The sequence below is a fragment of the Physcomitrium patens genome, chromosome 9 (assembly GCF_059467195.1).
Source record: "Physcomitrium patens ecotype Gransden chromosome 9, ASM5946719v1, whole genome shotgun sequence".
Taxonomy (NCBI): domain Eukaryota; kingdom Viridiplantae; phylum Streptophyta; class Bryopsida; order Funariales; family Funariaceae; genus Physcomitrium; species Physcomitrium patens.
Genome location: NC_143418.1, coordinates 3,759,806 through 3,831,894, shown reverse-complemented (window position 1 = coordinate 3,831,894; position 72,089 = coordinate 3,759,806). Strand labels below are relative to the sequence as shown.

Here is a 72,089-nt window from a genome sequence, read left to right as displayed (position 1 = left end):
TTATCTAGGATTAGATAACTGCCTTTATAAAATTAAAACAATTCAATATTAAATGAGAAATTTTTAATTTAGAATTTGATGAATATATATATATATATATATATATATATATATACACTCAATTAAGGTTTTTTACACACTAAAAGAAACATTATGAAGACAGAAAAAATTTATTTGTTTTGATACCAAGCCTACACAGCTCCTTTTCAGACAACTTTCAAACTCAATAACTGTAGAAAATTGATTCTATAGTCTTTTGGCTCTTTGATTATTTTTTTTTAATTATCCTTACATTTAGGGAAAAATCAATTAAGATTGTATTTTGATATTTTAACATTTAAAATAGTTGTTTAGAAAAAAAATACAACTTTGAATTTGTGTTAAATTTATCGTCTCTAATTTTGAATATTAATATTTTAAAGAGATTTTGAATTCATATATATTTAGAGAGAGAGACATATACTTACCACTTGTGTTTTAAATTAAAACACCTGAAGTCAAGTTTTAAAATATCATTGCTTTGATTGGTTATTATTTAATTACATTACTTCCAACTATATTCAAAACTATTATATTTAGAAAATATGTTTATGAAGACATATACAATAAATCAATATCATATTTGATGTTTGTAAGAGCAACACGTATTTTTAGATTCTATATATTATTTTTATTTTATCTTATAGAATTATCTAAGTTATCTAAATGTGTACACATTTATTGTATGTGCAACCATTCCCTATCATTCACAAAGATTTCTACTCAAATGCCAAGTTTTTCAAGATTATATTTCTATTTCACAAAACTTAAAATATACAATTGAAGAATTACAACAAACTCTTGTCTATCATCTCACAAATCATACTGATTTTATTTGTTACAAATATTGTCACTTCTATCAGACTGTTTTTGAACGTATTAAAGCATATATACATACATACAAACAATGGGTTCTTTTAAGCTTAAGTATTTAATCAGTTGTCTTGCAGAACCCCTCCAGACTCAGAAGCTGAGCTCAGTTGCACCCAAGTTTTTGAGGCTTGTTGCACAGATTTAGGGTCAATGTCGTTGCAACACAATGTTTGACCTCACCCACAAGTGCATCAGAACATACAGTCAAAGTAACAATGACTTGGAGCATCGACACTTGAACCCCAATCGATCATAATCTCATCGTTTCTAGACCGAGAATTCTAAGTTCAGGGTTCCATTCGCTTTAGTTTTTCGAGTTAAGAGAATATTGTACATGAAGAAAAAGCTAGGAGTGTTGAGTGTAATTCGGCTACGTTTTCCAAGGCTTTTAAGGAAAGAAATTTTAAAGAATTGTCAAGCATGAGTAGAGAGGGATTCATGGATTGTGCTGCCAACAAGCTCTTCAGCTTTTAACTCAGCTGAGGCTCAGATCGAACCAAGAAGTGGTCATTTTGCATTTTGGGCAAATTGATTCCGTGGGTGAAGAGCGGTGATTCCAAACAGTGACTAGTTCGGGTTTTTTATGCGTTTCTAAATATAGATCATGACAAACATGGAAGAATTGGTATATTAATGAGAATTTCTTTGTTGGGGGTTTCCCATCGCCTGATCAGGCAGTTATCATCCAAATCCAAAGCATTTACAATCATTCCACTAAGGGCTTTGATACAGCAAGGATGTCAGTCAGTTCAGATCATTTCATTACCTGAGAAAGTTCACAACACAAAGACAGATGCATATCACACAAATACAATAATTTGAGAATGTATAGAGTCATAACAAGGAGAGGACTACAGTTGAGGCAAATTCTTATGAAAAGAGGCGTATCATCCTCCAAGACTACCACTTGACAAAGTTGGGTACGCTACTGGCCATAGCCACATCAATCCAGCTTCGCATTTTGACGTGCAAAGACCCTGAAGAAATTATCTTTATTTTACACAATTGAGGAACTTCTGCGCTAGCTTGGGATGCCTCTTCTGCTCTGTTGGCACGACTGTCATCTCCATGCATCCAATTGCCAGATTCTTGACCTACAAAGACATATTGGGCTGGCAAAGGTGTAGCAACCAGTAATTGCGAAGTCTGGTGAATATTTTTTCCTCCATTGTACTCCACCTGCAAACAATAGTCGCCTCATCAACTCCACCATAAAGACCAGCCACGAGCAAGCTGCTCAGAGATCACTTCTCTGTTCTACTGTAAGTCTGTTGAATAGCCACGTGCACTCTTCTTCAGAGCTGAATGGGGCACTGGCTGATACTTGCAAGAAGGCATAAGCAGCAAGATAAGGATGTTCTAGAAGATAGATTGTGCAGGGAGGCCCAAACCTGGGCAGAAAGATTGTTGGAAAAGTACAACGTCACATTCCCCTCACTTGCGTCTATATTGATCTGAACATCATTACACGCATTGAAACATCACTGTCAGTAAACCGAACACCCCGCGAGGAACAGAGATAGATTATATGGTTTTATAAATTCTCAAGAATTAAATAGTATAAAACTTGATCTGTAGATCCGTGAGTTCTTAGGATAACAAACAAGCTACAAGACATTCTGTTAGTCAGTTACTTCCCAAACTGGATGACAACAAATGGCATTTTATTACTTGCGAGCTACAGAAAGTGGTCTTGCACAATCCGACTTCTACTCAGACATTAAAGAACACTTGCCTCTCGAGCATGCTCGTGTAGTTGCAATGATACATCACCTCCACGTGTTACAATGCTTGCCTTACTGGAGTGGAACAACTGAATTATTACTTTCAAAACAGGGATGTAAGCAATCTTCGCAACATTGAGCTGCAAAGTTCAGAAACATGATCGAGCTTTGAAGAGCTAGGTTATTGATATGAGGAAATTAGGAAATGTCAAAGTTCTCATGCTGCGCAGCTTATATACTACTTGGTAAACCCAACATTGCGCATGGACGGCTGTTTCCTCTACCGCTATAAAAATTTGAGGTCTGTTGCAATATACCAAAAATAACATACCTAGTCAACAGGAATAAAAAGTAGAGACCGAATAAGATATCCTACAAAGTATATGAAGAGTTAGCGTACCCATCAATTCCAGTTATCTGGACTGATCCGCCTTTCGTTGATATCTGATTAACCAAGACAAAAGCACTTCGTCAACACTTTTTGACCAAAAGCGAATAGACTATAAATACCTAGAAGCAAGGCGTTTTCTAAATATGAATAAAAAGAAAGACTGGACCTCATTGTAGTGCTCAGAACATTTCCTAGAAGCATAGATTTCATCCAATTAAAAAACAGCTGAAATTCTATCTCAGAGAAAGCAAACAATCCAGATTTTGTTTTCACTTGTTAAGCTGTCCAGGGTCGGAATTGATGAAAGCTAACTTACCAAAGCACTATCTTGTGCCTGGATATGCTTCGCTTCAAATGAGCCACCGCTTAATTTCATCACCACATCTGTGATAACAAATTACATGCAACATCGAAAGTCAGATCCCAAGTTGAGAAATAGATTAAAGAAATGTAGAATTCATTATCATTAACAGATATGTCAAGTATGTTCACCGACTTTCAGGTGGAAAAGATATTAGAATACAGTAAATGATCGATAAGTTTCTAGCACTAAGAGGTGCTTACCGTTGCCATAAAGAGATCCAATGTACATGTCGCCTCCATTAGTATCGACATCAATGGTTGTGCCCACCAGTCGTTTAATAGAAACATCACCTCCCGCTGTCTTTACCACTGAATCCGCAGAAACCTGACACAGGATGGGGACGAATGAAAACATGAATACGTATGCTTTCGTCCCATTCCAAACATTAGCACTAAGAGCAGAAGATTGCAGAAGATAGCTACTTCTCCACGAAAGCATAAGTTCATTTCTCAAAATTAGTAGACTAGTTACAATTCAAAATACACAAATACATTTGCGAGGCCAAGTGACAAGTTTTAAGAGGAACAAAGCATGGGGAATGTACCAAGTCAGCTGTGAAACAACCGCCATTGGTCAAAATTTTGGCCTTTCCTCCCCGCATATCACCAAGTGTAACGTCGCCACCAGAGGTCTCAACATTCAAGTTTCCTTCCCTCTGAAATAACCCCACACACGTGTTCCTCATTCAAAGAGTATAATTTAACACATAAAAAAAGCATGTGCAAAATGTTGATCACATTGATCCTGAGACAACACCCCTAATGGTGTTCAGGACTGCAAAAACTTGAAGGGCAATGTTACAGTTGAGAACGACACAATTCACTAATTTTTTTGGTATACAATTCAACCAATGCTTTTTGGGCTGCAATTCTCTGCCCAATGATCGTGACAACCAGTGCTGCATGATATATCCTACGGTGTGTAGGGTAGAGACTTAACCCTAGTTGGACAGTATTTGCTTGGAGTAATTACGGCGAAGGGTTGCAAAGAAAAGAAGAGCCTATTCATGCAGTTTGGCACGACTATGACGATTAAGCGTCATGTTCCAAGTTCAGGTTTGCAACATAAAAAATGGATATCTAAAATAAGGGTGAAGCTCTCGATTTGAAGGGAGCAAGCACAATCTAAACTTTCATGTAGAATTGAGCGCTGAGGTGCCTCTCAGCACAGTGATACTCTTCTGGGAGGCTCATATATGCTTAGGGGGGTCCTCACCAAACTTTGAATACGAACTGGATTCTGCTTAGCCTGCACAAATAAGCCGCACCAGCGTGCAGGCATGGCTGCCCTGATACCCTCTGGTACTGGATCTCCATGTCCTCGAGTGCCTCTAACGTTTTGCAACTCTGTTCACACCATCAAAATGGAACTAAGCGACCAGAGTGCATACCAACATCTACAGAGACATATAAATGTGTAAATGGAACTAAGCGACCAGAGTGCATACCAGCATCTACAGAGACATATAATTGTGTAAATGGATGTACTCCCATGAGAGTTGGAGTTGTGAATTTATTACACTTACTGACGCAATCTGAAGACTCTATCAGTTGAAAATCAGACCAGTGATCAGCACTGCGTCCATCTTTCCAAAGTGCCTGTAAAATGACAAGGAAAAACAGCTTAACTTTGTCACAAGTAGAGCACCCCACAATTTTGAAAATACCATGTACAAAGAATCTATCTCTGTAAATGCCCTGACTTGCTGAGTAGCTCGAGAATCACTAATCACGACTCCGTAACCAATGAACTCACCTCTAGTACAATTTCTTCCAGACTGTCTCCCGTCGCCACATCTACATCTACATTTATATCAGCGACACATATCTGAATCACATTCCAGATTAGCAGTTACTTCAAAAGAACGCCGAAAAGGTAGTGTTCACAGCATAATTGCAACAATTTTGTACAAAGAACTGTAAGCCCAAAACATCTAGGTCAAGCTAACTGTGACTTACTATGTGGAACAGAGCACCATAATTTGTCGCTTAATTCTTACTGCTTTACAAGAGCGGGATTGTTACACACCCTTAACTCGGCTCCAACTTTCACGGGCACACGCTTAATAGATGAATCTGCTTCCTTGCTTCTGAAATCAGTACTTGTTGTAAAGCAGTGTCTATCCCCTTTAACATAACATGGCTTGATCCCTGCAGGTATCCATTCACCTGAGAAGTAATCGTTTAATGCATGCTAAACCCTCTTTGGAATAGCAAAAGGTCAATACTTTCATCACAGATTAACTTGAAATGCAGAGGAGGAATCAAAGTATGCAGTCAAAAAGCCCCACCCGACGGTTCCGCGCTCAATTCTGAATAACTTCGCCATAATCGTCTAGGACACGAGTGGCGAATATCTATCAAAATCCATACATCCTTAAAAATGCCATATTTATTCCCTGTTCATCTACTAATGCCAACGTCGCATATCCTAGAAGCTAGTTAATGAGGCTCTTTAAATGCACCATGTGAATTCCACTGCACATGAAATTCGCCAAAATCGGCACGATGGGCTCAACCTGTTTGCCACTAACCTAAAAGCTTCCAATTCGAATTTCTATGGCAATAACCTAAAAACCTCCCAGAATATCCACAAAACATCCGTCAAAAAAACTGAGCCCACGCCTACATTCTGCACGCGCTGTAACGGAGACTTACATCCATGCGATGCGAAGGTCCTTTTGGACTTCCCTGACCACAGCCCATCAGCCCGATCGGCAGCCCTAACGCACTCATCACCACGCACGCCATCCCTCAATGCCACGAGGATTCGGCGCACAGAACCGCGTTGCACAGCTCGCCTCTGCAACCCCAAACGCTCCGTCAAACCATCCAATCTCACAGAACCGGTTCCTTACAATGCACAGGAATGGAATGCCAATTTCGGAAAAGATGGAAGCGAGTAGGAGCAGGCTAATTACCATAGCGAATTGACAATAGCTTCGATGCATCAACAATCCTCAACGTTGCATTGGAATGCTTCCAATTTGTGACTAGTGTTGCGATGAACCTCCTGTGACGACGAACCGAAATCCTCAGTGATGGATTTCCATTCTTGAAGGCGGTTCTCAACTAGGGTATATACTCCGTAGGGGTGGCAGGGACTTATCCAGGCTACACTCCTAGTAACAGTGATGATACGGTCTCAGCCGGGGCACGGGTATATCCAGCCAAGCTAGATCCGTAGCATCAGTTATGGGCGGGTAAACGGATTCTTACGGTTCTTTCCGATTCCGGGGGTGTTGAAAACTTTTGAAACAGTGCTTAAACAATGTTGGATTTCAATTATTATTATTATTATTATTATATAATTATATTATATAATTATATTATATAATTATATTATATAATTATATTATATGTACCATATCAAATTATTTTAAGAATAAAGGTAAGTAAATTGGTTCTCTACATATTGATGATCTTTTGTGGATTTATTGTAATTATATACATGAGCCTGCAATGTTTTGAATTGATTTTTGGTTGTATTAGGGTAAATTTAAGAATATAAAGAAGAAGAAAAAATATCACATTTTGCAAAATTTACATTTTCAAATATTATGTTATATATATATATATATATTTATAACAACTCAAAAGGAATAAATCAATGGAATAAACTAAAAGAGACAAAAACCATGATGTTGCTCAATACTGAGAGTAGCAATGTGAGATTACTAGGCATAGAGCTTGGAAGCTCCCAATCATAATTTTTAGTAAATTCTTTTTGTGGCCAATAGCACGAGTTTCCACAAGTATAATATAAGGCAACTTGGATATAATACAAAGAGACAAAGAAGTCTTTTGATTGGCCATGAAGAAACTTGTAGAAGAATAAGGGAATATAGATGAACAAGGGAATGGATGGATGTGTCAGAGATTGCAATGCCCAATGGCAAGGATTTTTTCTAATATATTTAAAAGGTAGCATATTTATTTATGTTGATATAATCTATAATTTTTTATTTATACATGCCACTTCATAGAAGCTTTTAATATCTTTAAAATTAAGTTAATATTTAATAAATCTATTATTAGAATTATTAAAAGATAATAGAATAAAAATAAAAACTGATTTTTTTTACTTTCAATAGTTTAATGATAAGTTTTTAATTTATTATAATTTAATTATTTATTTTATGGTAAATCATTTTAAATAACAACATTAATTAATCTATCACCCAATGATTTTGTTTCTATTAAAATATGTAAACAAGTATATATTTATTTATGTTTTAAAAATTAAAATTAGAATTAAAACACCATGTGAATGCCATAAATAATGCATACAAGGCTAAAGCAAAGATCATTGTTACCATTGTTAACTTTCTTGTTTTATCACTTGTGATTCTTTTTGTATGTTCATAGAGGTATAATATAATATTTTCTAAAATATTAAAACAAGATATAACATTTTATTTTTTCTCTTTTAAATTCTTATGTACAAAAACAATGATTCTTATTATCTTCTCAACTTGTACATTTTGGATTATTTGTATTTTTAGTATTTTAAAGAATGCATTAACAAAAAAATCTTAAATGATAAAATATATTATAAACTTTGTATCAATATTTTTTTATTTTTTATTCATTAATTTTGATGTCTATCAAAAACAAAACTATTTTTTCAAAAAACTTTATTTGTTTATTATGATACATATATTCACAAGAACTCAAAGAAATATGAAATTGTTTGTATTTTGACTAGTTAGAAAAATAGATAAACTTTAATTCTTGATTTTATTATATTTTGCATTATAATTTTGTTAAAGAATCAGGTGACTGTCTCTAAACACATTCATATTATCAAAAATGCAAATTTGCATCAAATCAATTAGTTGTTTCTAATATAAAGCCAGGAATAGTTTATTATTATTATTATTATTATTGTATTCACAATGTATTTATATACAAATCAAGAGACATTAAAAAAGGGAACTGCTATGTGGACATCCCTCTTTGCCACACATAAATTTAATGAACAAACATAATGAACAATCATTATTTCAAATTGTATTTGAAAAAAATTATACTATATTTTTTACTTGAATTTTAATGTATAAAAATCAACTTTATTGACACCCATAAACATACAATAAAATAAAAAATCCAGAAATAAAGGTATTGCTACTACCACTACAGTTTTTGTTATTGGTACCACAACCTTATTCTTATTATTTTTTAAATTATTTTTATTATAAATAATTTTACTTTTTTCTTAAAAAATATTAAAAAACATACAAAAAGTATCAGAATTTATCTTGACTGGAATTGATAATAAAAATAAACATAAAAAATATGAATAAGGTGGTGGGTTGTGGTGATAGTTGCAAAAAATGTTTTGACAAGAGGTGGATGGTAGATTTTGGTGACAATAGCTACTAATAGCTTTTTAAACACCAAAAAAAAAAAAAAAAAAAAAAGAAAGAAAGAAAGAAACGAGTTTAAAAAAATTAGGATTGATTTGATTCATACTCAAATTTAAGTAACAAACATAATACAAATATCTTTGGACACAATTTTATTTGAAGATCATTTATTTTTATGTGTGGCACATGGAGGTGTCCATATAGATTCAACCTTGCAGTGCCGGTGTGAACAGGACCAGGTTCGCGATTCTTCCAACATGTAGCATTCAAGTGCCAACTTCCAACTGTAGCTCCAACGGCCATGGGCCACCCCAGCAAGGCCATGGGGTACCCAAGCCCGCCGCTGGACGGCTCTGAAAGCAGTGTCAGAACAATTCAGACTCTCGAGAAGCTTCCATTCAACGGTTTCCCCCTTGAATCGCTTCTCCGAGGCTCTGGATCCTTCCTCAGTGGCCTTCGTTCTGGTATCATATTGCGCATCCTTCATCGATACTCGTTGAAACTGTGAGTCGCAATTAGCGCACTGGAAATTCAACAATCCGTTACTGATCCAGAGTGCGGGTCCATGTGAGTGCTATTAGCAGCTTCGGTATTAGGTTTAATCGAGAGGTTACTGTGAATCGGTCGTGTTTCTGTGGAGGCGGTTAAGTCCAGTTTTTTCGAGTATCCGTGGTTGCCAAAGTCGATTCCTTCAGAGCAGAGGACGAAATGGCAGACGTCAACTTGGCTTCTCCCGAGATCGAAACCTTCGCTTTCCAGGCGGAGATCAATCAGTTGTTGAGTTTGATTATCAACACTTTCTACAGTAACAAGGAGATATTCTTGAGAGAACTCATCAGCAACTCTTCTGATGTAGGTGTTTTTGCTTGGAACTTTTTGTTGTAGGTTCTGTGCCTCAGATATGCTTTAGAGTTGGTTTCTATGCGATGACATTAGCGATGCCCGCTAACTAATTTTTTGTTTATTGATCTGATGGTTAAACCTCACACCAATGCTCGATACAGACATTCTTTCTACACCTGCTCCCTGTTTAGTGTCAAACTGCTGCAACCGCGAAATGGCACTTGGGGCATACAAACCTGTCTTTCGGACGTGCCACAAAATTGATTGTCAACAGCGAAACAGTAATTTATGCTTGTATGACTGGAGTTGGTTCTCATTTGTTACTTTACGCTTGAGCCCTGGCAGGCCTTGGACAAGATTAGGTTTGAGTCCCTAACCGACAAGAGCAAGATGGATGGGCAGCCCGAGCTGTTCATTCATATTGTTCCCGACAAGGCCAACAACACCCTTAGCATCATCGACAGTGGTATCGGTATGACGAAGGCTGACATGGTTAACAACCTGGGAACCATTGCGCGGTCGGGGACCAAGGAGTTCATGGAAGCCCTGACCGCCGGTGCCGACGTTAGCATGATAGGGCAGTTCGGTGTGGGTTTCTACTCTGCATACCTGGTTGCGGAGAAGGTGGTGGTGACATCGAAACACAACGATGATGAGCAGTACATCTGGGAGTCACAGGCCGGGGGGTCGTTCACGATCACTCGTGACACGAGCGGGGAGCAGCTGGGACGTGGAACGCACATCAAGCTGTACCTGAAGGAGGACCAGCTGGAGTACCTGGAAGAGAGGAGGCTGAAGGACCTGGTAAAGAAGCACTCGGAGTTTATCAGCTACCCGATCTCGCTGTGGTCGGAGAAGACGACGGAGAAGGAGGTGTCGGACGACGAGGAGGACGAGGAGAAGAAGGAGGAAGAGGAGGGGAAGATCGAGGAGGTGGACGAGGAGAAGGAGAAGGAGAAGGAGAAGAAGAAGAAGAAGGTGAAGGAGGTGTCGCACGAGTGGGCGCTGATGAACAAGCAGAAGCCGATCTGGATGCGGAAGCCGGAGGACGTGACGAAGGAGGAGTACGCGGCGTTCTACAAGAGTTTGTCGAACGACTGGGAGGAGCACCTGGCGGTGAAGCACTTTTCGGTGGAGGGGCAGTTGGAGTTCAAGTCGGTGCTGTTCGTGCCGAAGAGGGCGCCGTTCGACCTGTTCGATTCGCGGAAGAAGCAGAACAACATCAAGCTGTACGTGCGGAGGGTGTTCATCATGGACAACTGCGAGGAGCTGATACCGGAGTACCTGGGGTTCGTGAAGGGAGTGGTGGACTCGGAGGATCTGCCGCTGAACATATCTCGGGAGACGTTGCAGCAGAGCAAGATTCTGAAGGTGATCCGGAAGAATTTGGTGAAGAAGTGCATGGAGATGTTCGCGGAGGTGGCGGAGAACAAGGAGGACTACCAGAAGTTTTACGAGGCGTTCGCGAAGAACTTGAAGCTGGGGATCCACGAGGACAGCCAGAACAGGTCGAAGCTGGCGGACCTGTTGAGGTACCACTCGACGAAGAGCGGGGAGGAGATGACGAGCCTGAAGGACTACGTGACGCGGATGAAGGAGGGGCAGAAGGACATCTACTACATCACGGGAGAGAGCAAGAAGGCGGTGGAGAACTCACCGTTTTTGGAGAAGCTGAAGAGGAGGGGGTACGAGGTGCTGTACATGGTGGACGCGATCGACGAGTATGCGGTGGGACAACTGAAGGAGTACGACGGGAAGAAGCTGGTGTCGGCGACAAAGGAGGGGTTGGTGTTGGAAGAGACGGAGGAGGAGAAGAAGAAGAAGGAGGAGACGAAGGCGCGGTTCGAGCCGCTGTGCAAGGCGGTGAAGGACATATTGGGGGACAAGGTGGAGAAGGTGGTGGTGTCGGACAGGATCGTGGACTCGCCGTGCGTGCTGGTGACGGGCGAGTACGGATGGTCGGCGAACATGGAGAGGATCATGAAGGCGCAGGCGCTGCGCGACAGCAGCATGTCGAGCTACATGTCGTCGAAGAAGACGATGGAGATCAACCCTGACAACCAGATCATGGAGGAGTTGAGGAAGAGAGCGGAGGTGGACAAGAACGACAAGAGCGTGAAGGACTTGGTGCTGTTGCTGTTCGAGACGGCGATGTTGACATCAGGGTTCAGCTTGGAGGAGCCGAACACGTTCGGGAACAGAATCCATAGGATGCTGAAGTTGGGACTGAGCATCGACGACGATGTCACGGAAGCCGATGCAGACATGCCACCACTGGAGGCTGATGCCGAGGAGGAGGGCTCCAAGATGGAGGAAGTAGACTAAACCCACTCCAGTTGAGGTGACATGATTATGTGACAGAATTTTTGGCGATCCTCTTAGAACGTAGACGTTAGAATATTTTTTGAAATTCCGTTACATGTACGGAACAAATGCCTGGATCAAGTACGTCGGTGTTTCTTTTCATGCACCGGTTTGATCTGATGAAGATTGAATTTGTAAACAATAGTTTTATTCATCTCTTTATGTGATCCAACACATCTAATGACATTTGCAGACTTTTAGGCTGCATTGAACTTCCACCTGAAGCTTTCGTATAACAGATCTTTGATTTGTTTGGACTATTAATTTTGTTTTTCATTGTCAATTAATTTATACAAGTCGTAGTCCATTCATCTTGATGAAACTTGGATAGGAATAGTATCTAAACGTTGCATAAAACGTATTCATGGTTTTATAGTTAAATCTTGACTTTTATCATGAAAATTCACACACTTCCTTGGAAGATGTTTTATTCTTAACTTGGAGAATTCTGAAAACGGTATGAGCAAGATTAACAGCTTTAATTCTGCAACGGGCTAGATTGGGAAGTGAAGCCCAAATAATCTCAATGAGCTTCAAACTTTGCACTAGGGAGAGGTTGAGTAAACATAACATGATTGCCAATCTCCCCTGACACGATGTAATCTATCCAGCAAGAATTGTCCCCCTAATAAAATCATATTTGTCTTCAACATGCTTTCTGTGCGTGAAATTTTGGATTTTGTTCAAGCTGAATAGATTTGTGATCTTAACGTAGAAGATGAATATTTAGAGTAGGTTCTGATTACCACAATGGAGATGAATATCTAGAGCAGATGGCACAAAAGCATCTTAAAGGTTCTTTGTAGAATCATTGTGCTCAATATTTGCAAGTGACTTTAGGCAATACCAAGTTCATCAAGGAGGTGTTTTATAAAATCTTATATAGAGCCTTTTACTTTGCTTTGAATGTGCTATTAGAAACAATAGGCTAATTTTTACTAGACCAGGAAATTGGTCCTGAATACAGTCTTGAACTGCTGAATTTTGAACATAAATCATGTTGCAATCTTGAATACATAAGCTCTAAGTGATATTTTGGTTTCTGTAGAACCTAGGTAGTTTACAACAGTGAAACATTACATGCAAATATTAGACTTTCTATGATAATAGATACCAAGGTTGGTTGTAATATTGACATATCACAAGATATGCAAAATAGAATCCCAATGCAATTATTAAAGTTTTTGCATAAACCAACAAACCTAATTGCGAAAGAGATGCCAAGATGCATATATGTAATGAAGCTGAACTTGCCAATAACATGACAATACTTTGTTGAATCAATTCTTGAGGTTCCACTTTTGGAAGTGAGAATATAATTATTAAACAACAAAAGTAAATTTAGTCCTTGAGGTCAACATGCCATATTTCTAAAGAATCTTCTTATATTAGGCCATAAGATGTAGAAATATACCAATCAATGTTAGTGATATCAATGTCAAAATGTTTTTAACCCAAAAAGAATCTTTCATATTATATTGTAATTGAAGCTTTTGCTTTACATTTTTAAATTAGCTAAGATGGTTTGTAGTGAATAATATATTATCTACACACATTATAATAAGAACAATGGTAGTATCATTTTGAAAGAAGTAAAGATTAGAATTAAACATATATTCTTTTTTCAACCTAATGATTAAAGAAAATTATTTATTTCTTCATATTATGCTCATAGTGATTGCTTTAAGTTATGAATTGACTTATACAATCAATTAATAATATATATATATATATATATATATTAATATATCCAAGTCTTCAAGTTGCTTTATGTAGACCATATCATTTAACATTCTATTTCAAATGTCAACTACTTAATAACAAGTACAAAAGTTTCTTGAAAGTCAATTCCAAATCATTGCTCAAAACCTTCAGCTACTAATTTAGTGTATTGGATACACTGTATAGACGACTAAACACAAAGTTGAACAAAAGAGTTACAACAAGAAAGTTAGCAAGAACTTGATTAAACAAGATAAGTACATGATCAACACTAAGAAAGATGAATTAGAACTCCAAGAGATGTGTTATTAAGATTTGAGATCCTCAGAGCCTCAATTCTAATATATACTAGGTATTAGAAAGCTTCTTGAGAAGTTTCCTTGTTGCTTGAAGACAAAGCAACTCTAAGAAGCTTCTTAGTCAATTTCCTTTATTCTCTTCAAATTTTAAAAAATTTGCTAGAATATTTTGAAAACCTTCTAGAATTTGATAGAGTATTCTAAAAATATTTCCAAAATCTTCTTGTTGGATGTCTTTAACATCTAGTTTTTAATTAAAAAAGAATAGAATTCATTACCAGTTTAATTTTGAAGATCCATTTTGTTGACAATATATATTATCATAGAAGTAAGTCTATAAGCTCATACATTTGATTCTTGAGCAAAGAATCAATCTCTACTTGCATTGCCTTCTTCTATTAGAGATGCTCAAGCATTGTAGATAGTAAAATTTCATTGGTTGTAGGATCCATTGTTTTAACAGTAGTAATATAAAAGTTGATGGATAGCATAGTCTAGTGAAGAATACTAAATCATATAAGTTATTTAGAAAGCTAGCAAGATTGAGTAAATTATTAAGAAGGGTGATCAATAGGATAGATTTTTCTTTTATTGTAATTTAAAAGACCCTAAACATCATCTTTAATTAAACTATCTTGAATTAGATCAAAAATATCTATTAGCGCATGACCTATAGTTGCTATAGGTTGAAGGTTAATATTAGTTTCATATACAAAGTTTTTAGCATTTATTTATTCAATAGCATTATCTCATTTTTGTTGTGAAAATTCATGATTTTTTGTCATTATGTAAAATTCAGCCTAGGAATGCACTATATAGCTAGATGTGGAAGGATTTTAACTTATCTTGAAGTTCTTCTTGTAATCAAAAAGAATGTATGAGGTATTTAGAAACACGTCTTGGCAATTGTAACTCTCTTAAAAACTTCTAGTTAATTATTTTTTACCAATATATTATATGACATAGCATTGGCTACCAAACCACGTCAAATGGATATAATTAATAAACTACATTAGTTTATGTAGTCTATTTTATAGAATTTTCATCCATTTAGTATTTTATGTTAGTTGGCCTTATTAATGGCAATTTGGATTTAAAGGTATTAAGTGGAGTAGCTCCTTTGACTTAATATTCTTTGTCAAATCAAGTCTTATAAATATTTTTAAGAAAAAGAACTCTTTATAATAGAGTTTTGTTTGAATATGGTGGTTTAGACATTGAGTAAAGTTTAGAATTTTTACATGCTTATATTCTTAGGTTCTCCTTCTATGGTATAAGAAATAATTTGACTTGTGGTGTTTAGAAAATTTATCTTTCACTTAACAAAGAATTTCTTTTTAAAGTTTTATGGTATAGCAAGTACTTATCTTGAAGTTAATTTAGTTTTTTTAGTTAATGTACAAATGTATATATCTCTTAATTATTTTTTAATAACTTTTTATTCTTGGGGTTGTTTATTTTTTTTATAGAGTCTTTCAAACTTGAGTTGTTGTTTTGTCTTTATAATAGTCTCAAGTTTTTATATCATTCCTACCTTACCTACATTATGTTTTTCTTGATCTTCTTCAATATTATATTCTTATTGATCTTCTTCAAAGTGTGATTACTTGCAGTCAACAAGATGTGTATTTTCTTGGTGTTGGTTTGTTGAATAAAATAAGTTGCCATTAGATGAATATGTATTGTAAAATTTTATTATATTTTACATCAAACAAGTAATATATTAAAAAAAACTGAATTAAGATTCAAAGACCATTAAAGCTACTACCACAATTGATTTCTACATTGAATTATTTAGGCTCATTGTAATTTATTTATGAGCTTATAGATTTGGTAAGGTTTAGATTAAAACCTTCACAATCACAAATTATAGCATTACCAAATGTACCAACTATTACTACAACAATAGAGATATTTATAAATTTCTAATAAAAAGCCATTCTAAATCTTGTTTGGAGCTATAGTAGAGTTTTTGAATGGTGCTTGTAGCAAATTCAAATCAAGCCAATATAGACTAAAACCACTTAAATTGAACAACTTGAATAGGAACATAAATTCACAAGGTGCCTACATTCTTATATCAAGAATAAGGTTGAAAATATATGGATGACGTTTAACACTCTCTCTTACTCCACATATTCTAACAATTGAAGAAGAAACCAAAAGATTAATTGAGAAGAAAGTTTTCAGTGTCACAAAGTAAAATGAAGTCTTTGCACTTGGCACCCTTGAAGTGCTTGATAAGACGTTTATATTTGAATCAAGAAGAATAGATTCTAAATAGATATTTTTTTTGAATACATAAAACTTAAATCTCTTTGAAGTAGAAAAGTATGAAGGAGAATGATAATATATTAATTATTTAATAGAAGTAATATTATTAGAGTCAAAGTTAGAAAAAGATATATCTTGAAGTTAATGTTGAGTTAGAAGAGCATCCATACTTATAAAAAGCCATTTCATTGGAACATTGAGTAAAATAAAAAATACCTATATGAAAATAAGAAAAAACTTTTTTAAAGATTGATTCTTACAAAGAATGTTGGTTATAGTAGTAAAGCATAACAATAACAAAATAAAACAAAAAATGACTAAAATTTTCTAACAATGTTCATAATGCTCACAATATTAAGTCCATTTCTAAATTTTGATAGGCTGTTTTTCAATGTAACACGTAATAAAAGAATCTCTTAACTTGAAAATAAAACCAATAGTTGACCTAATATCTTATGAATCACTTGCTTAAAGAAAAGTAACATAGCTATGTAAAGTATTGCATTTTTTTTTTTTTTTTTTTTTTTTTTTCTTTGTAAAAATGATTCCAAAATCCTTGGTTTCTCTGATATATCTCAATAATATTTTGCAATAAGAAGATGAGATTGTTGTGGCTTTTTTATGAATTTTCTACATACACATATAGAAAATTTAATATCAAATATAATAATTATAAGATGTAATAATGAGCCTAATAAAGTATAATAAAAAGTTTGATCATATTCCTCTTCTTCCATATTTGCAATTAATTTGTAATTTTCATTCATTGGTGTGTCAATTAGTTGGCAATCTTTTATGTTATAATTTTTAAAGATTTATTAAGCCTAATTCTTTTACGTGAAAAATAACCTTCTTTTTATGCAAGTGCATTTTGCTTTCAAATAAATCATACTGTTTCTTTCAAAAAAAATTTGTCATAGAATATTTATAGTTTAGTTGTATCTATAAATATTTTATTGCAAAAATTGACTTTTCAAGTATGAGTAGATTTTCTACTTCCAAAGCTATAAATATAATGTCTTGACTTTTTATCTTACAACAAAGATTGTGATATCCTATTTTTAATTTGAATCCAATGTTTTTAAGATATTAATCTATCTCTTCAAATAATACTCCCTTTTGATGTTCAAAATCAAGAACAATAAGTTTAGATTTTTATTTTTAAACTTTTCTTTTAGGATTAGTTTTGGTATGAAAATAAATTTTTATCTTTCAATTCAAATTACAAGATGGCCTTAATTAAGAATTGAATATAATTGATAATGTGAAGTAGAACAAGAAAATAACAAGAAGAAAAGAAGAAAAAAATACAAAATAAGTAAAAGAATTTTATTCAAGTAATTCATACTCCAAAACTAAGTGACAATCTATTCACTTGATTTTTACCAAGTAAAAATAAAATAAAATAAAATAAAATAAAATAAATATTTTTAAAATTATTATTTTATTATTTTTTTGATGAAATTAAAAATATAAATATATCTTATTATGATTAAGTTATAAAAGTTCAAAGATAGTAAGTAAATAATTAAAAAATTAAGTAAAAATATTTTATTTCAAAGATAACTTGCTTATAGATCAAAGATTCAAGCTTCACTAAAGTTTATATGTAGTGTATATGGATGTCATAGAGAGGCCTTAGTCTTATCCTCCTAACTACATCCAAGATGTTACAATCCATATAGAACTTATAACCTTTCTATAAAGACTATACTAACTATTTGTCATCTTATTTTTTACTAATTGAATTATTTGTTTTTTGCATTTTTGACTTCACCTTGGTGTTTAAAAATACCTAATTAGTCTAAGAACCTTTTATGGCCCTCAAAACTTGCTTCATTTCTATATAATATCTTTTAAAGTGGTAAAAGTCAATTTTATCAAATTCTTAAATAATTACAAATAAAATTTCTAATAATTAAAAATAAATATTCTTAAAATTCTTAAATAATTAAAAATAAAGTTTAAATAATTTTTTTAAAAAATTATATTATTTTTATAATACTAATATTAATTTTAAACTATATCTTTCTATCTTTATTATTTTTGTAATAATAAAATAATTTAAATAAACTAAAAATCTTATTTCTAATATAAACAATTAAAAAGTCATGAAGTTTTTTTTCATGCTTCTTTTAACTACTATTAACATTTATAGAAATTTTTATAAATAATACACATTAGATAGAAGGCCAATGTAGTCATTGGTTTCAATAACTAACAATTAATATTCAACAATAAGTAAAATTCTTAATGAAATAAGATTATTGCTTATATGACTTACTAAGATTCCATTTTTGTAAATTTTTTTCTAATAAGACTCTTGTACCTTATAATTTTTTCTAAATTCTAATCAATACTTAAATGATCAAAAAGACTTTTTAATCCTAATATTTTTATATTTAAATAATTTAAAATTATATTTTTAATAATTCCACCAATTATAATGGATTAATAGGATTCACATATGGAAACTATTTGGGACTATAAGTAAGAATAAAAAAATTCTATTCTTGCTTTTGATACAATCTATAAAAAAACAATAAAAGAAGTTGTAAAAATTGAGACTTTAGTTTATTGAAAGAAGTAGAGTATAAAAAAAAAAAAATACTTAGACTTTGTCCTAAAATATAAAAAAGAATAATTCTTTGTGTTTGAGTAAATATATATCCACATCTAGCAACTCTATGTTACTTGTTCAATATTGGATAGCATCTAAAATTCTATCAAGATTCAAACTAAGAACTACGAGATTTTAAATCCATATCAACTTAACCTAGTTCTACTAGTCACATAGGAAATGACCATGACTTAAAGAAAAAATATTTATAAATATATGTGTACAAACTTATAAAATACACTCTATCAAAGCATCAAGTATACTATACAGAGTGTCAAAAATAAATAAATAAAAGTATAACAATACAAATGAAGGATAGATTCTGGTGAGAGCATTAAATGTAGCCGGTGCTCTCCATGCTATTTACTGTAGTCTATAGTATATACTATAATTATTGTTTTTGGAATGTAGTAGGAAGACACTATTTATCTTCTCTCTTTTTTTTTATATAAAAGATATAATTGTATCAATAAACTCACTTCTTGTATGTATGTGTGTGAGTGTATGTTTATATATGTGTACATATTACTTCTAGCTATTATTACTTTTCTTTCTCTAAAAAATTCTCATTATATTATTATCATAATTACTTTTATATTCTAGTCTTAGTTCTTAGTTTTTAAAAACTTATGTACATTTTTTCTTTTGTTTTTTTCTAATTATTTTTCCTTTCTTCTAATGTTGTTGTTGCTGCTGCCGTCAACTGTTGCCAATTGCCTCCAAGTGATGCACCTTGCTGTTGACTACCACTGACTGATGCACCCTATGACTGATTGCCACCGAATTGCCACACCTTACCACTGAATTGTTGCGCCTTGATGCACCCTCCTGCAGTCCATTGCAGATTTTTTTTTTTGTAAAAAAAAAAAAAAAAAAAAAAAAAAAAAATCCTATTTTTATTTATTTATTTATTTATTTTTTTTAACATTTTTGATTTCAAGTTTCAACTTTATCATTCTATTTGGCTTTACATTCCAAGGTACATTTTATTCAACCTTTTCTACTTGAAGTGATATTTTTTTGTTCATAGATTTATTTATAATAAGTGCTTCAATATCCTCAATTGTCTCTATTATGTTTCCAACTATCAGTACTACATCCCAACATTTTCAAGCTCTTCTATTTCTACCATTGGTTGCTGATGAAAACAATTATCTATTACAAACAAAAATGACAAAAGTAAATTTATTTATAGAATAGTTATTAGATGCAATTATGTTTAAAGAATCTCTTATTGTAAGTTCTTCAATTCCTATTGCTATCTATTGGAAAGCACTTCTTTTCCTTTGTCAACATCTTATATATTTAATACAACATCAATATTTAGCAAAGCTATGGGAGAATCTTAAATCTAGATTTGATCATCAAAAGACCATTTTCTTTTGACGTGCATATCATGATTGGATACATTTATGTATCTTAGATTTTCTAAATTTAAATGCTTTCAATAGTAGAATGTATCATATTGTCTTACAACTATGATTATACAGACAAAGCATCTTTGAAGAAGAAATGATTGAAAAAAATCTCTCTACATTTTCTCTTGCATCTACTGTACTTGCACAATAATATAGGAATATGAAATTTGAGAGTCATCCTGATGTCATGTCCTATCTATTTCTTGTGGAGAAACAAAACGAGCTACTCTTACGTAATGTAGAAGTTCATCCTATTAGAACCATGGTTCTAAAATCTCATGCACTTGATATTCAAAAGTTTAAGAAACAATTATAAAAACATGGAAAAAATACTCATAAGCACTAGGTCAATCATGGTCGTGACCATTTTTGCACATATAGAAAGAATAAATATTCTGCAATTAATTATAGTAGAAAATAATCAAAGATGCATTCTTACCATAAATATGGAATGATTGGACATTTGACACATGTGTGCCATACTTCAAAATACTTTGTTAAAATGTTTCAAGAAAATAAGAAACTTTGAGCTGAGGCTCGTGAAATTCATACTATAGATGCATCCATAGATTTAATTGGTGTTGATGATTTAGAAACTTATATGAATGATAAAACCTAGAATGATGAATCAAATGATACATTCATTGATTCTGCAACAACACATACTATCTTGTAGTATAGATGGCTTTTTATTGAAAAATCTTCAACTTAACAGACTACAAATTTGATAGCTATGATTGGAACAAATGTTTTTTGTTTTCAAGGAAGAATATCAATGGTTAAATTTCTTGCAAGCTCTATCATAAAATATAAATATGCAATGTTTACACTCTAAACACCTTAAAGTCTCATCAACTATTAAGATTTGTGTGCCAATGGCTATCACCTCTCAACTGCAATTTTAAATAGGCAAGAAGTTTTGGTTATTGAATAAAAATATAAAGTTGTAAAAAAAGCCTTTGCTGTGACAAATGGTTTATATCGGATTGCAATCCGGCCTCCTATTAAATTTAATTTTGCATCATCTATAATAAAGAGTTGCATTTTTTTTTTAGCATGGACGATTGGAACATCCAAGATCTACATTATTTTGGAAGATAATTCCATGTATAATTGGGCATAATTTAAGATTTGAAGATGCAAATTCTATAGAATTATATCATGCATGTGTGTAACAAAAGATGATTACTTGGCCTTCAATTTTGAAACTCCCACAAGAATTACTACCAATGCTTGAAAAATTATATGGTAATATTTGTGGTCCTATTAATCTAATATTTGGACCATTTTGTTATTTTTTGGTCTTTATTGATGCATCAGACAAACAATCATATGTTTCATTATTATCATTTTGAAACATGATATTTGCTAATCTTATATCTATGCTTATTTATTTTTGAGCACATTTTCCTGATTATCCTATTAAAACATTATGTATAGATAATATAAAAGAATTTGCATCAAAGTCCTTTGAAGACTATTATACTACAATAGGGATTGAGTTAACATATTGTATTCCATATGAACATGCTCAAAATGGACTTGTAGAATCATTTATAAAGCATCTACAATTCATTATCTAGCCACTCCTTCTTCATGCAAATTTACCTACATCTATGTAGAATCATGTAATTTTGCATGCTGTAATATTAATATACCTCTATCCTTCTTCTCTTGAAAATATTATACCATAAGAGCTCATTTTAGGTCGTATTCTAAATATATCTCACATATGTATATTTGATTGGTGTACTTGGATTCCAGTACTAGAATCTCAGTGTTATACTATTAGATCTCATTGACAAGAAGGCATATATGTTGGTTTTGATTTATCAAGTATTATTTGTAGAGTTGATTCATCAACTGGCACATTATTATGTGCACATTTTTAAAATTGCCATTTTGAAGAGAACATATTTCCATCTCTTCTAGAAGGAGTATTTAATCAACAAAGAAATACAATACTTGCATTTGAAGCACCAAAAACATTTACAATGAATCTTCATCCTATAACATCTTTGGTTGAAAGTGAAGTTGCAAAGATTTTGTATCTAAAACGGATTGCAAATGAAATACTTGATGGTTTTAATGATGCACCTTGGATTACAAAGAGTTCCAATTAATGAGGCTCAAAATGAACCTACTCAGATTATAATACCACTAACAAATATACCTCAGGTTAAAACAGCAGCAATTAAAAGGACTTGTGGACCAGATAAGCAATCACAAAAGAAGAAAGCTATAACATGCCATGATTTTGGTATTGTTTCTATAGAAGTTCTTACTAAATCTACAAGACCAATAATTAATGTGAATATGTCCATGCACATTATACCTTCACCTCATATTATAGAAAATTTTGAAATTAGAAAGAATAAAACCAAGTTGAATATAGAATTATCTATTCTATATTGTACTATAAATGATCTTTGGGATAGATCATCTATTATAATAGATGAATCATTTTCATTCATGATGGCAAAAGCTCTTTCTTATGAGAAAAAGAATCCTAAATCTCAAACCATTTAGGAAGTGATGCATTGCTTTGATTGGTTAAAATAGAAAACTACCATTGAAAAAGAGTATGCTTCTTTGTGTAAGAGAAAAGTCTTTGGTCCAATTGTGGACATTCTTATTTCTTGCCTTGTAGGATATAAGATGATATTAATACTCAAGCAAGATGCTGAAGGTCAAATAACCTCCTATAAAGCTTGTCTTATTGCTCAAGGATTTATCCAACAATTTGGTATTGATTATGAATCCACATATTCTCCAGTAATGGATTTAATTACATTCCAATATATTATTGGAATATTATTATATATGCCACTCTTGAAATACGTCTCATGGATGTAGTAACTGTGAATTTGTATAATTCACTTGATGTAGATATTTATATGAAAGTTCTACTTGATTTGAAAACATGAACTCTAAATGCACTTGCTCTAGGATGATATCATGGTATTAAATTATATAAGGCCATGTATAGTCTAAAACAATTTGGACGTATGTGATATCAATGTCTTTGAGATTATTTAATTATAAATAAGTTTGTAAGTGATCCACTAATCCTTTGTTAATTTATCAAATGAGATAAAATTAATTTTGTGATCACCGTTGTATATGTTGATGATCTTAACCTAGTGGGTATTAGATTTGCATGTGTTGCACCTACAAACCTACTTATATGTGAATTTGAAATGAAAATGCTAGAAAAAAAAACTTTATGAATTGGTCTTCAGATTATGCATCTCACAGATGGTAGCATTTTTTTTCTATCAACTAATGTATATTAGACAAATCTTTCGAAGATTCAATATGATTGATGCTTATCCATTGTCTACATCAATGGTTGGACATAGTCATGATGGTCATGATCCATACCATCCATGCGAGGAGGAGGAGGAAATATTAGGAGAGCAATATCCGTACCTGGTAGTGATTGAAGCACTTTTATATTTAGCTACATCTATTAGACTAGATATTGCATTTACAATTAGTATTCTTGCAAGATACAATGCATGTCCAATACTATGTCATTAAAATGGAGTCAAACATTTATTACATTATTTAAAAGGCACTGAAGATTTGGGATTATACTACACACGATCTACAGATCTAAAATTGGTTGGATATTCTGATGCAAGATATAAATTTAATATTGCAATAGCTAAATCTCAAACATGCTATATATTCTTAAGACATGGAGTTGCAATATCATGGAAATTAGTGAAACAAACTATAACTATAACTTCATCCAACCATGCAAAAATTATTGCCTTACATGAAGTATCTCAGGAATGTATTTGATTGCAATCAATTGATAAATTCATTCAAACAACATGTAGATTTTTATATAATGATTCTTCAACTAACTTGTATAAAAATAATAGTATTGTATAAATACAAATTGGTTTTATTAAAGGAGACAGAACACAACATATTGATCCAAAGTATTTTAGTTATATCCATGATTTGGTTACCAATCAAGTACTTAAGATCAAGAAAATTGAATCTGCAAATAACCTTGTTGATCTCCTCACCAAAGCTCTCCCTTTGTGCAACCATCGCCGACTTACTTATGGCATTCGTATGCGGAGACTTGCTATTCTAGAGCAAGAAAGTTAATGAATTCTTGAAATAATGTTGTACTCTTTTTTCTTCATTTATGGTTTTACCTTTTAATATAATAAGGTTTTCATAGACAAGGATTTAATGAAGTAGCAGTTGTTGATCTTAAGAGATTATAAAAAAGTATAGATTATAATTCTATGCATGTAAATATTATGACAAGCGAGGAGAAGTGTTGAGAGCATTAAATGTAGCCGGCTCTCTCCACACTATTTACTATAGTCTATGGTATTTATTGTAGCTACATTGTTTGGAATGTTGTAGGGAGACACTATTTATCTTCTGTCCTTTTCTTTGTATAAAGGATATAACCCTATCAATGAACTCACTTCTTGTGTGTGTGTGTATATTACTTCTAGCTACTATTGTCTCTCTTTCTCTAAAACATTCTCAATAGATTCCAAAGGAGGTTTCAGAAATCGAGGTAATGACAAGGAAATGAAGAAGGTGTGATTAGACAAGACAAAAGGTGACGGATTCCAGCGACGGGCCGACGGATTCCAGATTCCGCGACCAGCATGCTCGTCGTCGTCTATCTAGTGCAAGCGAGCAGAGGGAGACAGGAACATGCGACGAAAAGCGGACAAGGCGACTGTTCTAGGCCCGAATGGGGCCTGGAACTCTCCGGAAACTCCCTCCCTCTCTCTCTCTCTCGTGCTGGACATGGCCATCCCGTCCCTTCCATTGCCGCTCGCCTCCCTTGCGACCCCAAATTCCCCAACTCTCCGCTTCGCACTCTCGATTCACGCCCACGATCGCCGCGCGCCTCTCACGTTTCCTCTGTTGTGATTCTACCTTCAGGTACCCCTCCTCAGGTACCCCTCCTCAGGTACTCCTCGATCGCTGCGTGTTTGCATGTCTGGAACTGGCCTGTATCGCCACTAGCTTCGTTGCTTTGCCATTGTTGTTTTGACGATTCTTGTGTCGCGATTGTGGTAGGGGAGAGAGAATCGTGATTGGGTGTAGCTAGGTTGATTGAGAGTGGAAGAATAATGTGTGGAGATGGGGTTGTGAACTTGAGTTTTTCTTTTTTTGGTTTTATTTTGCTTGTCTTGGATTGGGTTTCAGGAGGGCTGAGGTTTGAGAGGCGGTTGTAGTTGATTGTAGGGTGGGGTACTCTGGAGGATTGGGCTATACTCTAATTTTGAGGGTGTAGTGAGGAATTGGGGTTTAGGGTTCACTGTCGTGTAATGTTGTAGATTGAGTCTCGTGTTTGGCTTAATACAGGAATTGGATTGGTACTGAATTGCGAACTCGTCAAGATTGTTTGTGTCGTGTGTCTGCTTCACCAAATAGCCGCTTGTGTTCTGAAGCAATTGTAGGAGTCTAGGTGGTTTCGATGAACGTTTCGGTTTGTCCGTCTTCATGAAGCGCATTCAAGCCAATCGGTCGAAGTTTTTAGTCGGGCATTGTTTTTTTTTCCTTGTATAGATGTTTTATATTCAGGTGATGCAGGAGCGGTGTTCACGCGTAGTAGAGCACCATGGCGGTGATGGAGTGTGCATCCCGAGCTACATTTGTGATTGGCGCAGCAAATGGCGCACCATGTGATTTTAAATGGCGCATGAATGCCTCCCTCCTGCCTCCTCATCTATGTGGTCCAAAAATTGTTCGCCTTTCAAGTGTCCATACACCCCGTACGGCAATTCTGGGCGGAGTGAGAAGCAATATCAAGCTTTCAGGTGCTTATTGTATTGCCTGTTGTGTCAAATTCTTTGCTGTCTTAAGGTATCTTTCTGCCAGGCAAGTCGCATGGAAATGCACATTCCATCTCTTTATTTCTACGGCGAAGTTGTCTGTTTCTTTGAAAGCTACGCGAATCTCTTGGACTTGTAAACACTCGTTGAACATGGTTACATGAAATTTCAAGCATGTGTTACTAACTAGCTCAGGTAATCTAGTTGACTTTATTGATGTGTAGGAATTTTTCCAAATTTATTCGTTTGTGACCGTAGCGGAATTGAAAATTCAGGAAATGATGGTCCATTTTGGTGAGGCCTTTTGGCTTGTTTTCAGTTGTAACCTTCGAGCTATTAGCAGCATTCACTAGCCCTCCGTCAATTCTATGAAATCTTACTTGTATTATTCTACGTACTGTCAACCCCATCTAAATATAGACACGTCGTTTTGTTTAGATTTGGATCTACACAAGTTTGAGAATTTACATAGCAAATTTTATCGTTTTATTGCTAACATAGCAAAAACGGATTGGATCAGTAAGAGCACAGGCCCAGTCTCAGTCTGCGAGTGATGGCGTAGCTGTCGCGGGAGTAACCAATTTCAAGAGCGTTTTACTACCTATCATTATGGATCGCAACCCCTATCTGTCTGAAGCTACCCGCCAGGTTGCCCCCTTTTTCCTTACACTTTATTGTACTAGTTTTGTTCTATTTGGCTGCTAGTCTCGAAGGGTACCCACATCAGGAGATAGCTGATGGAATGCTTTTGACTCTTCCCCACAGGCGGCCGCCTCCACGACAGCTCTTGCTACAAAATTTGGGGCCGAGATCACTGTTGTTGGTAAGTTTTTTGGAACTAAAATAAGCCCAGCTCTTGTGAACAACTCAAAACGATATTGCTCCTAAGGCTGGGCAAAGTATAAAATTATTTGATTTTCAAGTTCGGGTACTTTTAAAGTAATTATTGACCATTGTTGGATTCTGTGTCCAGTAATTGATGAAGACAGTTCTGAGTCAAAGGAGGATCACGATACTCGTATGAAGAACATACGATGGCATCTATCAGAAGGTACAGTGCTGATAAAATATGTTTCACAAGCCTTCATTCTGTTGCAGTGTGCTCAAATTTGTTGTTTATTCGTTTTGTCAACCTGTGTTGTCTTGAATCATTCATAATGGCCATCATTATGCGTACAGGTGGCTTTGCAGAGTTCAAGTTGATGGAAAGGATTGGAGAGGGTAAGCGGCCTGCAGTCGTGATCGGAGAGGTGGCAGATGACATGAACATGGACTTGGTAGTGTTAAGCATGGATGCTGTCCATGCTAAACACATCGATAGCAATTTGCTAGCGGAGTTTGTGCCATGTCCCGTCCTCTTACTACCCCTATAGATTCTAGCACATAGTTTGCGACTTTTTCATGACGAGGATGCTCTTACAGCACTACATTCCAGTTTTTTCATTGCTCATGAAAGAAAAGACTGGTGAAAGTGTGGGTAGTTCAAGTTTCCCTAACGTGATATAGCCGATCCAAATTAGTCGATCAAACTTGCATGATGTCGGCATTCTGTTTGATACTGGCAAACTACATTACTCAAGTAAACTTAGTGACGTGTTTCACCTACATGTTGATGAGTATATCACTTTTCCTAGTAATGTTTTGGAGACTTTTCCTCTTATTCTTTCGTGCTGTTTGTGTTGATCAATGTATTGACTTAGACAACCAGAGGAGGAATAAGCGCGCAGCCTGAAACAAACATGGTCAGTTACAATGTGAGGAAACTTGATTCATCCCATCCATGAGGTTGAATACATCTGTGGTGCCTTACGTCGTTGTTTCTGTTCCATGTTCTACCTCCTACGTCATTTGGGATGGATTCAGTCGGCTTGTACTATCTTTTCTTTAATATCTTACATAACATCAGTCATACATATTTTAAAAAATATTTAACATAAGATTTATATCTAAAAATAATAACACATATTTAAACAAAAATGATACATTTGAGTAAGAAGAACATTTTACTTCTTCATTTTGAAACAAGGCTATGTCATTGTGCTATTTCCTATCAAGCAAACCAAGGTTGTGATGTATAGTTCAAAACACCAATCTACTTAGTGTAAAAATTTGTTATTTTCTTGTAGCAATAAAGTTATATTTGAAATTTTAAATCTGAGATCCTTAATAAAATGAGATTATAAGTTATAATCTCATTTTATTAAGGATTAATTATTAGAATATTAATTGTTTTGATAAATTAATAAATTTGAGGATTAACCCTAATTCTAAAAATAAAAAATTAATAGATCAAAATTCTGTCTAATATTCTTAAGATCCTTTATTTAGATAATTGGAATTACATTCATAGATTAATAAAATAATAATTAAACTTGTGTGTGGTTATATTTTATAATAAGTAAATCTTTTACAGCAATTTAACAATTATACAAAAAACTTCACATTGCCAAATATAAATAAGTAATACAAGATACTATAAAACATCAAAAAATCTTTAATTTAAATAACAATTTTGTCAACATCTTTGGTCTACTATTTTTTGCAAATTTATTCATTTGTAAAATCATCAAAGCATATCAACTAAATTCTTTAATTTGAAATATTTAATAAAAAGAAGGTTCATTATGTAATTATAAACCTTGTTTTTACATAATTACACACACATGTTTCATAGCCAAAGACAGTAAAAAGAAAAAAGAAAAAAGAAATCCCAATTTAAAGCAACTTAAAAAATATTGAATAAAAATGTGTCAAAATGTGCTTATAATTAATTTATTTTTTAATTAATTTATTTTTAATTTTAAGACTTTAAATTTTATTTAAATATTAATGTTATTAGTACAACTTCTATTTTACAATCAAATTCTTCATAAAAGAGTAAAATCTTAAATTCTTATATCAATTTCTAAAGATGTTAATTACTAAGAAACACCAAAACTTCAATTCAAAGGTATAAGAAAAATTTTAAAAATTTCACGTTAAAATAGAAGAAAAAGATTTATAATTTTTTCAAAAAAAAACTTATATGAATATCAATATAAATGATTTTAGCTTAGAGATTGTTGGAGAAAAAAAACATTTATAGAAGATTTTCAAAGTTGCACATTAATAATAATAATAATATAAAAAAAAACAAATTAGTGAAAACAAAAGAAATAAAGAGATTCTACATTTCATAAGTAATAAGGTGGACGGCCACAACTTTTAAATCCTTTGATTAATTAAAATCAAGAAGCTTCATTTAGTTGGTTTTTTTTTCAAAAAAAAACTAGTCTAAAAGCCCTAAGAATAAAAGACTCTCAAATGAGGGTTATTATTTACTAAAGATGGCTCTCAAATGAGGGCTATTTTTTTACTAAAGATGCATCTTGGTAAGGCTTTTGAACAATGGTCTTTCAAAGTAGACTTCTAAGTATCAAGACCCCTTCAAATGGATCTAGACATATTTAGTTTTTCACAATATATTTTCAACACACAACTTATAGATGCTATACAACTTATAAATCTTTTATATAAAACTATTGGTGGCATAAAGAGTTCCAAATAATTTTATAAATATTTTTAATATAGATATTTTACTTTAATATCTAAGTTATTCTATTTTATAAAGATCTTAAAAGAACTTTTCAAAATCTAATTATCTAATTACACATTTAAATGCACATATAAGACATATATATATATATATATATATATATGCAAAGAGAGAGATATACTAAAGTCACACCTTGAAATGTGATATAATTGCTTGCATTGCAATTTTTTTAAGAATTGTACTTTACAATTCTTTTTTGGACACTTTGGAGAAGGTTGGTCAATGAAGCGACTTGCATTTGGGTGGAGGAAGCATTGGGAGTGAGGATTTAATATGTATGCACAAGTGTAGGATGAAGAGGAAGAGCAAAATTAGACACAAGTAAAAAGTAGCAAAGGAGAGCTAAAGTAGACAAAAGTGCAGAGTGGCAAGGGAGAGAACTCAAAGAGTGGGAGTTGATGGAAGAGCAGGAGTGTATTTATGTGGGGTGTGGCTTTAACAATATAGAGGTGTTGCTTTAGATATATAATTATGAATCCATAAACACAAATATTTGTTTTATTATTAGTATAATAATTAACAAGCAATCATGTTGCTATTTTTTGTATGTGGATCAAAACTATTCTTCTGAATATATAAACAACATTGTTTTGGTTAGTAGATTTAGCTGGTTTTTCAGAGTATAATTTTATTTAATTTGAGGCAAATTTTTACAATTCTAAATACCAAATCATCATTATTTAAGACAATAACGTATTTCAAAATTTACCTCTATACTGGAGTTACTTTTCTGTAGAATGTGTAATTTACTTTTAAAGTATTATCTTAAAAAAAATAAAAAATAAATTGAAATCGTATATGTGAATATTGTCTTCTGTTTAGAATTAAGTGTTATCTTCAGAATTCATAGAAGTGGTTTTTTTTTTTGGAAATCAAATAATGAAAATTGATAAATTAATTAAACTGATAAAAAAAACAAGTAAACAGATCAGTATTTCCATATATTTCCAAAGAATGAGACAAAATGGGTTTGAAAAATATGTTTCAGTATTAATGAACTCTCTTTTAAATATCGCAAAATCCTTGCAACAGCTCAAAGAGTATTTTTAGGAGCTTAGTGGAAACTTCCAAGTGTGATAGTTTGTACAAGTTTCAATGTTAATGTTCAGTTCAATTGACTTTTTCCTTTTTTCTTGACGTTTACTACTGATTATGCCAAACGGTGTAAGTTCAAATTATAATTTACCTACAAACTTCTATATAATAGAGACATTCTTAATAAGGCACATGTGCATGCTTCTGTTCTTTATTTAGGCTTAAACCATTATCTAACAGTGCCAAATACGTATATCACAATTTAGACTTGCGTCCATGGGCGTAAAGTGTTTTATAACCCAAGAGGTTCATATACACAAGTAATTTAGAAATCCTCAACCACATGAAAATCACACGTATTTCGCTTCAAATAGAGGTGCTGGCTGTAAACGCTATTTTTATTAATAGCACCTGCTTGACGAAATCGGGATTTTTTAGGCATCTTAAATAATTTTACTGGTCTTGAAATTTCAAAAAAAAGGTAGAGGCTCTGCATGATGCATTTTCCATGCCTTGTAAAAGGGCAACTAAATGTTTAAAAGCCTGATTTATCCATCAGTTGTCAAAATTACAAACGTCTTAGCTGTGTTCTTTATGATTGCTTATGAGTTTCTTCTCACATAGATAACAGCAAATAAATCAAATAGCTTTGGGGTAACACAAGAATACGATTTACAATGAGTTTTCTCGAAGAACCGGTTCTCATTCCTTCTGTCGTTACCTAGCTAGGAGAATTTATCTTCCTAAAACTAACAACTTATCGCCTCACTCAAACAATGGCAGATGATATATTCAACAAAAAAAAATCAACAATGCTAAGAAACAAGACAACCTTCTGCAATACCACACGACGTGTCGTGTCACTTGAACCCAAGAGCAAACGATAACTTAGGGCGGGTGTTCTTTTTGCCTAAGATTTTCATTTGCTCTTGCCGTCCTTGTTCTTCTTCCAACTTTTTCCTTCGCAATGCTTCTTCCTTCTGCCGTTGTAGAGCCTCCAGCTCACGATACCGTTCTTCTTCCTTTCTGGCTTGCTCCTCAGCTGCCCTCCTTTGAGCTTCTTCGATCTTCCGTCGATTTTCTTCAAGCATCTGTTCCAGCTGTTCTTTCTCCTTATTTTTCTCTTCCTGGAGATCACAAAATCAAACAAACGGTAAGGGCAATGAAGAGCACCTGTGCCACGAAATTATTGTTCCATGAAGTGTTATCGAAACTAGAAAAACCTTAACAGGAAGGTACAGGTGAACTAGGTTTCAGAACCATTGTGATATATACATTGAAAAGAGTCTAGGGATACCACGGCGTCGGATAGACTGTCACTCCACGTACTCGATTCGATGAGCAGTCAAAAGGAATATATAAGAAAATTCGCCATCCATCAAAAAAGGCTACGACGGCATACCTCTTTCCTCCTAGCCTCTGCAAGAGCTTCCTCCTTTTCTCTTTCAAGCTGAGCAGCTATGTCGTCAATAATTTTTTTCCTGCCCTCTTGTATCCTGGACTCAAACTCCTTCTTAAACTCCTCAGAGTGCAAGGCATCGTGTACTTTCTTCCGAATAGCTTCTTCTATTCTCTTTGCAGTTTCTTCCTCAATTACCTTTGCTTCATCCTCTTGCTGTCGCCTGTAAATAAAGTACGCTTAGTCAGCAAACTAGGACATATTTGTGATAGATGAACCCAGTCCCATGCTAGTTTAACAATCTGGGGATAAGCGAACATTCATCACACTGATTCTTTCAAGGCACAGTCAATGTAAAAGCAGATAGGAACCACACGAAACTGATACATAACCTGAAGTGTGTTGCACGAGGTCAGGTCCGAATATACTGCGACATATGAACCGAGACACATTGCACATCCAGAGATGACAAACAAGCTCAATTTGAAGAGGCAGCCGAAACATATCCTCCATTGATCACCCGTGGACATTAAGGACCTATATACATTCAGTGCGAAGGACGACGTGAAATGTGCGAGACATGTACTGAGTGATTCGAATCACAGACATACTCGACACTGCCATGGACCAGAAGAAATGTCTCACCACATGGCGTCACTTCCACTACAAACTTTGACTGCGATGGAAAGCTAACCCATCCTTTCTATCAATCTTAACCATGAAAAATTGCCGTTATTTTGGCAAAATTACTTGGCTGATTCCTCTTCCATGTTACTTCCCCTGTTAACATCAGCAATTTGATTAGAATCACAGCATATAATAATGAGAAGTATATCCTTAAGGCTTCCAGATTCTTTTTTATTGGACATATCTTCCCCATGTGGGTCAGAACGCCAATCTTTGTGAGGCAGTACCTTTTCTTCTCAAACTCTTCGTCTTCTCGAACCTTATCAAAAGCTCTTCTTCGTTCAAGAGAGAAAGGACTTGCACTCCGAGATCTAATTGGTGATCGTGTACGACTACGACGCTTCGATCGCCTTGGAGATGGTGTTCGACTCCTGTGCCTGTCAAAGAATTCGAACTTTTTAAATTTCGTGAGACGATGCATTTACCCAGTTGCCAGGAAACTAAATTCCTGCATCTAGATGAAGAACAGGTTGCGAGGACATTACTGTGCTAATTTCCATTTCAAACCAGTGATATTTCCCCGAGTAGGAAAATTATATTAAGTCTCGAGGAATCGGAATTATACACCCGGATTCTACTTGTACACACACTCTGCGGCATAATCCTTAAACAACAAGACCAACTCGGGAAATTATTGACCTACATGTGACAAAGCGCGCCGATGTAGAATGCAACACAAGTTGGCAGGCACATCTATGGTTACCAGAGGGAGAGGGCGGCGGTACATCAGAAACGATTGGAAAGTTCCTGAAACGAGGACCTTCCATAAAGCCCTCCAGCTTTTCTCCAGGCAGCAACAGCATGAAAACCCCCTTCTTCCATGAACATCATGTTCATCATCCCTTCCGAGCACGTCTGTCCCCACCTCATTCTCACTCTTTTTTCTTTTCCTCTTTTCTTTTTTTTTTTCTCATCGATTATAAGCGTTCATGATACTCGTAACTATCTGACAGCACTCGGACTCTCATGGCTACATTCTAGCCCAACAACAATAGCATGCGTAGCCCAGTGTTTGCTCACTGTAACACACCTGCTGTGACCATGATGCACTGGTGATCGGCTTCTATGGGACTCCCTCCTCCGTTTCGTGCTGTGACGGTGTTTCACAGGCGACGGTGATCGTGCAGACGCCCGGTGCCGCCCCTTGCGAGGTGGAGACCTCGACCTGGATAATGATCGAGGCATCGCTTACCTGCTTCCAAAACCAAGTAGTTTATCACTACCTGCCCTTCCTTATGCAGGCCTTTCGCTCAAGACCGAGAACTCTTTCGATCTGGTAACTGTCAATCTGCACCAACCGAAAAGATAAATTTTAAAAACAAAAATCATCAACAGGTCAACACAAGCTCGACAAACTACAAGCTTTAAAATCTGTAAACGGACGTACGTAAAAGCACAGCATCCAACTTCCATAAGACTCGAACAGGATACGCAGACCCTTCTACTAATATACCAACTATTGCATAGATAATCCTTAGATTCTGGCACCATCACCCCGGTCTGATAGCACATCAAGCCCCGGGTGCGAAACACTTCTCAAACTCAATCAGCTGCTCAAATGGTATAAACGCCAAATAAACCCCTAATTATTTTAATTCTGGATACAAAGCTCTTAACAAGAAAGATAAAGAAGCTTTTGAGGACACAATTCGTACTGACGGATAACTACTAAGCTGGACCCATAATTGTACAAAGGGAAGAACAAATTACTCATAATCATTAGCGATTTACTATCATACAGAAGATTTCGTCTGCAAGCAGTTAGCAACTACTCGAAGAGAAGCATTAACGTATGTCGGCCACTCATGTCCAAGTTCATCAACCTCCACGACATAATTGGGAGCAAACATAAGCGCACAAACACGACACAACATCGACTAAAGCCGAACACCAAACCGCACAAAAAAAGAGCATCTCAATTTTCATTTTCAGGCCTTGCCTGGCAGTACAACGTGCACAGTCTCATCAAGCAACCACAATCCAATCGCGAAATCCTAAAATCACGACGAGACAATCATTAGAAACTCTCCTAAACCTAATATCACCTTCACAAATCCACACCTCTAACGCTACCTCACATCACCAACTCGAGCACTCAAAAAACAAACTTCTCAACCCTGACAAATCTACCAAACTAGCGACTTCCTCGCCCCAATTGCGGCATACAGCTCCGTTCAATGTGTTCCAAAAATTTCTAAAATTATTTCAAATTAAAAATTAAAAACGAAGAAATGAGACATTGCGCATACACAGACCTTCCCAAAAGAGGAAACCCTAACAAAAGCCATCAAGGACGCAAATGTGTAACGCGCTCAAAGAAAGAGAGACGCAAAATCACGAAGAGAGCGAGAGAATCACCAGCGAAAGAGCGGCGTTGCGGTGCAGTGCGGTGCAAGATGCGTTGGAGGATGTGAGGCAATGGTAGCGATGTCGCTGAGATTGAGAGATCCTGCAACGATGACAATGAGACACAAAACCCCCCGAGGAATCCATCACTAGCTGGCCACATCTTCGCAAGCACTTATAGGGGCCCCTCTCCCCGCCTGGAATTAGGGCTTCGTCATCGCGTCGCTCGGATGGATGGATGGATGATTTGTTTCGCTTTCATTCGTGAATCCTAATGATGTTGACATTCATGGACGGAAAAAATTAAAAGGCGGCTCCTGCGAAGGTCAGATTCTCCAACTGGTGATGCTGAAGTGGACTTATTAACGGCCCATGATATATCTCTCATATAAAACTAGACTCTTGTGTAAAATTGCTCAGGGGGACAAATACACGGGATAAACAGCCTACACAAAACGGCGTTTTGATTTGATGCATGCATCTCTCTTTGCTAGAGTTCACGGGAACTTAACAGAAGGTAAAATTTCTTTACGAGTTTGGCAAAGAAACAATTCTCAATCATATCAAAGTCTAACAGAACGTGAAATTTCTTTTTGAGTTTGGCAAAGCAACATTTCGCAATCATATCGAAGTCTAAATGGCTCCATTCGCCCAAAATATTAGCCAGATCAATTGTTTGTTTTCTTTATGGGAATGAGGCAGCATGGGTATGTCACCGTAAGAAACTCAAATACTGCGTCATGTTTATGTTGTGCGGCATTGCGGTATGCAGTGTTGCAGATTGTTCGCTTCAACCACTGCGTCGCCCCTGATTGAGCACTATGGTAATGCTCTCATTACACTTTTACCGCCTCATGAAAACAATCAAGTTCATCTGTAGTATCTTATGGTTCAATTCGGCATTTCAATACTTTGTCTGAGATGTTTGATGGGGCTTGAGAGATTGAAAATTACGGTAATGCAAAGGGATTACTAGGTCGAGGGTAATTCCGGGCATGCTTTCGTCGCTGGTTTACGCCTTTTGCGTCTCTTTTCACTTGCAATTGCAGTTACTATTGGTTTTAAGGCTTTGCTGGTCGCTGATTACCGGTGTACTCCCTATATGCCAGGCGATAAAACTTCACAACTGATTTGCAAATAGGAATTTTTGTGAAGGTTCCGAATCTGACAATCTCATGGTTTCGAACCTCCTTACTTTGTTTGTCTAACCAGCTTGGAGCATTTACATGAGGATAGAACTAAAGAGGACATTGTCACATTTGCAATTCAGCTTGGTACAAAGTCAACTTCGGAATCTAGCACAATATTTCTTGTTTGCTTCAAGACCAATCATATTCGTTCATGACCTGCAAACTGGAATTTTTGTGAAGGCTCCGAGTCCAACAATCTCATGGTATATGAAACATCCAGGTCGGCATTTGATTTTGCCAAGAGGCACACTTTTAGTTGAGACATTTACTGAAAAATGTCTCTGGCGCCAAAGTCGGGGCAATGTGGTGGAGCTTTCAACTGTTGAAGGTGAGCTGAAGAGAAGGTATAATCTGGGTGATTGAAACCCATTAGTTGATTTGATCACCTAAATTCTATGATTATTAATATTATGATCTTTGCAGGTTATGAGGCTGAGTTACTCACATCGCGAAGCTCAACCATGGTAGCGTTTGTTGAGGTTTCTAATCGGAAGAGTGAAGAGAGTTTTTGCGTGTCAACAATCAAGCTAATGCGAGATACCACGCAATGATGGCCGTGAAGCTGCCGAAGAATCCTCCGGCCTACACAACACAACCGCCACAACTTCAACAGTTATTGATCAGATGATCTAGACTGGACCAGCGTCATTGCTTAGAAAATTGGACTGTGAAGATTTAATCTCATCAGGATTGAAACTAAGATCAAGTTTTGTTTAAACTATGTGCAACGAAAAATGCAAGTAGTCGAACCAAGCTTATGTGTAATGCTAATCAGTGATTCACGGAATAGGCCTCTGTGCCCGTGACACTGGTACTGGTTCAGCCAGATCATCGCAGCTGCAGAGTTCAAGATGGAAGAGATTTCCCTGCATATTGTAGACAAAATTGCGATGTTCAATCAAAACTTATAATTTTTTTTATCATATAATTAATTAATTATTTTGAGCTTGTATATTTTCTATCGAAATATATTTTGGATATTATTTTATCTAAAATTATAATTTTTATATATATATATATATATATATATTCACATAGCTCAATTACTTTATTTTAATTGAAATACCAATTTAAAAATAATTTTAAGATAAAATATTTTGACCTTTTATATATTTTTTTCATATATATATTTTCAATTACAATAGAATCTTGAATATATACTTATTACTTTGCAAAAATTAATTAATTTATTATTATTATTATTACAAAAAAATCCTATAAATTATTCAAATACTAAAAAAAACTAGATTTATTTTTATTTTTATTATATCTTTTCTTGAGAATCTATACTTTCTTATGATTTAATGTTAGCTTATTGTCAAAAAAACCAATTTTAGATTACTTCTATACAAGACCATTATAGTTTTATTTTATCTTATTAAAAAAACGTATTCTTGCCAACACTATTTGGATATAAGGACACAAATGTTTTACATTAGTTATAAGAGCAGAATTTTGATAACATTAATAAAAATAAAAATAAAAAGTATAAACCAATATGTGGCTAAGTAATATAAAATCACATAATATAATATAAATATGTGTTAAAATTAAATATAAAAAACATATATATATATATATATATATATATATATATATATTTAAAAATTAAAAAATTACAAGATTGTAAATTAAACATAATCTTATAAAATTTTAATTGTATGATTTTAATAATTTTAATAATATGTATGTATGTATATACATACATAGATAGAATTCTATTTTTAATGTACTTATTAATTTAATAATAAGGAGAGACTTTTATTGAATAATGTTTTTATAATCAAATGTCTAGATTTATTATTTTTTACAAATTTGGAACAAATAGTAATAGAAAGATTGATTTATAATTATTTTTTATCTTTATTGTTTTTAAAAATATAATAGAGAAAAGATATAAAGAGGTATTCATAGTAAATTCGTATAACATTTGGTCAATAACATGATAAATGTTGTGCATAATAATACCTTATAATGAAGGTCCAAGATATAAGTAGACATATTAAGAGCCTAAATTTTTTTTTTAAAAAAAGAATTAATTTATTTTCTACTTCTTATTAAAAAAATCATATACTTTATATTATAATATTATAAAAATGAGATATATTATTAAAAAATATATATGAATAAAAAAAAAATTTTAATTTTAATACTCACTTAAATTTGTGATTGTTTAAATTCGTAAAAATTGTTTATTTTGCAATATTTTGCAAAAAAATACATTTATGTGTGAGTGTTTGTTATCATATTTTTTTATAGAAAATAAACATTTGATGTGAGATTCAAGATTTAGTTGTAATTAATTTTTTTTAATAATAATACAAGAATATTAGTATTTTGTAATATAGAATATCTTCTTCTTTAGATTTTTAATAAATATTAATATTTTTTCAATAAAAAATAATTATGAGAGATATTTCTTAATACAACCATACATGTATGCAAAAACAGATGGATGAATATTAATTTTAATCAAACATATATAATAGTATTATTATAACTTGGTATTAAAATATTATACTTTTAATACTTCATCTACCAATTTAAATATATATATAAATATATAAATATATATATAATAAAATAGGTATTAAAATTATATATGTTTATATCAAACATGTATATATATCAAAAATAATAAATTAAGAATCATAAATTTATTTTATTAAATTTAAGTATATTTAAAAATTATTATATATTTTTTTATACAAAATATATAAATTATAATACTTTATAAGACTTAGATACTAATAAAATATAAGGCTTAGAGCCTTTATATAAGATTTTTTATTATTTAAAAGTTTAACATAATATTATGTTATAATAAGATAAATAAATAAATAAATATGATATTTTTAAAAATTATTGATGAATAAAAATAGACTTAATCATCTTAAATAAAAAAAATTATTGAAAATAAGTTTATATATGTATCATAGGCATATTAATACTAATAAATACTTAAATAAGAAGAATATAATAGAAATAAAATGAAGTAGGTGAATTTGGTTATATCATGTGAACAAGCTTTTTAGTTGTAGATTTTATTTTACAAATACTTATAGATGATTGATTGGTTGAAAGCATGCCAAACAAGTTGGCCACATATTGCTGTCACGGCCATAATCATGTAAGCTAATAATTACATATAGAAATAGGTAGAAGTAAGTAAAAGTAGATAAAAGTAAGCTAATTCTATAATATTTAATATAGAAGCTTCCTAGAAACTTCCTAGACGCTGCTTTGACTTCATAGGTGTCTTCAATTGACTTTTTGGATTAGAAACATGGTCAACAAGTTGGCCATGTGCCACACATGTTGTTAACTTGAAGATCAAGCTAACTATGTGGCCCACACGTAGAAAAACTTGCCTTGTAAGTCAAGGCATGTGTCCTACAAAGTCAACACATATTGGAGGTCCTATAGAATGTCGCCACGTAGCCCCTAGTTAGATAGTATATATAGAGACAAGAGTGAAGGCTTCTTCACTCTTGTCAACTCCTTTCTTGCTTTTAGTCCAGGTTCAAGAGTCTTTAGTTTCTTGTCTTGTGGCAATAGCCATTTCAGTTTCCTTTTAATATACCTACTTGTTTATATTTTGACTTATTATATCGAGATAGCCTTTTTGTGTATATTTTCCCTCCTCGAGTCTTTGTCCTTAACAGATTGACAAGAGTACACTTACAATATCAGAGCTTTGTTTTTCTTGAGTGAGAGTGGATTACCCCTTTCTCTTGACAAGACATAAGCGTATTAGAAGTTTGCGGATTACCCACTTCTAAACTGATATTGTTCTTAGTATCTTCTTTGTTATCAAGTCTTTCTTTTCTTTTGTCTTGAGCAGTATCAAACAAATTTTTCTTCTTAGTGTCATTATGGCAGAGCTTGTTGAAATGAAGAGTGCAATGGCACAAATGCAAGAGCAAATGAGGGAGTTAATGCTTGCGATGCATCAACTCAATTCACCAACACATGAAAGAACAAGAATAGCAGAAAGTGGGGATATAGAGATGATCGGAGCTGCTTCAACATCTACAACAAATCACGTTCCTTCTCCAATTGTACAACACCCTGTAAGCACTAAAGAACCAAGAATTGCCTTACCCGAGAAATTTGATGGTACGAGATCTAAGTTTCGAGGATTCATCAATCAAGTACAATTGACAATTGAACTTCAACCGCAAAGCTATCCAACTCCAGGATCACAAGTCAGGTTTATTGGCACTCTACTTTCTGGTTCTGCATTATCGTGGTTTTCGTCTTTTCTTGAACAACGAAATCCAATATTGGATAATTTGGAAGCTTTTTTGGCAGAATTTCGATCTATGTATGGTGAACACGATGCAACTCGTGTTGCAACAAATAAGATCCGAATTCTGCGACAAGAAAATCGCTCAGTAACAGTATATGCTTCACAATTTCGACAACTTGCAATTGACATCAAGTGGGATGATGCTGCACTCATCAGTCAATTTCTTTATGGATTGCAATACAAAGTAAAGAAATTGATGCTCAACTTACCTGATCTTCAAACTTTGAGTCAAGCAATCGATTTTGCGATAAAATGTGATAATCGACTTTTCGAATTTCGATCTGAGAATCATTCACGGAAACCTCAACGTTATTATTCAATGGTAACATCAACATCTTTGCCAAACGTACATTCGGAAGTAGAAGACATGCAAATTGATGCGGTACGTTTTAAACCCCTAACTGAGCAAGAAAAGATTCGTCGTCGTCAAGAAGGATTATGTTCATATTGCAGAGAACCTAAGCACACTGCTCAACATTGTCCAAAGAAGCGACGCAACTATAAAATGAGGGATACGACGGTCAAAGAAAACAACATGTCGGAAAATCGATTCGTCCAGCTACAATAGGGACCATGCAGCTGGAACCTTGTACAATTCCTAATGAAGGTCCTATCCTCTCCTCAGAATCCTCTCCTTGTTTTATAATAGACTTATATTTAGGACCTAAGAATTACAAAGCCTCTGCTTTATTAGATTCGGGAGCCTCAGCATGTTTTTTAGATGAACAATTTGTTAAAAGTCGTAAAATACCTTTTGTACAGAAACCTAAACCAATACATGTAGAAGTCATAGATGGTCGTCCCTTGTCTTCTGGAGATGTCACTCATGAAACTCATCCTATAAAAGTAACAATAGACGATCATGATAGCTACATAACTTTTAACATAATTAAATCCCCGTCCAATCCAGTTATTTTAGGTTTATCCTGGCTAGAAAAATATAACCCTCGAATAGATTGGAATTCGCGTAAACTTGACTTTTTCCAAAGCGTTATTAATAGTTCTACCAACCAAGTAAAAAATTATAAGTCTAGTATAGTAAAACCCGTACTGATAGGTGCAAAAGTATTTATATACGCAGCAAAAGAAGGATCAACTTTTGCTATTTATGCTGCACCTATTTCTGAAAACGTAAAGACTTCAAGTGGCATTCCAAGTCAATATCAGGAGTATCAAGACGTTTTTGAGAAAAAGAATGCAGATATTCTTCCTGAGCATTACCCATATGATTGTTCAATCGACCTCAAGGAAGGAACTCAGCCACCATTTGGACCAATTTACAGTTTATCGCAAGATGAGATGGCTGAACTCAAGACATATATTGACGAGAATTTAGCGAAGAATTTCATACGCCATTCAAAATCTCCAGTAGGAGCTCCAATTCTATTCGTAAAGAAAAAAGATGGATCTTTAGGAATGTGTGTTGATTATTGAGGACTCAACAAGATCACAATCAAGAACAGGTATCCATTACCTTTGATATCAAGACTCCTTGACCAGTTGAATCAAGCTAAGATCTATACAAAAATAGATCTAAGAGGAGCATATAATCTAGTACGAATCAAAGAAGGAGATGAATGGAAGACTACGTTTCGAACCAGGTATGGACATTTCGAATATAATGTCATGCCCTTTGGACTCACGAATGCACCAGCTGCTTTTCAACATCTCATGAATGATGTATTTCATGAATTCTTAGACAATTTTATCGTCTGCTATCTAGACGATATCCTGATCTATTCTAAGAACGTCGAAGAACATGAAATACATGTTCGTCAAGTATTACAAAAACTTAGAGATGCAGGATTGTACGCCAAGATGGAAAAGTGTGTATTTCACACTACTCAAGTTGACTTTTTAGGATACATCATTTCAAATGATGGTCTCATGATGGATTCTAAGAAAGTCCAAACAATCATGGATTGGAAGATTCCAAGGACAGTAAGAGATGTCCAATGTTTCTTGGGATTTGCCAATTACTATCGGATCTTCATCAAAGATTTCTCACGAGTTGCAGCTCCACTTACACGCTTGACTAGTAAAGATAAATTTCAATGGAATCAAGAAGCGGAAGCAGCATTTGAAGCCTTGAAGACATCGTTTGTCTCTGCACCAGTCTTATATCGTGTTGACTTTTCCAAGGCATTTTTTATGGAAACAGATGCATCAGATTTTGCCTTGGGTGCAGTTTTATCACAAATGGGAACAGATGACAAACTTCATCCGATAGCTTTTCATTCAAGAAAATTCTCAGCAATCGAGATCAATTATGAGATCCACGATAAAGAACTTCTTGCGATCGTGGATTCCTTTCAAGAATGGCGTCATTATCTAGAAGGCGCTTCTAGTCTAGTCACTGTATATACAGATCACAAGAACCTTGAGTATTTCATGTCAGCACGCGTATTGAATCGTGGTCAAGCTCGTTAGAGTATGTCTTTGTCAAGATTCGAGTTCATTATCACTTATCGGCTAGGAAAATAATAAGGTTTGTCTAATGCCCTATTTAGACGTTCTTATTTTGTACCAAAAGAAGGAGATGCAACTTTTGAGCAACAAAGAACGGTCCTCTTGAAACCAGAGCAATTTCATCTCCGAGCAATGAAATCAACATTGATTGTTGATTCAACTTTTCTCAAGCAAATCCAGTCCAGTATGTCCTCAGACCCTCTTCTTCATGATATCGAGAATAATTCTTCAAAGTCTCATGTTCCTTCTAAGTTCGAGTTCAAGAATAATCTATTATATTTTGAAGGATGCCTATGTGTTCCAGAAGGAGAAGCACGTTTACGTGTTCTTCAAGCACGTCATGACTTTCCAGCAGCATGGCACTTTGGATATAATAAGACTTTAGAACTCATATCAAGAGATTTTTGGTGGCCACAAATGTGGAAGTCAGTCAAAGACTTTGTACAATCATGTGATATTTGTTCAAGATCAAAAATTCCTGGTCATCGACCTTACGGACTTCTTCAGCCATTACCTATACCAGAACAACCATGGTCTTCTGTTTCTATGGATTTCATCACAGATCTTCCAAGCTCAAGATCTTATGATTCTATATTTGTGATAGTAGATCGTTTCACCAAGATGGCATATTTTGTGCCATGTACAAAATCTATCACAGGTGAAGAAACAGCTAAGCTTTTCATTGATAATATCTATCGCTATCATGGATTACCTAAAGATATCATATCAGATAGGGGAACTCAATTTGTGTCAAGATTTTGGAGGACCCTTTTCAAGATTTTAAAAGTGGACATAAAGCTATCTTCGGCTTTCCATCCTCAAACTGATGGACAAACAGAGCGCGTAAACCAAGTCTTGGAGCAATATTTAAGGTGTACTTACAACTACCAACAAGATGATTGGACAACCTTTTTGCCATTGGCAGAGTTTGCTTATAATAATACGGTACATTCTTCCACGCAACAAACACCTTTCTTTGCCAATTATGGCTATCATCCACGACTTGGTACTTTTGATTTTTCAAAAGATGATAATCCTGCACCAGAAGATATGGCAAATCGGTTGTCAGAGTTACATACAATAATGAAGACGCAATTGAAGGAAGCTCAAGAACGACAAAAGATAAACGCAGATCTATATCGTAAGGAGCAACCACAACTCAACGTGGATGATAAGGTATGGCTACTTCGTCGCAATATCAAGACTACTCGACCTTGTGACAAGTTGGACTATCGTAGGCTTGGCCCCTTTTCTGTTTCTGAATAGATCAACCCAGTTGCATATCGGTTACATCTACCAGAGTCAATGAAGATCCATCATGTATTCCACGTGTCTCTTCTTGAACCATATAAGACAGTGGATATACAAGGAAGAAGACAAATGCCACCGCCTCCTATAGAAGTAGATAATAATGAAGAATTTGAGGTGGAAGAGATATTAGACTCAAGGCGGCGCCGAAATAAGCTGGAATATCTTGTTCATTGGCGCGGATATAATATTAGTGAACGCACATGGGAGCCATCCACGAATCTAGTAAATGCATCAGCTAAAGTCAAAGTTTTTCATCAACGACATCCATCAAAACCAAGATGAAAATCTCTCTTATGAAAGAGACAAGATTGAGGCAAGATAACATTCAATTTCCTATCCTTGTTTGTAACTTCTTTGCATTTGTGATGCTAATTAGATGGAGAGCCAACAACCAGCGGATTCAACTCAAGAACCTTCGTTTGCTGACCTGTCGGACGAGACATTACGATTGTCACAACCTTCAAGACGACGCAATCGAGATGAAGATCTTCAAGAACGACATGTTCTTCCTCGAATAGATGGTGAGATACAACGCGTTTGGTATCACGATTTGGGAAGGGACTCCCGATGTTTGGTGATTTTGCTAGAGGTAGGAACAACTCCTGATGGTGTTCCAAATATTCTATTCGAAGGAAGTTACGAAGGCCTCAACAATGATCAAATAACTAGGTGGTCTTCCCGCCCTGGTATGGGACACTACCGATGGTTGAGAGGCCCTATCAATCATCTTCGAAGAGAACAGAGATCAGAGTATGTGGCGAATACAATTCGTCGCATCATAGATTTCCTCAACATATGATGACCGCTCCTCGTGGAACTCGTCTCTAGAAGGGGGGGTAATGTCACGGCCATAATCATGTAAGCTAATAATTACATATAGAAATAGGTAGAAGTAAGTAAAAGTAGATAAAAGTAAGCTAATTCTATAATATTTAATATAGAAGCTTCCTAGAAACTTCCTAGACGTTGCTTTGACTTCATAGGTGTCTTCAATTGACTTTTTGGATTAGAAACGTGGTCAACAAGTTGGTCATGTGCCACACATGTTGTTAGCTTGAAGATCAAGCTAACTATATGGCCCACACGTAGAAAAACTTGCCTTGTAAGTCAAGGCATGTGTCCTACAAAGTCAACACATATTAGAGGTCCTATAGAACGTCGCCACGTAGCCCCTAGTTAGATAGTATATATAGAGACAAGAGTGAAGGCTTCTTCACTCTTGTCAACTCCTTTCTTGCTTCTAGTCCAGGTTCAAGAGTCTTTAGTTTCTTGTCTTGTCGCAATAGCCATTCCAATTTCCTTTTAATATACCTACTTGTTTATATTTTGACTTATTATATCGAGATAGCCTTTTTGTGTATATTTTCCCTCATCGAGTCTTTGTCCTTGACAATTGCATATATTGACCACTTCTTTTATAAGTTGGCCACATGTTCCACATGTTGGTACTTAAGCTACAAGTTGGTCATATGTCATACATGTCGAAAACTTGTATTGCAAATTAAATATATATTTTTTTTAAGTTAGATATAGATTGGATGATCTATAGAATATCAACGCATATCTTTTAAATTAGATAGTTTAGCTAAAAATAAGATTAAGGCCTTCCTCATTCTTGTCAACTCTTTTCTTGACTTTGACAATAGCCATTATAGTTTCTTCTTGAATATACATACTTACTAATTAACTTTTTGTCACTTCTCTTTGATATATTTTTCTTTTATTTATATACTTTCTTTGAGTTCTTTTTCTTGATAGATTGATAAGAATATACTTATAAAATCAAGGATTTGTCTTTTTTTAATTAAAAATAAATTATCGATTTATCTTTATAAGACATAAACATATTACAAGTTATAGATTATCCACTTCTAAATTGATATTATTCTCACAATTGTTTTTGTTCTCGAGTCCTTTCTTCAACTTGTTGCAAGTGATATTAGATTTTTTTTTCTTTTGTATTATTATAGCAAAGCTTATTAAAATGAAAGATATAATAGCTTAAATATAAGAACAAGTGAAGGAATTAACACTTCTAATGCATCAACTTAATTCACCACCACAAGAAATAACAAGATTGATTGAAAGTGAAGATATAGAGATAATTAGAGTTACTTCAATATCTACACCAAATTATAATATATTTCAAGCATCAGAGAACTAAGGCTTGGCTTACTTGAGAAGTTTGATAGTACAAGATTAAAGTTTCAAAGATTTATCAATAAAGTAAAATTGGTAATTAAATTTTAATCTCAAAATTATTAAACTCTATCATTATAAATTAGGTTTTTTAAAGTATTGCTTTTAGATTTAGCTCTATTATAATTTTCATCTTTTTTAAATAATATGATTTAATGTTGGATGATATAGAGGTTTTTTTGGAAAAAACTTAATCCATATATAGAAAATATTATACAATATGTATTGTAACCAATAAAATTTGTATTTTGTGTCAAGGTAATTATTTAGTATCATTACATGTTTTAAAATTTTAATAAATTATATCTAATATCAAATAGGATAATGTTATATCCATTTGCCAATTTTTTTATGAATTATAGTATGAGATAAAGAAATTGATGTTGAACTTACATGAATTCCAAACTTTGAATCTAATAATTTATTTTGTTGTAAAATGTGACAATTAATTTTTTAAATTTTAACATAAAAATCATATGAACATACTTTAATATTTTTATAATCCAATAGCAACACCAACATCATCTCAATGCATGTATTTAGAAGTATAAGACATATAAATTAATGTGGATGTTTCAAACATCTCATTTAGCAAAAATATTTGATATTTTGAAGAGTAATTATATTTATATTGTAAAGATCCTAAGCACGTTACTTAGAATTTTCTAAAGAAGTGATATAGCTACAAAATAAGAAGCATAGATATTAAAAAAAGATAATATATTAGAATTTTTTTAAAATATAAAAAATAAAAAATAAAATCTATTTATAATAAAATTTAGTAATAATTAATATTATTAACTTTCTATATACTCCAATAGTTTTAGATTTATTTTGGCTAAAAAAATATAATCCTTGAATAGTTTGGATTACTTATAATCTTAATTTTTTCCATAATATAACCAATAGTTTTGTCAATCTTATTGAAAGTTATAAGTCTAATATTAAAAAATCCATATTTATAGGTATATGAATTTTTATGTATGATATAAAAAAATAATCATCTTTTATTATTAATGCCACATATGTTTTTAATAGTGAAAAAACTTAAAGAGACATTCTAAGCTTGTATAGAATCATGTAGATGTATTTAAAAAGTAAAATATAGATATTCTTCAAAAACAAATTACAATTGCTCAATTAATCTTCAAGAAGAAGCTCAACTATTATCTGAGCTAATCTATATCTTATCAAAAAATAAATTGGCTTTATTTTAAAAGTATTTTGGTTAGAAATTGGCAAAAAATTATATACAATGCCATAAAAGTTGTGTATTTGGTAAGTACAGATTATCTTATTATAGTAGTTGCTAATGTCTTTAAGAATCTATTCCAATCTATTATCAACTTTATATACTACTTCCTTCTCATATAGATTGATCTCATTAACTTTGATGTCATGTAGTTTATTTTTTCTTCATCTTCTACCTATAAAAAATTTCATGTGTAATTATATCCTTAGCTACTATTTAAAAATATAATATCATAGTTAATAGAAATTTCTAAAAATAATATCTTTTATTTTCTTCAACCCAATCTCACTTCCTTAACACTACTTTCAATTCCCTCTTACATCTATTGCCATATTTTTTAACTCGTGAATGCTATGAACTTGAAATACTGAAAAAATATTAATAACAAAATTAAAAATTTAACTTCATAATCTTGTTTCTATATCTCTAATCTTTAGTGAAAAAAAATCCTTCAAAGTTATTATTCCAAATATTTAAGTTTCTTGGATCTTTTTTATTTTAACACTCTTTAGCTCTTTTTTTTGGTTAGCTCTTTAATTGAAATCACTACACATAAGTAGTTTACCTTGTCTTCAAAAAAACTTCAATAGATCTTTTTAAGAAACAAATCCAATCAAATAATATAACTCAAGGACTAAGATGTAAATTTTTTATATATAATTTCATAATAGAAGATTTAATTACTATTTTTAGTATATTTTCTTATTCCTCTTAGTAACCTCAACACCTTCAAACCTCTTAAATATTTGAAAATATGTAGAAGACATCTTGTAATACTTAATTCAATACTAATACAAATTGTCTCAACTCCAAATTCCAAGCTTTTGTAACCATTGTCAGGTACAAGAGTCATCTAATGAAAAGCCACTATAAATTTAGATACCATTAAAAAAACCCACAAAATTATTTCAATGTGATGCTACTATAGTTCAATGGTTGATCCACACTTGGTTAAATAAAGACTCATCTTTGCTTGTTATAATAACAAGCCTCCATCTTTATTCTTCTACTGACCAACTAAATCCTAATCTAAGTCTTATCTTAATCCAATTAACTAAGTTCTTCCAACCACAAATCTAATAATTATTTGAATCAGTTCTTAACCAATAATAATAATTATATAAACATCATATTAATATCAATCCAACTAAAACTTCAACTCATAGTAAATACATATAATTACCTAAGTTTTGACCATTAAATGGTCTATACCAAGATAACTTTATTTTAAAATTTCTAGTAATATTTCCTATATTATTTGTATATATATATATATATATATATATATATATATATATCACTTTAGATGTGTTTGGATTATCAAAGACTCAATAAGATTACTATTAGAAATAATTATCTTTTGTTTTTTATATCAACACTTTTTGATAAATTAAATAAAATAAAGAGTAATAAAAAAAATTATATCTATAAAGAGTGTAAAACTTGGTATGCATTAAAGAAAGAGATGAATAGAAGATTGAATTTTTGATTAGATATGGTCATGTTTTTTGGACTTATAAATATGTAAATTACTTTTTAATATTTAATAAATAATATTTTTTTGAGAATTTTAGATGATTTTGTTGTCAATTATTTAGACATCATTTTAATATACTCTAAGAACAAAAAAGAGCATGAACTTTAAATTTATTTTATATTACTAAAATTTAGAGATGCAACTTTATATGTCAAAATAGAAAAGCACATATTTCATACAATCCAAGTTAATTACTTAAGATATATCATTTTGAAAATTGACATATTTCCTTGTAAAATTGCTTAAGATATACCTTTTTTTCCAATAGTTTAGATAAATCATAAGATCTAAAAAAATAACTTTTTTAATTATATATTTATTTTAAAAATATTACTATTATCTAAAAGATATTTTTAATCTATTTATTATTTTTATAAATTATAAAAATCTTAAGTATTTTATATTAATATGTATTTTGAATTGTTGCTAAGTTAGTAAATATGTCCTTATAAAGATTTGTATTTAATATCACTTATCAACACATAAAAAAACAAATTTTATTAGATGTCTTTTTTAAATATTTTTATCTTATATAAAAAGAATGATATATAACTTTCGATTAACAACAAATAATTATTTTGAAGCTAGATTTTTTTTTCTTTGAGCAATAAAATTAAGATTGATTATTGATTCAATATTTTTTAATTAAATTCAATAAAGCATATCTTTAAATCCTCTTATGCATGATATCAAGAATAGTTCTTCTAAATCTTATGATATGTTTAAGTTTGAATTTAAAAATATATATTTTTTAAATTTTAATAAATATTTATATATTATAAAAGACAAAACATAATTATGAATTCTTTGTGCTTAGCATAATTATCTAATTACATGATATTTTGGATATAAGAAGATCTTAGAGTTAATTTCAAGAAATTTTTAGTGGCTTTAAATGTAGAAGGTACTTAAAGAATTTATACAATCAAGTGATATTTTCTTAGGATATATTTTTTTATTTTATCAACAACCTTATAAACATCTTCAATCATTATTTATATCAAAATCTATAACAAAGAGCTTCTTGCAATTATAGATTCATTTCAAGAATGACACCATTATTTTGAAAGCAATTCTAATCCAATGATTGTTTATATAAATTACAAGAAATTTTAGTATTTTATATTAGCATGAATTTTAAATTGTTATTAAAGCCATTGCAGCATGTTTTTATCAAGATTTATATTCAATGTTACTTATTGGCTAAAAAAATAATAAGTTTTATCAGATGCTCTTTCTAGACGTTTTTATTTTTACCAAAAGAAGAATATGCATCTTTTGATCAATAACAAATAATTTTTTTGAATTCAAAGCAATGTTGTCTTCAATATTTGACTATTAATTTAATATTTTTTATTATGTTCAATTAAATACATCCTTAAATCCTTATATGCATAATATTAAGAATGATTCTTTTAATTCTAATGATACTTTTAAATTTCAATTTGAAGTTAAACTCTCCATTTTAAGAAACAATTATATATTTTAAAAGATAAAACTTGATTATATGTTCTTTAAGCTTGTTATAATTTTCTAGTTGTAAGTCATTTTAGATATAATAAGACCTTAGAATTAATTTCAAAAGTTTTTAGTGGCTTCAAATGTAGAAGACATTGAAAAATATTGTACAATCTTGTAATATTTTTTCAAGATTAAAAATTTCTTATCATTGATCTTGTCAACTTTTCCAACCAAAACAGACATGGTCATATGTTTCTATGGATTTTAATATAGATCTTTTGATTTAAAGATCTTATCATCTTATATTTTTTATTGTAGATTATTTTACTATGACAACTCATTTTGTACAATATAAAAAAACTATGACAAGCAAAGATACAATTAGATTTATTTTTGATAATAGTTATTATTGTAGATTTTTAAGAAATATTATATAACATTAATGGATTTAATTTGTATCTAGGTTTTAGATGATTCTTTCTAAGATATTGAAAATATACATAAAATTATCTTTAATATTCTATTTTTAAATTGATAAAAAAATTAAACAAATAAACCAAGTATTGGAGTAGTATTTAAGATGTGCTATTAATTATTATTAATATGATTGAAGAATTCTTTTGCCATTGGTAGAATTTGCTATACTAGCTATAGTTATTATCTAAATTTTAATAATTTGGAAATTTTTTATAGGAATTACATAAAAAAATTAAGGTACAAATAAGAAAAGCTTAAAAATAATTAAATATAAATATAAATATCAATTATAAAAAATAATATTAATTCAAAATTAATAATGATATATAATTACTTTATTGTAATATTAAGACTACTAGTCTTTGTAATAAGTTGGATTGCTATAGACTTGACATTTTTTTTATTTATAAAAAAAAAATTAAATTACATATTGAATACACATACTAAAGTCTATAAAAATCTATATTGTATTCTATCTAAGTTTTCTCGAGCCATATAAGATAATGGATATATTGAGAAGAAAATATATACTATCTCTTCCAATAGAAGTGGACAACAATTAAGAAGTTGAGGTAGAAGAGATCTTAGATTCAAAATTAGATGGAAATAGGTTAAAATATCTTATATAATATTATAAATATGATATTAGTGAAAGTACATGGGATTCATTCAAAAATGTAAAAGAGATATTTATTCTTTTTTATTAATATCATCTATCAAAACTAAAATAAAGAATAAAATAATTCTTTTCTTTAAAACAAAGCAAGTTTAATAAAGAATGCATTCTATTTTTTTTATCTTTATCCATAGTTTTTTTTTAAAAATTGTAGTGATAAAAAAACAAAGAATCAATAATCAGTAGTTTCAACTCAAAAATTATTATTTGTTAAGTTATTAAATTTGCAATTAAGATTGTTACATTATTTAAGACAACATAATAGAAATAAAGATCCTTAAGAACAACATCTTTCTTCTTAAATAGATGGTAAAAAATAATACATTTGATATCATAATTTTAAAAGAGACTTTTGATGTTTAATAATATTATTGGAGGTAGAAACTATTCTTTACGATATTTCAAATGTTATATTTGAAAAAAGTTATGAAGGCCTCAACAATGATCAAATAACATTGTGGTCTTTCTTCCCTAATAGGAGACATTATTGATGGTTGAGAGGAACTATCAACTACTTTCAAAGAAAAAAAAGATCAAAATATATAATAAATATAATTTTTTGTATTTTAGACTTTGTCAACATGTAATTATTTTTACTTGTAGAATTTATTTTTAAAAGAGAAGTAATATTATAGAAATACATATTAATACTATTATTTACTGAGATAAAAAGAATTATAGAAATAATTTGAAGTAAGCAAATTTGATAATATCTTATAGTTTAACTTTTTAGAAGCTTCATAGAGCTAATTTGACTTTCCAAGTATTTGTAGGTGATTCATGAGTTAAAAACTTGGCCAATAAGTTGGCCATGTGTTACTTGTTTTACAACTTAGTCACATGTCATACATTGTAGCATTTGTGGTATAAGGTGGCCATATGGCACACATGTTGGAAACTTGCTTTGCAAGTTAGACATGTATTTTGTAAGTTGGACACATATTTGATGATTTATAGAACATTGACATATAGTTCCTCAGTTAGACAATATATGTAGAGACAAAAGTAATGTCTTTATTATTCTTATCAACTACTTTCTTGCTTCTAATCTAGTTTCCATAGTTTGTAGTTTTTTTTTTTATCTTTGGTAATAGCCATTCTAGTTTTTTCTTGAATATATATATGTGTGTGTGTGTATATTTCTTTTATATCAAATTTTTTGATACAAATCTCATATATTGAATTATATTCTTTTACTTTATGTCCTTATATATATCTTAATATTTTAATTAATAATCTATAAATAAAATATTTTTGCAGATTAATCTCTATTTTCTAGAATTAGTAGATTTTTATGAATTAATCTCTATAATTTAAATTTTTTGTAAAAATAGTGAATATTTTTTAAATAAATTTTAAAAGTAGAAGAATCTAATATCAAGGATGTAAATCTAGAGAAAATCTTGAATGAATAATATAATATTATTCTACCAAAAAATAAACCAGCAAGAATAATAATTGTAAAAATAAAAATAGATATAAATAAATATAAGAAATTGAAGTATTTTAGATTAACAGAAGAATATAAAAAAAGCCTTCACAATATTAATGATGGCCTTGGTCTTATTTCAATATATATTAGCTACTATGAAGGCTATGCAATTTTTTTTTAATAATTGCAAGACTTATGTTTTAACTTTCTAAGTTGTAGATTGCTTTTAGTTGGTTTCTTTAAAGTACAAATCTTCTAGAAGAAGTTTTAATAACCACATGATATTTCTAGAAATTTTTATTGTTCTTATCTATGTGTAAAGAAACTCTTTAATATCTTTTGGAAAAAATAATATCTACTAACATATTTTCACCTACTTCTAATTATTTCTAGTTATATGTTTTCACTTCTATCTAAAGTGGTGTAAGCATTCATCACAATGCATATGTTGATCAAATATGTCAAAATATGTATTATTATACAACATTTTAAAAAATATTAAAACTATTTAACAAATTATGGCCTTGTAATGATACTACACATTTATTAAATTCTACTCTCTTATTGGAGTTTATTAAAAGACCATGAAACAATTCGATATCATAAGAGCAACATATCTGATTGAGACAAATGTTGCTTTAAATTCCTATATTTTCTACATTGGTCTTCTACAGTCTTCATGTTGTCTTTGTAAATGGATGCTAGCCTAACCAACGATATGAGTGTATGATTGCTAGATCTGTGGATCTGTAGATCAATGAGGTGGAGTTGTGTTATATGAAATGATGTTCCAGAGAAGGTAAAATTAGCAAGTCTTCACGCAGAAATTCAACCATATCAACAAAAATTTGAAATACTTCAGTGAAATTGGGAAGTTAACAATTCATGAAGAGAGGCTCATCAAGTTTTATGTGCACTATGGTTATGAGAGTGTAGTTGGTGGCCTCCAGTTGACGTCCTTGAAATTGTTCATTCTTGACTATTACCTGCCATTGCAATATTTACACCAGCATAATCCATTAACTGTAACTCTGATTAGCTTTTCAAACATCAGTCAGATCGTCAAGATTTGATGCTGAACTACAATGTTGCAACTCTTTCCTTCATCACTAGTCTGCAGGTTTTAAATGATTTATTTCTGTTACAATCTGACAGTTCCAAGGTAATTGGCACTGCATAAATCCACACAATGAATTACTGATCTAGGAGATCATCTAATCCTCTCACTGGCATGGATCTTCCACAACTATTACACCCCAACTTAAAATCATAATCAGATTGCATGCAAATATTCTCTCCATTCTATAGGAATATCACCTCTTCGGTGGAACTTGCTGGTCAAAGCTATTGCATAAACCAATTAATGGCATCGTTATAAACTTGCAACGATTGTCATTTTATGCAACAACAGCTTCAGAATTAAACAGCAGTAAAGATGAAAGAATAATTCAAAACAATCAAGGAGGATTGTTGAACCTAATCTTGCAGACGCACCTTCGTACCTTCAAACATTCTAAAGCAACGTATTGAGAAAGTTGTGGGTGGGCCCTGTCAGGTGCAAAATCTCGACTAAGCCATGGGCGTCCAAAGTCTTAAATTCGTGTTCTTGTGAGAGAAAACAATGATGCAGTCTTTTATGACATAGTACGTGTTGTGAAGCTAGAAAGAAAATCGCCTTTATAGATCTAATCCGCAACACATCACATGGATAATTAGGAACTCTAAATGGACATATCTCAAAGTCTTACAACCCTAAACCTCTGCAGTTCTCTCATGATCTGTTGAGGTTCATGCTAGATGTTGCTTCCCATCGTAAGTACTGTAATTGTTTCCAAATGCAATATACTCGGCACAGAACCTATCTGATGAAACTACTGAACCTAAATATAGACAAGAAACAAGAACGATAATAGAGAAAAGGTTTCTAAATGGAGACAGAAATTTACGAACTCAGGTTCTCTATACAATGAACATACACACCCTTGACCCGTGTCTCTAGCAGTGTTGCCGTGAATTTGCTACTCACAAACGTCACATCTGCTTTGTAAGGATGAAACCATCTCAACACTAGCGCAATCTCAGCAGTAATTCTCCATTCTCTGAGAAGAGCAGGGATTCATGCATGAGTTTGCGCAGCAACCTTACCTCCCATGAACATTAATCTGCTTCAAAAGTCACCCTAAGAAACCACTTTGTTCTTATGAATGAAATGTCCAAGCACGACTATCAGCTCACCGTCATGCAAGTGATCTTTTCCTACTGCAAAAGCGCTGTCAACATGCTGTTCTCATGATCCACCATCTAAATGACCCCAAAAGCCAAAGATTCCAACAATCAAAACAACACAAAAGGAAATGAGCAAAGGTTTGGGAGGTGCAGGTATGAAGAGAATTCATGGGGTACACGATTCTGGAAGTCTTCTGCAGAACACGGCGTCTGCAAGATTGTGGTGGCCCATGTGGGACTATCGATGAAGGTGGCCAGGAAAAACAGCTCACCATAATGCGTCGTCATGGTCTTGGTGCTGTTCACCATCTCGTTTCGAATCTGTTCACCTCCGCCACACTACACCACACCCCTCCGTTCACTTCTTCTTCATCTTCTGCTTCTTCTTCACAACCTCCGACAACACTTCTTCATCTTCTTCTTCTTCTTCTTCTTCTGTACAATCTGCTTTAACACTTCATCTTCCTCTGTTTCTTCTTCTTTACAACCTCCAACAACTCTTCTTCTTCTTCTTCTTCTTGAGATGGCAAGTTGTGGTCTAGGAAGGAGCTTGTCCACAATGCATTGAGCTTCTGTGTGGAATCAAAGCTTCAGAGATGAGGAACCAACACTGGATTCCAATGTTTTTATACATTTTAAACACTAAATATATATGAAGAAAGAATTTCTTTGGAAAGGAAGGTTGGATGTCATGGAGACACGGACAGTGCACAAAAAACATGGATATTCATTTTGTTCATTTTTGTTCATGGGAGATGCCTCTTCATCAAGGGAGTAAGAACTGAAATTCTAATTATGAAGCGAAAGATTAAGTGGAGTTCATGTCAACTGATTTTGGAGAGAAAGTTTGCAAATTGGTGTATTTTTGACAGAGCAAAATCAATGGCAGTTGCTTTTCAATATGATTTATTTATTGCAAAATGAATAATGAAATTCAAATAATTTGATATTTTGTTTTGAATCACATTAAAAGATGTTTGACTTAAACCATAAATATGTGTGAATGTATGAATATATTCATACATAGAGTATTATAATAAAAAATAAAAAATAAAAATCCAAAGTGTTTGGCAAAAATGGAAATACGTCTTCTTTTGTGAAACTTATTACAATTTATCTTTTATGGAATTTATTTGACAAATTTTGAATGAATTAAAACATGAATCTGTTATTGTATGGAAAATTGAAATTAAAATAAAAAATACAATTATTGGTTTTTTGTAATAAAACTTATTATTGATGCAAGTATTATAAGTTTGATTCTTTTTCTTTCTATTGAAAGATTTTGTATCACATAATAAAATATTTGTGTGTGTCTGTGAATATATATATAATTATACGTCTTTGCTAATAAGAAGTATGATAAGAATTAACATATTTTCAAAGATTATATCTTAGAATAAAATGACTTCAATTTACTACCTATTCACATTACTATTTTTTTAACACCAATATGTTGGAATGCCATCACTATATGTTACTTACATGAAGAATAGATTAATGGTTGATTGAGTCTTATAAAATTATTTTTAAACGGCCAAAATTCAACATTTTGTATATTATTAAAACATATTTTAATATGTGATATACATTTCCTTTAGAAAACAAGTTGTACTTAATTTACAATTCAAATTAAATAACTTCTAACTCTTTATACATAATAATTAATACTTTTTAATAATAAGGAAGTTAAAAAAAACTTATCATGTAAGAGATTTTTATTTAAAACCTATGTAATGTATTAGCTTAAGTTGAATTGAAATTATAAATATATTTAAAGAGCACTATAATTATTTTAAATATTACATAAAATATAAAAAAATATTTCTTATAATATAAAATTTAAATATAAAAACACTATTCAAATAAACATGTTGTTATTTATGATAATATGTGTAATTATTTTTGAGTGTAACAGTAAATAAATATATATATTAAACGTTTTTTTATTATATATTAGTTGCATAGTTATTTTTGGTTTTATTTATTTTTTAATATATTTTTATATTATTTCATTTATTTTGTTTCATTATAATTTTTATAATTTTTTAATATTTTAAATAAAGATTGATTACTTTCAATGTTCTCTTAGAATTTTTAGTTTAGCTTATTTAATATGAAAGTTAATTGAAATATTATAGATATTGTTTTAATGTTATTGAGATTGAATACACAAAAATTTGAAGTATAATCAATTTCTTTTAATTTTCGTTTTATGATTGAATATATATATATATATATATATATATATATATATATATATAATTTGTTGTAGTTTTTCTAACATATATTCTTCAAAAAAAATAAAAATAAAAAAACCAAACAAAACAAAATAAAACCATTTGAATTTTGGATTTATTATATAACTGTAGTTTTAGTCATTTTGAATATTACATTTAATCCCCTTTTCTTTTAATAATTTTTTGACCTAATAAGAATAAATGCGATTGAGAATTTTTTTTATATTTTAACAAGCCGTTTTTATCTAATTCTTAAATGATATTTGAATATTAAAGTCTCAAACTTCTCAAGAGGTTGTTTATTGATGTGAAATTTATAATTATTTTATTTTCTATTTTAATTAAAATAATTTAATATATCATACTAAAATATCATAGAACAGATTGAGGTACTAAACTTGAAATTTTGTGCATTCATCAGACTAATATGAAAGCATACAAAATAAAGTATAGTACATAATTATTTTTGAAAAAGAGGATAAAAGTTGTAAAAGAATATTATTTGAGTATTAGAGAGTGAAGATTCATTCTTAGGATAACTTATGCTTATGATTTCATATAGAATCTATAATGATTCTAAAAAATCAAGGTTTGCAATGCTCATTATGATACTTATCTTAATTTTTTTAAAATAAAATAAGTAGATAAGGGTTTTCAATAAAAGAAAGTATAATCTATAGAAGCCATATTTATTAATAAATATATATAACCATACCTTTAAATATAAGAGAACATAAATAAAAAAAATTATAGAGGATCAAATTTAATAATAATATAATATATTTTATTTAATAATTTGATTATTTTGTAAGTATTATATATATATAATTGTGATAAGTTAATTTTATTTTATATAGTTTACATAAAAAAATTCACATCATTTTTAAGTTTTGTAAATTGATTCTATTGTTGTTATAATTCTTATTCTTATTACTTTTATTTATAAATTGTGTCAAATTTTATTATATAATATCTGTCATTATTTTACATTTCCTTGTTTAACATTTTTTTAGAGCCACTTTATGCTTTGCAGACAAGATAAAAGGCATCGTTTTTTAAATGTTTTGATTACTTGAAATTGAGAAGGCTTGTAGAGTTGGCTTTATACTTAGAAAAATAAGTCCAAAAGTCTTCAAAAGAAATATTGAGGTGGAATGCGATTTTTCTCCTACTTTGCATGAATAAGATTGTTCTTTATAATTTTTTGTTGGACCCATCCCAAAGAAGTGTTTTTTAGAAATAAATAAAAAAGGCCATGTAAAAAAAATGCTTTAAATATTATCAAAAAATAATAATTTTAATTCTTCTTCTAATTGTTTGAATCAAGTTATAGATTGACATATTTAGACTTCCTAATACAAGAATGATTTTTTTCATTTCATGGTCTTTTCTCACTTTATGCCATGTCCAAAGGCTAAGGCTTCCAAAAACAAAAATAAAATAAAAATAAAAAATAAAATCTTCACTAAGATGACCTTAATAAGACTCTTCAACCATGACTTTTCAAAGTTGGCTTCTATGTATAAAGTGCCTATTGGTATGTATTTTTGCCTTCCAAACATTAGTATTTTTTTATACTGAGTAATTTATATATGAAAATACATAAATATTCACAATATTTCTCAATAAAATGTACCAGAATATATCTATTGTAAGGAATTATACTATATTCATATTTTCTAATGTTTTGATGTGTTAAGTATAAATTTTATATCGTTATATTTTCAATATATATATATATATATATATTTGCAGAAGAAGAAAAAATAAATAAAACTATTACAAATATAATGAATACTTTTGTCAAATCCATCCATCATCGAAATGGATGTAAACGAGATGAATGAATAAAGAGAAATTTCATTCATCTACGATAAGGGTGATGGCAAAAAGGGTGTGGTGCCGGAGCAGTGGAAGTGATGGACCCGGAGTGGAGGAAGAGTGGGAGTGGGAGTGGAGCTGGAGCATCACAAAAGCAGACATAAATACATTCAAAGTAAATGAAGAAAGGAACGACATCACAAACAGACAGCACAGACATACAGACAGACACAAATCGATACAATACAAACTGAGACTGACTGATCGCGGGGAATGGATGGAGTGCTGCTGTTGTTGTTGCTGTTGCTGAGGTGGGTGTTGCCGCGACGAGTTCTCCCTCTATCAAGGCTCCACTTTTTGCTGCCGTGTGAGATTCTGCGCCGTTGTGAAGCTTCGTGGCTGAGAGAGTCGGGGTCTTTATTATGGCAATTCCTGCAAGGGGAGCACTCATCCTAGCTGGCGCTCCCTCAAAGTACAAGCAACAAATGCGCAATCCACACTGCGTCGTGAGCTGTGCCAAATTGCATTATTGAGGGCCCAGGGGATCTCATCATGGAAGGCCGATCCCCACGCTGGGTTTGAGGTGCAAAATTCCCCACCTTGTGACTCTTTGTTTGCATGGTGACTTCATTACCACCCACATAGTGCTTTTTCGTGTTAATCACAAGAGTAATTCACTGTGTGAGCGCCGGCGTAGGCGCGAATGTGGTGATAGTTTCCACTTCGTCTCCGTCACTAGCGCCGATTGCATTCAACCCCACAGATTTCACATCGGCAGTACGAGGCAGCTTTTCAATCATTTATTGAGTTGTCTAATTCAGAATTGCAACTGATTGGAGGTTCGTCACAGTTATCTTATTTAGATATTTGAATCAAGATACAATTCAATACTTCGATAACGCAACCAGGATACAATGTGAAGATTGGAGTGTCGGGGAGGGCAAGATAATATATATATATATATATATATATATAAAGCAGTTGATGTTTTGGGGGCACATTCGATGAGAGGGTACAGACAGAAATGTTAGTGTACAGAACTCTTTATTGAAAGAAGCTTGTTGTCACACAAATTACAACGAAAAATTGCGGTGTTCATGAGGGCAGTAAGTTTGACTGCTAGTGTACAGATTCTTTATTGAAACAACGCAGCATTGCAGTCTATTGCGGTGACATTCACCAGGAATCACGCATCATTTCTGTGTAAGAAGCATGTCATTGCTCACTGGGGGTGTAGAGTAGGGACATGCTTACCACACCTTATTGGGAGAGGGCTACACTCTTGTTGGAGTTTTAGCACAACCGGAAAGATACAATTTGATGGTACTCAAGGATTATGTACAACATCACGGTCCAACTCCTACGTATATATCAAAATGTGCAAGTTGCCTATTGCACTGGTGAAGAAACGCGGGTCTTGATGGGCTTCAGCTTCAGTCCCAGACTCTCTGGTGACAGGAGTTCAGCGGCCATGCAGAGAGGACTGAGAGGGCTTCGTGGGCTTGAAGTAAGAGACCTCAGTGGGCGTTGGTAGAAGGAATAGCCCGTGAGGAATAGCTCAATTGGCACCAGCATGGATTGTGGTCGCTCCTCCGTAACTAATGAACCGCAGCCTTCAACCTGGAAAACATACGGAAGACCATCAGAACCTATTTACAAGCAAGCCTTTCAAAAGAGTCAAAAAGTTACTTGAGATGGCAAGTGGAAGGAGAGTATTGTGCACCAATCTCACCTCAATCAACGCATTGTAACGTCTATTCATAGCGTTGCTTATGTGCAAGGCTTCATGGTAGAAAGGCGACTCCTCTCCAACTAGTATCAACGTCCGGCACCTCAGTTTTTTCAGATTCTCGGTCAAATCGTGTCTTTGATGAATTGCTTGCAGATAGCGCATAACGTTTTCACATCGCCTGTCGTCCAGGTTCTGTGGAGACAAACACGAATTCCAAGGGGTGAGGCACAATACGGAAGGATCACTAAGGAACCAACGGCTTAACATAGGCTTCAGAACTTCATGCTCAACACAAATACTTGGCCAATCAAAACGACAAAAATACAGTGAAGACAAAAATACTTACTTGACGGATAGTTTGTAGCACGTCTGTCCTTCCTGCTGCATCTGCTGCATCGCGCACTTCCAAACCAAAGTACCGTTTCATAAGGTTATCCTTGACAAAGTTGGTCATACCGCAGAAATACAGAAGATTAATCATGGCCTGCAAGAACCACACATAACACTTAAAAGACAATATCGCCAACATCACAAAGAGAATAAGTGCACATTCCATCGTCATACTACATTTGGTTTAATAAGATCCAACACAGAATGAAATTTAAGTTTGGATTGAATTTTTAGGACTACCTGATTGTGCAGCCATTCAGTCCACGAGGTAGCTTGGGCAACAGGTGACACCAAGATGAGCCCTAATGCACGGTCTGGGTACTTGCACTGCACATAAGCAAAGTCTACCGTTAATTTTCATCTAAAAGAGTAAAGGTGGCAGCGTGTCTCACATTCAAAGCGATACGAGGCACCGAATTTCAGATGGGCATACAGGAGTATTTGTTTGAGGTCATACCGCAAACAAGCTGAGGATATAAGCTCCAGCTGTGGCTCCCAAGCCGATAACTTCATCAATTCCGAAATAGTCAAGAACTTCAGCAACTTGGTAGGCTAAATCATCGACAGATAGAGAGTACTCTTCAGGAGAAATTTCAGGTGCGCCAACCTGGAAAATAACACCAACCGCAACGTTCAGTGTCTACATCGTGGGATTTGGAATAACTGCGACCAAGGAGAAGGCTAATCCTGTGAAAAGCTTGCCACCCCGGTTCACCGTCAAAAATTATGAAACGAATATGCTTCGGAAAGCGGCCTCGGTTGAAAATGAATACCTCATGGCCGGGTGGGTCGATGTGGTACACACAGAAATTGTAGAAGAGCACCGATGAAGCTTCAGGAGAAGAGAAGAGCCCCTCGAAGCAAGAAAAATCTGCACATAGACTCCGTGTCAATATTCAAGATTATAACAATGAACACGAAAACAATCCAGGAATCACCTCGAATGAATTAACACAAAAAGAGAAGCCGTTTCAGGCCATTTCGGACCGTCCCCGAATAACAAATTGGTTTGCGAAAAACTTACAATTCAGTCCCACGTCGGGGTAGGTGACAAGAGCGGGCTTCTCTTGATCTCCACACACAGTGACTGTAACGGAGCCAAATGATGTAGGCACTAAATATTCCTGCCATCAAAAAGTGCAAAGACGTTAAAGGAATACTTTAAAATTAGTAGCAGTAAGGAGGGATAATCGCACGCTTGAGAGCTGAACTATAAGAACAGTTTACTACGATGTAAGAGTCGGGAATTCACCGAGACAAATTTGAGAACAGAGCTAGAAGTGCAACACACTGGACATGGCATCCGAGAACACAGTAATCCAGACCTAAGAATTGTTGGAACAACACTGATGTCTATTTGTCGCACTGATTGTGGTAGACCCATACCAACACTCCTGATATCGCATTTCTAAACCTCTACAAGTGAAACCTGTGGACCTTACTGTTTCAAGGCTGACAAGCAAAACAAGTGTACATCCACCAGCATAACCTTAATCCGACCTGTTTCTCCCTCGTCTATGCTTTGACTCAAACTCGGCACACAGAATCTACAACCCAACTGGATGACATCATTGATTAGGAGCCTCTGTACCTGCCCGCCCCACGGCGAAATGTCCATGTTCAACGAAACGGAATCGCGTCGCAGGTCCATCACAAACTCCCAAATGTGTTCTTCCTCTCGCTTGGCCCAAAACCTTGCTTCACCTCCTTCCTTTACATCGAACACCGGCACACTAGCCCCTAATTTCGTTTTTCATTTTCATTTTTTCTTATCCTCACTCCTCCACACCCTGATCGCTTGCGGCGCTACAAACACCTGCTCAGTAAAGGGCTTGAGCAGTCCACTTAAGCTTGCGCACTCCTCCTCCTCCTCCTCGGGCGGTCACCTCACAAGCCTGGCACTCCCACTGACTGCATTCACTCCCACACGGTCGCAATGCAACTGAGCGACCCAGAGTATTGAAGGCCCCCCACAGAGACGTGGCCACTCTGTACCATGCAAACGGGGAATGTACAATTTCCTTGGAGGATGAGACTACAGCCCCTGGATACAAACAACAACGCTTAGATGGGACGACCGAAGGCAGAACTCCCGATCGATGATGGTGCAGCTGGTCCAGTCAGCAGCCTGCAAGGCGACGCATGAACTGCAACCAAGTGTCGATGTCTGCACCTTCACATGTGCAGCCAGCCACCAATTGTCGCAGACAACCCACTCTACAACCCACAACCCACACCCCCTCCCCCCCTTTACCCCTCCTCCTCCCTGGCCTGTCAGAATACCCACTCACACTGCACACACGGACCCCTCCTCTTCCACATTCACCACCACCACCACCGAGCCCCAATTCTTCTCGATCGCGCAACAACACCTTCTAGAATCCGTGTCTAAGGGTGTCAACACGATTCAGACCTCCGTAGCGCTTAACTCCAACTGCATGAAACGCTTATCAATCGATTGCAGCCACCGATAACCGAGACGACAGATTGAGTGAATGACACCGCAGTAATAGTGTGCTAGTGAGAGATCGATGATCAGGTCCCGTCACTCACTCACTCAATCACTCACTCACTAACACACACACACACAGTTCCCTGATGCAGGAAGAAGAAGAAGAAGAGGAAGAGGCGTTGTTGCAGTTGCAGTGTGTTGCAGTAAGTGTGGCAATGGGGGCAGCAAGAGCAGCGATGGAGGTCCTCCTTCAAGAGGCCATGGTCTCTGCTTGGCTAGGTGGTAGTGGGGCCCAGCCAGAATGATTGACTCCTGTCATCACCCCCTTTCCATTATGCCTCCCTCTTCTATTTTCTTCCCTCCCCATTTTTATTTTATTCTATTTTATTTGGAGCTCGTTTTCTGCTGCGTCATTGGTTTGTTTTAGATGGATCTTCTGTTGTTTTGTTACTGGGGTCTCCAGCAATGGCCATAAAACAACAACTCGGGTGAAGTGGCAGTCCTGGTTTATTACTCTTAGTGTTGACTTGTCCCTTATAACCAGGAAGGGGGAATTATTGAAGCATTGCCGCCCATTTTGGTCTCAGTGAAACTGGGTGTGAGAGAAATACTGGTTATAGGGTCCTGAATCCCTCGGCCACAGGGTCTATCCCTATTTCCGACTGCTACCATCTTTTGTGTGTTTGCATGGTGCCTTGTGGACTTGTTGGTCTGCTCTGATGCTTACTTCATGTATGTGAATTGTCTCCACATCAATTTTGGAATATTTTTCAGGTGGGGTTTTATTCAAAATGTTTGTTGTGATTTGTAGTTTGAATCTAGCATTGAGTTGTTGTTGTTGTTGTTTGTGTACACCATTGCCTAACAATTGTATATTAGAACAGTGATCATGTGTAAATAAATGATACTGCACCATTTTCTTAAAGAACGATTATTTCAAATGCACTGCATTTTGCATCAAATTAAGGCTATTTGGACATCACTTGTGAGCTCTTATGCCATCCATGGAGTGGTTTTCATGTGGTGTGCAAAATCTTGTGATGGCTTTATATGTAATTGTTTGTGATGATACTTGAAATGTCTTCTGTTGATTAGTTTATCATTCTTTTCTTTTCTTTTCTTTTCTTTCTTTTTTTTTCCCCTCTTAAAAATCATTAACAATACTTCTTGAAGGTAAAGTTAAGTGTTTCATGTGACAGTCCATCAAACACAAACTAAAAAGAGGACTATTACATCAATGTAATAATTTATTATTTCTCAATATTCATGCCAGACTTGATATAATATTACATTAAAGTATAATTTCAATTAACTGTTAGTCTTAATCATAATGTGAAATATTATACTTGGTTCTTCAAATCCATCTGAATATTTATTTCCATTGCATCAAATTATATTTCCCAGATTGATATAATTAAAAACTAGTAAAGAAAAATGTCATATTGTTTTATTTGTGAAACTCCAAGAAGAAATTGGACTTTTTTCAAAAAAAATATATTAAAGAAATATTTTAAAAATGAAAAATGAATTATAATATTATTGAGCTTAAGTAAGCTTTTTTAAACTCACACATATAAATTTTTACAAAACTTCATGCATTTTTTTTGCACTTATAAATCATTCAATCAATTTTAGATACTGTGTATGATAGCTCTGGGCACATATCATTATCTCTGGGATAAAACAAAAACTATTAAAAATGCTTCAGGAAGATATCAATTGTACATTCGTGAATGATGACAGTGATCAAAACAGTTCAATTAATTTGTTAAATGAATGCAATTGAAGATATCACTTGTTGCATATTTATGCAACAGCATTGGATTTTTCACCAAGAATATCACAAGTATCTAATGTTACATCACATTTGTCTGCTTACACTGAATAGTGCAGTATGTTCAAATTTAATGTAAAGTGATAAGAACATCATACAAAAATAAAAATAAAAACGATTCAAACTCTGATCTTTTTTTTTTTCATTTTTTTATTTTTTTTTTTCAGATTTTAGATGTCACTATATAGTTGTGATGCAATGATAGATGTTGTTTTGATAGACCATCATTGTTACAATTTAAAAAAATATATCCACCATTATACCTGACTTTCATCCCCTCCATTTTTGCGCATGCAAACATTTCAAGTTACAAAATCAGCAAGTTCACTTATTAACTCACTGCAATGCACCACTTTAAAAACACATTCATGCAGCATGCAATGCTGTGAATCACTTTATTATTTCTTTTTTATCTTAATTTTATATAGGTTTCACATAAAACAAGTAAAGATAGGGTGGCTTCATTTGCACTAGAATATATTTGTGTAAAAATCTATGCCATTTTCTTTATATTTCTTAGTATATTTCATGAATTGGGGTGTTAGTACAATTCATTTTTTACAAAATATCCTATAATCATCCATGGGGGCAACAGTTATTTCTTCCATATTTAAAACAATAATACAAACCTACATACATTGATGTGTGTGTACACACTCTCTCTCTCTCTCTCTCTCTCTCTCACTCATTCACTCACTCACACACACACACACACACACAACAAGAATCAATCAAACATTGTGATATTAAAAGAGAACATGTTCACTCTGCCATTCATTTGTCAGAGAATCCAGCAGAGAGCAACACAATAACAATGGAAGCAAGCAAGTGAGGTGGAGGAATCCCCAACACAGTAGAGAGAGATTGAAGGAGAGCTTAGTAGCCCTTCATCTTTCCATTTCTCCCAAGTGTCACTGCTTTTGCCATTGTCAATCTATGCCATGGAACTCTCTGTCCTTGCCTCACAGCTACATTGTTACTTTTGTTAACTAAGGTTTTAATCTGTCAAGTAACAAACCCCCACAGCCCATGCAGTTAGTATCCTAACCGTAGTTGATCTACAGCATCATGCATGTCAGTGCATGTAAAACACAATTCTAAAGACCTGTGATATCCAGTGCATTTTTCTCCTTGTGCTGTGCTGTGTTATGATGTAGAATGATGAAAGAGGATCTTGCACTCATCCCCTTCTCAACCCCCAAAGGACCTAAGCTTCTGGGATTTTTGCCCCCTTTTTTTCCTTTTTCCTTTTCCTTTTTATTTTAAATTTTTTTCACTCTCCCATGCAACACACCAAGGAAGTGGTTGAATGGTTGAGCTTTTCATTGGAAAAAAACTCAGTGAGTGGTTGAAACCCATACTCGTTCAGCTTCCTTCTCCTTCTACTCAATAATTCTCACATGGAAAGAGAGCAAGCAACTGAATGATTGTCATTCAAATCATATTGATCTCACACTTTGTTCACTCTTGTGTCTTGTCAACGGAGAGCCAATCATGTTTGGGTGGAAGTCTCTCCAAGTGGAACTCAAAAGCATTACTTGAAGAAGAAATGAGAATGGGTGAGTGAATGCATGAATGGACACAGTTCTTCCAGCCATTCCCTGGAACAATCATGAGCCACAGGTAGGATTTCAGCTGTAACTGTCCTGTACATGCATGCACCTTCCATTGCACACACCTGCTGGGAAGACCAAGGTGATGGGAGAGGGGGGCGAATGCAGATGGAATCTGTTGGCTGGGCTTCAGGGCAGGATATGGGTTTCACTCCATGTTGGTTGCTTGACTCTAGAGCAGGCCAATGAATTGTGTTTTCATCTTGTGGTGGGTGTTTGATACATATTTCATGTTTTTCATGTTTTTCATGAAAAGGGGAGAAGTGAGAGGGAGGGGGTGTGATTCCAACTACTGATGTGACAATGGCCATGGCTTTAGGGCAGAATCTGTCCCCTGCTGGAACAAGGCTGCAGAATTTGTCTGGACCATGTCAAAATGTGAAGACTAATTGCTGCACCAGGGCATGGTGCTGCATGGTGAACAGTACAGTTCCACCACAGAACATGTGCCCCCCATTTAGGGTTTACTCATTTATAGCTCTGTTCTGACAGATCCTGAGTGGCTGCTTTGTGGTAGTGTGGCTTCTGGTTTTTCTTTTTCTTTTTCTGTGTTTGTTATTATTGTTATTATTTCCTCTCTTTAAAGGGGAATTGTAGTATCTAAGGGCAGCTTCTTATATTTTCTTTTCTTTTGTGCATGGAATATTTTTATACTTCAGGATTTAAAGTACAATATTATGTGCAAATATATACATTTCATACATTAAAGTTACAATGCCACCAGTTTTTTGTTGCCATGATATTATTAATTTAAAAAAACAAAAACAAAAACACACACACACACTCCACTTCATAAATCAAAAACCAAAAGTTTGATGTACCTCTCTATCTCTATAAGGACCAATCCTTCCTTGATTTGCAAGTCAAAATCATGTGTTGCAGTTTTCGATTTTTCCAACTTTTTTCAGTGGCTTGCAGTGGTTTGTTGTGAGCAAACAAAGAATGAAGGTTCCCATCAAGACTGTGACGAGGAAGACTGAGGGTTGAAGGAAGAGTTGAAAGGGGTAGTTGTAAAAGCCAATGTGCATCCAACTATTATTTATTACTATGTAGGAAAATCAAATTTGTTTCATTGTATTGAATTAATTAATGAGATTCATTGACAGCATTTATTAGATTGCTTGAGAATTAAAACATATCTTACTTTGAGTGAGAAGGAACATGATGGATAGGAAGTAATACATAAGAGAGATGGAAGAATAAAAATATAACATCTATTAAACACATTTTCTGTGTAGTTATAGATTCCTTTGTGAGAGGCAAAATTATTCCTCACAAAAAGAGATGGAAGCTTGTAAAATTTCATTGGAAGAGCACAATAAAAATATATATTTGTATGTATGAATGTATGCATAAAACACCAAAAAGAAAAGGATTATATATATATATATATATATATATATACATATATGCATGTACACATACACATCCATTACATAATTTTGTATTTGTTCTTCAAAGACAAGAATATAGATACTGAAATAAAATTCAGTCAAATTCAAAATAAAATGAACCAACCAACAGATTTAGAATTATTATTTTTGATTGGAACAAAATACACAAGAAGAATGAAATAAGATCGTAATTAAATGCACAAGGTTCAATTGGCACGCCAAATATTACAAATGGTAATTTGAAACAAGTTAAACTTCATTTATAGTGTGGATGTGGGAGGTGCATGACACAAGAGGGTGTTTATGCAAGGGGGATCCACCTAATTATTCCATTTTTTTAAAGATAAATGTAAATTGAGTGTCATTTAAGGAAACATTCAGGAAAAATGAAATTTATCAAATTGTAACTTTTACTTATGCAAGTTTACAAAACAAAGATTCTCAAGCAACCCAATATGAGATTGGAAGTCAACAGTGGCAACTGTTAAGCCACTAACGATGCCAAAGGATGGAGGGGAAGAATGTTAGAAGAATATTATTCTAAGTGTTCTTATTAAATAAAGAATACCCCTTGAGTCACAAAAGAAATAAAGAAAAAAACTGTGAATGGTACCACGCATTTGTTTCACAAATCAAATGCGTGTATTGTATATCTTAAATAAATTTTGGGTATTGTTTTGAATCGCTTTAGTGAAGGTCACAAGGATTCTCCCTTGACAAGGATAGCCTATATATAATTTTTTTTTTCACACATTTTTTTGATTCTTTTTTTTATCATGACATTCTGTCGATGTCTCCACATTTATGATACCGATTCCTTTCAATAATATCCTATATCTGCATGTCCAAGTCATTGTACAACCCATTGTTGTCATTCAGAAGCAATTTAAACTACCATATAATCCACCCAACCAAAAATTTGAAGAAACCCACAGACACACCAACTAATGCCAATCGAATCAACGTTTAATGTAAACATCACGGTTATAAGACCCATTTCTATACTCCTACTTAACTAAATTAAGCACCATGAAAAATGGCAACCCATGCCCGATTCCGAACCCAAATTATACAATGGACAGAGCTTGTTCGGTAAAACCAAAGTCGGTGTTAATGCCCAGAGAAGTGAAAAACTGGAATGGGTTAGTTAGTTAGTTAGTTAGTGAGTCCACAACCGGGGGGATCGGTCACCGCGTGGCCCTGGAGGAACCTGAGACTACACCTGGATTCGCGCCCTAAAGCCACGAATACATATACATATCCCGCACGTTGTGGTTGCGACAGGTGGACCGTGGATGCGTTCCCCGAACCACGACAAGCGCCACCACCAACAACAACAGAGAGCGTTCCTTTCCACGCGGAATCTGCGCTGCTCTCCACGACCGGGTCTGCTCCCGACTCTAAACCGTGTCGGTGGTGGTTGACAAAACCCGGGCCGGGATAGGGCAGGGGCAGCCCGCGGTGGGGGGAGATAGGGTCCTCTTCTGCTGCCCCCTGCCCCTTCCCTCAGCATTATTTCTCCAAAAGATGCTCCGTGTTCCCTGGATTTCAGAGAATGTTCGATTTGTATATATATATATGTATATATATATTTTTTTCCTACCTACCTGGGACGCGTGCTGTGGCCTAGGGTAAATAGCAAACAAGGGGGATTTGAATTGGAGTGGGCTGGGATATTTTTGTGGGGTGTGGGGTAAAGGGGGCTCGGTCTTCAATGGCTTTACAGCAAGGAGTGTTTTGTTTCGTCTGGGTTGGCACTTGAGGGCGTGTTTCTGTTGTTTCGCATAATTGAGCCTCAAAGGACTAATTAAGCACACAAATTTAGACCCTGGTTCCATACCTGCTGAGCCCTTTCGAGAATCGGATTTGCTTAACAAGGAGAATCATGGAGATGCTAACCTTCCTCGCTAATTAACCTGAGAGAGTAGCATTACTTCCCAAAGGTTGTTGTCAGAGCTTTAGATACACATTTGGGGTTATGAAAATGGAATCCTTCGAGGTATGCTTTTAACCTTTTTGTAGCTTATAACCTTTCAGTTGGCGTTCAATCTTGCGGTTCGTCGACACTGGAATGTATAACGTCACGTGTTATTTTTTTCATTACACGAGAACAATGTTTGCAGCGTTTGGGAAACTGCCCCAGTTTCGCCAGTTGTAATGAAATCCTTTTCAACTAAAGGAGATCTCCTTTCTCATCTTAGATCAGGACACACCACAAAAATGACCACGTTTTTTTAGCACAATAATCGTAAGAAAGAAGAAGAATAAAGCACAAGGGTAATGGGCAAGCCTCTTTAAATTAAGGCATTTTCCAAAAAATCCTAATTTTCCTAGAATAAGCTTAGTGAGATGTTCAAAAATATGGCCCCAATTGTATTCATCTGCTCGGTTGGAGGAGGCACTACATGATGTGATTTGTATGAAAGAATATTGAATTGTAGCCACAACATGTTGAATTCACCATGGTGAAGTAGTTACAGACCCCTTAGAAATCTTTTGTAGGGATGAAGTTTGGCCTTGTTCTAAATCTATGAGATGAGAACACTGACCAAGTCCTATTAGTATGGTGCTTGTTTTGTGAGAAGCTTAGGTGTGAAGAGGTCAATCTCACAAGGCATATGCAAAAAGCGGATAGTGAATGTGAAAATATTTTCAATTTTTTTTTGCACAAACAATATTATGGCATATATTAAGTCATAACATGTCAAATCATGGATAGAATATAATGCCTTCCTAAATGCCTTAAAGAAGTAGTTTTTTTGACTAGGTGAATTTCAAAAACACCCTTGCAATTCATTTCAAGACTAAGAAGGCACTTACGTTCATAATCGATTGGGACATTGTGGACATAGTTATTGGTGATATGTTATTCAATGCGGTTA

At 33.5% G+C, this 72,089-nt stretch overlaps 5 protein-coding genes and 2 long non-coding RNA genes across 21 annotated transcripts; 3 read left to right on the top strand and 4 right to left on the bottom strand.

Moving 5' to 3' along the window:
* Positions 1-1,712: 1,712 nt before the first annotated feature.
* Positions 1,713-6,446, bottom strand: LOC112286401 (uncharacterized). 2 transcript variants are annotated; one of them, XM_024528262.3, is made up of 13 exons: positions 6,312-6,446; positions 6,049-6,193; positions 5,420-5,559; positions 5,147-5,218; positions 4,917-4,989; positions 4,607-4,737; positions 3,936-4,046; positions 3,592-3,715; positions 3,344-3,411; positions 3,037-3,080; positions 2,648-2,711; positions 2,304-2,366; positions 1,713-2,091 (listed from the first exon to the last, which is right to left on the bottom strand). In XM_024528262.3, the coding sequence occupies exons 1-13, from the start codon at positions 6,339-6,341 to the stop codon at positions 1,813-1,815; spliced, it is 1,344 nt and encodes a 447-aa protein (XP_024384030.1). In that variant the 5' UTR covers positions 6,342-6,446; the 3' UTR covers positions 1,713-1,812. The 2 variants fall into 2 exon arrangements, with proteins under 2 accessions (XP_024384030.1, XP_024384031.1); XM_024528263.3 differs by having other exon boundaries at positions 5,420-5,541.
* Positions 6,447-9,168: 2,722 nt separating this feature from the next.
* Positions 9,169-12,190, top strand: LOC112286538 (heat shock protein 90-2). The gene is made up of 2 exons (XM_024528486.3): positions 9,169-9,611; positions 9,948-12,190. Exons 1-2 carry the CDS (start codon positions 9,468-9,470, stop codon positions 11,925-11,927), a joined length of 2,124 nt encoding a protein of 707 aa, XP_024384254.1. The 5' UTR covers positions 9,169-9,467; the 3' UTR covers positions 11,928-12,190.
* Positions 12,191-25,131: 12,941 nt separating this feature from the next.
* On the top strand, positions 25,132-27,732 carry LOC112286273 (uncharacterized). 11 transcript variants are annotated; one of them, XM_090252964.1, is made up of 7 exons: positions 25,132-25,231; positions 25,886-26,112; positions 26,352-26,421; positions 26,648-26,775; positions 26,893-26,950; positions 27,101-27,178; positions 27,307-27,732. In XM_090252964.1, the coding sequence occupies exons 3-7, from the start codon at positions 26,406-26,408 to the stop codon at positions 27,498-27,500; spliced, it is 474 nt and encodes a 157-aa protein (XP_090109090.1). In that variant the 5' UTR covers positions 25,132-25,231; positions 25,886-26,112; positions 26,352-26,405; the 3' UTR covers positions 27,501-27,732. The 11 variants fall into 11 exon arrangements, with proteins under 11 accessions (XP_090109090.1, XP_090109086.1, XP_090109089.1 ...); XM_090252960.1 differs by having other exon boundaries at positions 26,332-26,421; XM_090252963.1 differs by having other exon boundaries at positions 25,132-25,245; positions 25,877-26,112.
* A 3,650-nt stretch (positions 27,733-31,382) lies between these two features.
* LOC112286919 (uncharacterized) lies at positions 31,383-35,323 on the bottom strand. 4 transcript variants are annotated; one of them, XM_090252956.1, is made up of 6 exons: positions 35,202-35,323; positions 34,783-34,837; positions 33,487-34,131; positions 33,071-33,220; positions 32,160-32,379; positions 31,383-31,884 (listed from the first exon to the last, which is right to left on the bottom strand). In XM_090252956.1, the coding sequence occupies exons 3-6, from the start codon at positions 33,534-33,536 to the stop codon at positions 31,618-31,620; spliced, it is 687 nt and encodes a 228-aa protein (XP_090109082.1). In that variant the 5' UTR covers positions 33,537-34,131; positions 34,783-34,837; positions 35,202-35,323; the 3' UTR covers positions 31,383-31,617. The 4 variants fall into 4 exon arrangements, with proteins under 4 accessions (XP_090109082.1, XP_024385091.1, XP_024385092.1 ...); XM_024529323.3 differs by having other exon boundaries at positions 33,874-34,131; XM_024529324.3 differs by lacking the exon at positions 34,783-34,837.
* Positions 35,324-53,976: 18,653 nt separating this feature from the next.
* Positions 53,977-56,537, bottom strand: LOC149988339 (uncharacterized). The gene is made up of 2 exons (XR_016504685.1): positions 55,000-56,537; positions 53,977-54,491 (listed from the first exon to the last, which is right to left on the bottom strand). It is a non-coding gene; the product is annotated as an uncharacterized LOC149988339 (long non-coding RNA).
* Positions 56,538-58,341: 1,804 nt separating this feature from the next.
* LOC149988338 (uncharacterized) lies at positions 58,342-59,502 on the top strand. The gene is made up of 2 exons (XR_016504899.1): positions 58,342-58,560; positions 59,005-59,502. It is a non-coding gene; the product is annotated as an uncharacterized LOC149988338 (long non-coding RNA).
* A 1,315-nt stretch (positions 59,503-60,817) lies between these two features.
* On the bottom strand, positions 60,818-64,580 carry LOC112287082 (protein NDL2). The gene is made up of 8 exons (XM_024529725.3): positions 63,506-64,580; positions 62,939-63,038; positions 62,688-62,785; positions 62,372-62,521; positions 62,155-62,241; positions 61,871-62,008; positions 61,525-61,716; positions 60,818-61,412 (listed from the first exon to the last, which is right to left on the bottom strand). Exons 1-8 carry the CDS (start codon positions 63,563-63,565, stop codon positions 61,182-61,184), a joined length of 1,056 nt encoding a protein of 351 aa, XP_024385493.1. The 5' UTR covers positions 63,566-64,580; the 3' UTR covers positions 60,818-61,181.
* Between the last annotated feature and the right edge of the window lie 7,509 nt (positions 64,581-72,089).

Coding starts and splice junctions, on each gene's coding strand:
- LOC112286401 (XM_024528262.3), bottom strand. CDS start 6,341: ATGCATCGAAGCTATTGTCAATTCGCTATG. Junction 5,219..5,419: donor AAGTTGGAGCCGAGTTAAGG/GTGTGTAACAAT, acceptor AATGTGATTCAG/ATATGTGTCGCTGATATAAA. Junction 2,092..2,303: donor CCAACAATCTTTCTGCCCAG/GTTTGGGCCTCC, acceptor TATTGTTTGCAG/GTGGAGTACAATGGAGGAAA.
- LOC112286538 (XM_024528486.3), top strand. CDS start 9,468: ATGGCAGACGTCAACTTGGCTTCTCCCGAGATCGAAACCTTCGCTTTC. Junction 9,612..9,947: donor TCATCAGCAACTCTTCTGAT/GTAGGTGTTTTT, acceptor GAGCCCTGGCAG/GCCTTGGACAAGATTAGGTT.
- LOC112286273 (XM_024528013.3), top strand. CDS start 25,914: ATGGCGGTGATGGAGTGTGCATCCCGAGCTACATTTGTGATTGGCGCA. Junction 26,113..26,647: donor AAGCAATATCAAGCTTTCAG/GTGCTTATTGTA, acceptor GGATTGGATCAG/TAAGAGCACAGGCCCAGTCT. Junction 26,951..27,100: donor GGCCGAGATCACTGTTGTTG/GTAAGTTTTTTG, acceptor TTCTGTGTCCAG/TAATTGATGAAGACAGTTCT.
- LOC112286919 (XM_024529323.3), bottom strand. CDS start 34,028: ATGCCTCGATCATTATCCAGGTCGAGGTCTCCACCTCGCAAGGGGCGG. Junction 33,221..33,873: donor GTGCATCATGGTCACAGCAG/GTGTGTTACAGT, acceptor ATTCTTTGACAG/GCACAGGAGTCGAACACCAT. Junction 31,885..32,159: donor CAGAGGCTAGGAGGAAAGAG/GTATGCCGTCGT, acceptor TGTGATCTCCAG/GAAGAGAAAAATAAGGAGAA.
- LOC112287082 (XM_024529725.3), bottom strand. CDS start 63,565: ATGGACCTGCGACGCGATTCCGTTTCGTTGAACATGGACATTTCGCCG. Junction 62,522..62,687: donor TCGACCCACCCGGCCATGAG/GTATTCATTTTC, acceptor GTTATTTTCCAG/GTTGGCGCACCTGAAATTTC. Junction 61,413..61,524: donor GTTACAATGCGTTGATTGAG/GTGAGATTGGTG, acceptor TATGTTTTCCAG/GTTGAAGGCTGCGGTTCATT.